The 72,089-nt window shown below is 38.7% G+C and overlaps 6 protein-coding genes across 6 annotated transcripts in view; 5 read left to right on the forward strand and 1 right to left on the reverse strand.

The window, feature by feature from the left end:
- Positions 1-3,320: 3,320 nt before the first annotated feature.
- On the forward strand, positions 3,321-14,780 carry ASCRUDRAFT_7351 (uncharacterized protein; the record flags this gene model as incomplete). The annotated part of the gene is made up of 3 exons (XM_020192319.1): positions 3,321-3,425; positions 12,991-13,099; positions 14,677-14,780. The coding sequence occupies 3 exons, from the start codon at positions 3,321-3,323 to the stop codon at positions 14,778-14,780; spliced, it is 318 nt and encodes a 105-aa protein (XP_020048190.1).
- A 9,070-nt stretch (positions 14,781-23,850) lies between these two features.
- Positions 23,851-32,040, forward strand: ASCRUDRAFT_7352 (uncharacterized protein; the record flags this gene model as incomplete). Its single annotated transcript, XM_020192324.1, has 2 exons — positions 23,851-23,986; positions 31,913-32,040. 2 exons carry the CDS (start codon positions 23,851-23,853, stop codon positions 32,038-32,040), a joined length of 264 nt encoding a protein of 87 aa, XP_020048191.1.
- A 3,865-nt stretch (positions 32,041-35,905) lies between these two features.
- ASCRUDRAFT_69604 (uncharacterized protein) lies at positions 35,906-36,274 on the forward strand (the record flags this gene model as incomplete). Its single annotated transcript, XM_020191689.1, has 1 exon — positions 35,906-36,274. The coding sequence occupies one exon, from the start codon at positions 35,906-35,908 to the stop codon at positions 36,272-36,274; it is 369 nt and encodes a 122-aa protein (XP_020048192.1).
- Positions 36,275-41,621: 5,347 nt separating this feature from the next.
- ASCRUDRAFT_7353 (uncharacterized protein) lies at positions 41,622-49,438 on the reverse strand (the record flags this gene model as incomplete). Its single annotated transcript, XM_020192328.1, has 2 exons — positions 41,622-41,783; positions 49,073-49,438. 2 exons carry the CDS (start codon positions 49,436-49,438, stop codon positions 41,622-41,624), a joined length of 528 nt encoding a protein of 175 aa, XP_020048193.1.
- A 6,747-nt stretch (positions 49,439-56,185) lies between these two features.
- Positions 56,186-57,875, forward strand: ASCRUDRAFT_7354 (uncharacterized protein; the record flags this gene model as incomplete). The annotated part of the gene is made up of 3 exons (XM_020192332.1): positions 56,186-56,279; positions 57,205-57,342; positions 57,745-57,875. The coding sequence occupies 3 exons, from the start codon at positions 56,186-56,188 to the stop codon at positions 57,873-57,875; spliced, it is 363 nt and encodes a 120-aa protein (XP_020048194.1).
- An 8,961-nt stretch (positions 57,876-66,836) lies between these two features.
- ASCRUDRAFT_7355 (uncharacterized protein) overlaps positions 66,837-72,089 on the forward strand; it is a gene marked incomplete at both ends in the record, with an annotated part of 8,940 nt that continues 3,687 nt past the window's right edge. The window contains 2 exons of the mRNA XM_020192338.1: positions 66,837-66,894; positions 67,336-67,536. Coding sequence (XP_020048195.1) covers positions 66,837-66,894; positions 67,336-67,536 — 259 coding nt within the window. The remainder of the gene's footprint in view (positions 66,895-67,335; positions 67,537-72,089) is intronic.

Here is a 72,089-nt window from a genome sequence, read left to right on the forward strand (position 1 = left end):
TTTGCAGATGGATTGCACAGCAACCGTATCACTGTGCGAATGAGTATCAACAGCATGAATACCATTTCCTTTCAAAAAGGTTGAAACAGTAGACTTAAGTTAGCGGTTTTGAGATTTTAGACCAAAACTCCAACTGCAAAGTTAGCAGCATTCATTTGTTTCTCAGATTCATGCTAGCAGCTATTCTCAATTTGCCCTTTATCTGTTGTGGCAAATACAACATAATTAAATAATGAGAAGAGGTGCTTAAAATGATGAATCACCTGGATTTGCACATTTGGCCGCTGAGAATCGCCCCCAGAATGATTTGGCGATTCTGAGTGATCCAACCCACTACTATATGATAGGGCCTGGCAATTTCTATTTTTTGGTTCTCTCTTATAATCTCATTTCTTTAACTTACCATCTTGGATTTTCCAAAACCGATCATGATCCAAAGCTCTAACGTTTGCTTGGAAGAATTACAAAAATACTGCATCCAGCTAACTTTACAATTTGGCCATTGGTCTACAATTTCTAGCAGATAATATTTTTCCGTTGGTTGAAGCCGTTATCAAAAAAGTGTAAGTTTTGCTAATGATCTTAAGTCAGTCAACGTGAAAAATGATGTGGTTTCCATTTGCCACACGTTGGATACCACCGGAAGGGTTCCAGTTCTATCAGAAGAGGTGTTATAAGGGAAGGGGTGTAGCCGTAAGGTAAAAGTGAAATTGGCGAAGCTTTGTTGAATAAATAGAGATGAAAAGGTAATTATTATGTCTTTGTGACTTACTTCTTGTAAATGGCGAAGTACAATGTTTAAAAGAAGTGATTACAGTAAATTATTTAATGAACTCCAGTGGCATATTCTCAAGGACCACAGTGCTAATCTACTTAACGCAATTTTCGAAGCTGGTTACGTTTTCCACAGTTCTCACGCCGAAATGGATCTTGCAGAATTTACAGTCCTTCACATAATACAATCCCTTATGCAAATGCTTTGTCCATTCATCTTTGTTGTGAGGTTTTTGCTGGCAACTGAGGCTGACCAATGTTAGTCAGTGCCAATAAGGAACCGTTCAAGAAGCTAAAACGACGAAGTGTGACATCCTCTCACTGTCAAATAATAGTACATTTGGCTGGTGATGGGTTAAAACAGAGGCCGGTCCCCTGGGAATAATGTTCTCCAACTGATAGTTTTGCTGCTGTGACGGATCGGAATGTCTGCGAAAGAAATCAATCTCTTATTGTTTTGTTTTTGGAAATACCTTTGAACGAGATGAAATATTCCAACCAGTTCCATTTTAATTGTGGTGATTCTCAAAATATTTATGGCTTTGATTATGTATTCCGGCAATTATCCTCCCATCGAGGTCTGATTGGTGTCGGTGTTTTACCACCGTTCATCGGAATGCATCAGTACTCTGATGCTTTGGAATGATGAATCAATAGACAATGCTTTCTATGCTATCGATAGTGCAAACGTTCTTTGAAATTGTCCCCCTGCAATTAAATGGGCCTGGTTGATATTCAACAATGATTGTCATTACTATAATAGTGTTCGAGCTCGTAACAGAGGTGCTTAGCGACTACATGACGGACTCGATGTGCCGTCTGCGGTTGCGACAACTACTAAAACCTGGCATCAGTGTTTGGCTACCCGGATGAAACTGCTGCCAGAGAGAGAGCGGCCAATCAAAACATATCTCCAGCAAGTGGGTCAAAATATAAGTCTTGGCGAGAAGGAAAAGAAACTAAAATTTTTTTTATGTCTTTCGCAAGAAAGGCCACTGCTCCGCATGGTTTTATCATGTTGATATTTTTTGGCTAATGCCACTTGTTCCTTCCGTTGAGACTGGTTATATGCGGATAATTGTTGATGATTACTCACGATATGTTGCTGTTCCTCCATTCACTATGCGAGCATTTCCTGCTTTTACGATTATATCTAATATTAAAATAAGTAAAGGATTATTGGATAAAAGGGCTCATACTGTCGGATTCGATGACGAGTTTTCATCTAAGCTGTGCAAATAGGTTTGTCAAACCAAATGAATGAAACATGAAAAGTCACCTTTTTGTGATTCTCGTCATGATGGGGTTGACCGGTGGCAAAGGCCAATGATCGCGAGGGCGACCACAATTTTGGTGGAAGGTCATTTTCTTGATTAATTCTGGAAAGAATAGGTGATGTGAGCAGCGCAATTGATCAATTTCTGTTCCGCAAAGACAGTAGTTCTGTGCACCATACCACTTGAGCTCTTTTTTAGAAGAAAATCAACTGATTCAATTGTGAGAGTGTATCTATCGGATCCTTATGCTGTAATTCCCAAGCAGTCAAGGGAACCGTGTAAGGTATTAGAATTGTCCTGTTGAACATGGTTGTCCACGACATGTGAAGAAAGTACTGCAGATACGACAATTTTCATTACAGCTGTCTTCTTGTCAGTTCTTGTCGCTTTGATGAAACCAAATTCTCGTGTTAAGATCGATTATTGGCTGTCGTTGAGAAATCAAATCTGTTTTCCGTTTGAGTTACAGCTATTGTTGATTGTGTTTAGAGGCGCGAACTCCGCCCTCTGCAACCAACGACGGTGATAACAAAGCAGCAGTTGATTTAGTCCAAACAACAAAATGTAATACCAACTTGAGTGACGAGTCTAATGACATGAGCTCCGATATTGATGAAAAAGACTGTGTCCACCGCATCATATTTGTTCCTTAGGAGGCTGGTTCATCCACTGACGATATCGATGAGGTAGGTGTTCTAGAAACTACTGCAGAATCTCAAATTCACCAGTATTCTGAAAACTAAGATGTTTCTCGATAAGAACGTCGTGACTCTGAAAACCTACAGAAATAGATTTCTAAAGATTCAAAACATTCATTTATCAACCGGTCTGTTTAGACGTATTTGATGCTTCGGTTATTGCCGCTAGTAGTCTTCAACTACATCCTGTAGATACAATTGGCAATAACTCTTTTCAAGAGGAGCGCCAGGCAACCCATGATAGTAGTACCCATATCTTGGGTGACATTCCAGCTGGACAATACCTGCTGGGTGCCGTTCGGTCTGTTCAAATGGATCAGAACTTGGTGATGATCATTTGCATGCCTGACCAGCTGCTACAAAGTTGTTTCAAATTAAGGAGTTGAACATTTTGAGTCATTCTGTCCAGTAATTTGATTGCAAAGTGCTCGAGTTTTTTGCGGTTGCACCGTCAACATGATCTAAGTAGTTTCAAGCGGATGTGACAACTGCAGGTTTTCGCACTGATATTTGCACCCAAACTCACAAGAAGGAACCTGCCGGATATGTTAGTAGTCGATATTGATGAAAAATGAAATTTACTCAAATCAAAATAAAGCCTAAGCAATCTGGTCGTAGATACAAGAAAATCGTATATTTTTTGGAGTTGCTTTGGTTTCCCAAAGATTCTACTAAAGTAGGTGTATTCACTCGCTGAGCGAAACCGCACCAATGCATTCATCAATTCTCTGAACATATACAGTATATTTCAAAATCATTTTATTCAGTGATGGGCTTACTCATATCATATTTCAGTTGATTTTTTAAGCCGATTTATCTGGGAGTGAATTTGAGTGATTTGTTGTACTAGATGTTTCTCAAAATACGAAGCAACATCTCTGACGATGGGTACTTACGTCAGTCTGATGGTTCTTCAGTTTAAAAAGTATAACTTTGAATTGCTGACCACACCATTGATGATAATCTCCTATTAAATGGTTCTTGAAATGGATGGCACTGAGATATATGCTAAGAAGTTACGAGTGAATAAATCAATTGCTGCATCGATCCTTTCAGCTGCGAATCTTTCAGACAAGAGTATTTTCGCTACAATTAGTTGCCTCCTCGATACCTTGGTGCAGCATTGCGAAATCCAATTATGTTGTGGAAAATAGGTATTATGGTACTTAACGCCGAACTTATCAAACGTCGGTACCAATGCTGCTTCCTGAGTTAGGTTAGCTGGATACTCTGATAATATTTGGGTGGAGACATTGAACATTATCAATTGCTTGCTGGGTTGATGTTTCACATCTGTCAAATGTCAATAGATTGGAACTCAAGCAAGTACGCTTCGGTGGCCTTGCGAAATGCCGAACCAGATATAATTTACTTAGTGAAGCTCTCCAACAAGATATGATCTTAGTGCAATTGCTGAACTGCTTTCGTAGGAATACCCTTAACCTAATTAAATAATGTGATGACAATTCTGCTAGCACCTTGGCCATCTGACCGGTCACCCATCGAGATCACAACCATTCCTCAATTTAGAAACTCTTTATAAGAGGCTTGAGCCATGTTGGTGATACGTGGTTTAAGGCGCTTACTGTTCCGCTGTTGAATTTCGTGGATTGATTGTGGGTGATTCAATTGTTCATAGTTGAATTTTTGTCGCTTAGGTGGTGTTGCATTTAAGAAAATACTGCTGATTACTCGGTTGTTTGATGAGTACGCTGAAGTACATCGTAAAATTTGTTTCACTGATTGTGCTGATATTCCTTGCAGAACTGGTTTAGTTTGTTTATACTCCGCCATTTCTGTTGTTCTTTTCCAATTGAGTATCTTAATATTGTGATGAACTTGCATCTATTTTTGATCTTTTTATAGATTTATTTTCTGATTCATCTATTTTCATTTTGCGGTTGATTATTCGTAGGAGACGATCATCGCGGTCTGGACAGTGGTTAGAAAAAATGGGTCGTTGCGAAAAGATCTTAGGCAGCAGATGAGCAGCCCGCGCAACGTTGTGACGCGCATGGAAGCAGGACTTGTCATGCCTGATTGGTTGAGAAGCTGGAAGAGTCTTTTTCGAGCAACTCACAGGCCACTGAATCAGATCCACGCATTGCTGTCACCACCCCATGTTTTCATTTGACGCCCGTGCTCGTCACTCCCACCAACTTTACGTCGCTGGTATGCCGATCTCCGCATTTGATGCTGCGCACTCACACCATGTAATTGTTCAGCCACGCCCAGCAATCATTTCAGGTTTTCAAAAATGGTGGACTACATTCACCTGCTCAGCTCACCAATGGTTGCCGCGTATCGCAGGCTGTTGTCTTTCTCCCGGATATCATCTGTGGGGGTTTTTTCATTGGCCAGCGGTCGCCTTTCATGACGCTGTGCCATTAATGCCGGTTGCCTATTATCCGGGCAGCCGATATCTTTTACCTCCTTTTTTTTTATTTCATCCGTTTCAAAATTGAATGACCATAGACTCGATACACCACCTCCACCCACGTTCTCCAAGTTTTCGGAAATGTGGTTACCGACTTTAGGAATGTTGTTGGGAGCTTCGAGTGCTTTTGATTCAGTCCATCTCTGCCAGTGATCTGCCTCCTCCCGCAATGCTGAGATTGAACTCAGTTCCCTAAAAATGAAGGAGGCTGAAGTTGGAAGTGCATTATCGTTTACGCAGGTAAAAAACTATATTGGACAAACAACGAAAAACAGCTTGCCAGCCCCGTGTATAATGAATTGGTGTTGATCAAAACCGGCCACTGGAGGAGACATGTCTGCAATGACAAAGGGGCGAAATTTGGGATTGAGGAACCTCATAAGAGTCCTCAAGAGCGTAGTATGCAGATCCACAATAGTTGCCTGAACGCATTGCAACAACTTCGAGAGCCAGCAACGAACTGATAGTGTTAGCCGACGTATTACTAAGTGGTACAGGAAAGCATGGTCCCCGAAAATCAGCTGACGGGTGGAGGGTGGTGCGCTTGAAGGTCAACCAGGTCCTTCAAAAGTGTACACAGCTTGGTCTCAAGACATTCGGTGGTTGGATGTACTGGCTCGATCGTTGCTTAAACACGATAGTTTAACATTTTTATTAACAACGCAAATGCAGATAATCTGCTTTGTGCCCGAAGATCGTTAGACGGCCTGTTTTGTAGTGGACCTGTGAGTTAGTTCGGCCACTCCCATTTTTCTGAGCCGCTCCTCAGACTACAATATTTGAATCTTGTGTATAATCAAGCGCTAATGAGGAATTAGCACATAAATGCCCCGATGAAAAAACTGATGGAATCAAATTGCAGGTACTTGATTGTTCCAGCCAAATATTTTGTATTTACAGCAAGGACTCCAAACGAATCAAACTTTAACCGATGAATAATTAATATCACCACTGCCTGCCAAACAAAAGTCTATCGATTCTGTAGCAGAATCCTCAAGAAATCATTTAACGAATAAAAATCACATATAGACAGATCCACCTCAAGCTCAACACCACAACGATCAGCAATTGATTCGATCAATCAATTCATTCAAATATTTAGGACGTGGAGCACTATGCGACTTAGACATCACATCTTCAAGAATGCTTCTTGGATGACCTATTTCAAGAGTAAAAGCAACGTGGCACAACCCTCATTAATATTGACTGCAAAATGAAATATGATTGGAGGTGTTGTCATTTGTAAAATTTTAGCCAGCAGATTGCTGAATGAATATCGCTTTGCATGACTGGTGTTTCAGCAATTGCAGTTGTATATTTGAAGACATCCTTTAATGACACAACTTCAATCACTGCTACAGTAAGTTGAATGTGATCAGCTTCACAACTGAGCGACACCACTGATGGCAGCTGCTTATCGTTCCAACAATCTGGTTTCAGTAACGAGGATCGATTTGCCACCATCGACTTTTCGATCTCCAATGTCTCCACCCCTAAAACACTAAATCTAAAGCTGTTTTAACTGATGAAGCGATTATTTAATAACCAGTGGACGCGTTTCATTTTCAATATCATTTGTCCAATATTGCACAACTTTGATGTTTCTTGCAAGGTGGACAAAGAATTCCACTGACTGACCGAACAAACTGCGTACTAAGAGGCTCCGCAAGTGAATTAGAACCGAAATGTCCATCCCAAAATTGATCGTTAATGAGATGACTCTTCAGCATGATACTCAAAGCCATTTGATTACAATAGCATCCTGCATGTGTTCATCATCATTCCCGTACCTTGCGGATCGGAATCATCTATCTGGAGGTGATCAGCCATTGTAGTTAAGTATATTTTCAGCGATAGTGATAGACCTTCTTCATTTTCCGCAGCACCAAATTCATGAAAACGACCAAGAGTTAATCGTTGATTTTCGATTTGAACAACGATTTGAGATGTGATTTGACCAACTTGTCCTTTGCACCTGATTAGCCAGTAATATTAATGTCATCAACATTAGTTACTAGCTTTCAGTGCTTTCAGTCTTTGTGAAACAAAACACACCATCTTTAGCAAATGCCCTTTATTGCACAAACAGCTAGAGTAGATTAATGATCTTTTTTCGCCAACAAAAAAAGAATCCTTTCAGAGCATGTACTGTTGTGCGCAACCTCCATCCATTCTCTGAACAATCATGATCTTGAAATGGTAGAAATTTGTCTTGCACTTTGCAGGGTCGGTATCGCGAAGAAGGAATGCAGTCGAAACATCCACAAGATGATGATTGAATGAATTTATTGCTGCAACACCTAAAGGGGCTATTAGACTTGAGTATCTATCTGCAGGACAAAGTCCTTCCGAATAATCATTACTATCAAGATTGCAAATCCATTGAGCAACTTCTCTGGGTTTTGCAAAATCAGCAACTGCTGCTGCGCTCATGGCAAATTGCTAACGACGTTCACTGTGGCTTTTTTCAAATGAGTAATTAAACAATCCGAAAGTTTCCATCATAACTATTGAATAAAGTTCTGATTGAGAAAGATCCATCGAGGTTGCGCCTGCGAAATTTCAATTCACACTGGTATCGGCAATACCTGCCGCAGCCAAGTATGTCAAGCTTCACATTACTGCGATTGTAGTTGTTGAATAACAAGACAGGCATTGTAAGATATCCTTAGTTTATTCAAGATGTACTTTAGCAACTGGTTTAGCTCTGGCAATTGGGATAATATAAAAATCAGCATGAGCTTTAGAATCATCATCTTAATGAATATTATCATCTCATGCAACAGATTGTTTGTATCTATTTCATTGTCGTAGACACCATTTGTCGCATTTTCACATGAGCTGACGGTAATAAGATCATCATCATTATTCGAGTTATTTTGGGTGCCTCGTCCGAAGCAGTTGCCGTTGTGTAATTTTAATAATTGATACGATGGATTGATTCTCGTTCATAATGCAGCCGCAAAAGGTGTAACGTCCACGCATTTGGAGATTTTGGCTTGATAACATCTCATGTTCCTCACTTATAAACATGATTGGTTTCGTCAATCGACCAGAAGATCTGACTACATCGCAGCAGCAAGGGAAATTTTGCCCTCCGTTAAACTTTCTCGCCACCGGGGAACCATCATTTGTTGGAATCAAGATAAATGAGAATACTACAAAGATCAGTTCTTTATTCTTGAGTAAATCACAATCATTATCTTCCGGGAGAATTCTCAGGGGTTTTTGTAACAATTGTTGCTGCCAATGTTGAGCAACCAACTTTTGATGATAGTCACAATGAACTGAGACTTTTGGTTGATTTCTTCCAAGAAAGAGAACTGATTAGGCAGCTTTGATGAAAACTCCTTATCGGATATCACACTATGAACCGTTTATCCCAAGATGGATGACTATCCGTGATTCGATATACCGACTGCAGAACAGCTGACTTCAGTCTGGCAATCGTAAGAGCGACAAGATATTCTGAGTAATCAAGAACAACCGTGAGGAACTTACAAATGTCAAAAACGGAACCAACTTCAATTGGCCGAAGAACATCAACATGCGGATGACCAAACGTTGCGGTTGCTTCTTTTGTGGAGGGCGGATTGCTGATGTTGGTCGCTCTTGCGTCGTGGCAGACCTCATATGATACACTTGAACCACCAATGAACCCTTTGAATATGGCTAATTGACATGAATCAATGTCACCTCGGTGATTTGCTAGTTAATAGCAATATGTGGTTAATGACGTAACTGAAATGGAACGAGGGACTCATTAATATATTTATAAGGCAGGATTGTCACTTCCTAACGCACCATTTATGTTAACTCGATCACTTTCAAACACAGACAGGGCCTCTTCAATTGAAGCAGCCAAAGTAGCAATTTTGTTGGCATCATGTTAAAAATAAATACATTGAAAATGACCCGCCATTACGAAGCATCGGAATGTCATCACCTTTGACATCATCAATCGTTTGAAGAATGGCAACACTCTGACATTAATGTCGAGCTAATTTGGTGAATCAATCAGCAGTAACGCAATTATGTTGAATAGGACCCGAATTTTAATGGAACGGCTCCCAAATTGAAATCAGCTTGCTTGCTATTTTGGAGCACCAAGCCAACAGCCGCCGGTGACCATTGTGACCAGCTAAAGCAGCTGACGTAGCGAAAGCATCAGATTAAGCAGATGATTCGCCATAGTACTGCCCACGGTAGAAATACTCGCTATCCAAATGCCCGTTTTGGTGACAACGAAAGGGGGTCCATTTTCTTGCTTTGGCTTTGAAGTGAAAGTACTTGAATAGATATTGACTGTATTAAGCATTAGCTAGCGGGAAATCCTTCTTCAGTAAGGCCAGTGGTCAATTCTATTGCATCAGCATATGTATTTATGTAAAGGTCTTGTCAATTGAAGAAAGACAGTTTTAGCATTGGTGGGATCCGCCGCAGAAGCAAGATGCAAAGAACCGGGAGACACATCAACGATGTGGTGGCTCAAAACATGGACATAAATGTTCTTAACGAGCTCTGTGAGATGCCTCTTATTCGATAATAAGAACTGCCACTAACCCCAAATGGGTATCCTGGTGATGGAAATTGGTCATTCACTTCCAAGAGATCCATAATATTATTGAAAGTCAATGCATACCAAAAAAAATTTTTTCGCATTGTATTCCTCCTATTGTTGAACGGCAGGAGCTGACCAGCCAGTATCGAATCTACGGCAAATCAAATCTGAAGCAACTATAGCTGCTTTCAAATCAAAATCAGCAGAAATGATTGGGACCTCCTTTCTGAATTGCTTGAAGCCACTGACCAAACTAAGCAGGTGACAGACACTAGTTCGAAGCGCAAACAGCAAAGTCGGCAGTATCCGCTAACCTCTAGGAGTCTTGCCAGCGATCATTCGCTATCTGCCTAATTATCAGTTGTGGCGCATTCAAGAAAATATAGCGAGGTAAAGATCTGTACCGAACACAACAATGTAATAAACATCGCCGGCCACAAATTCCGAAATTCGGTTGATAGCGATGCGTCAAGAATGCGGCCAGTGAGAGAGAGGAAGGCACCCAATGAAGGCACCCCGGAGGCTCACAACGGGCCCGTTCAGGCAGCCACTATTACTCAGAGAAACTAGTAAATTTAGTCATGTATTGTAGGAAAGCTGCAAGCACCGTTGGTGCGGCCCAAGCGGCTACGGGGTGTCAGTGCCCAGCAACGTATGCACAATTGCTTCAACGGGCTCAGTGGAAATGGTTCTGATCCCATTAACTGCCCCCTCAAAAAAGGATCTTGTCGTAAAGATTGTGGTTGATTTTCTAATACCGGCATGTGAGATCCGCTAGGAAAGCTTTCTTGATTTTCAATCAATGAAGCCCGGCGGGTACTTTGGCTTAGGGCGACAACAAGGAGACCCAATCAAGTCGAAAGATTGCTCTTCTTGTGATGCCGATGGCCCAAATCTCTGAAGGACTAATCAGGATCCATTCCTGGAATCTTGATATAGATCGACGGCTGAACAATAATTAAAAAATTAGAAAACCAACGAATATTCAATTAAACTCTAAACTCACCTGCATTTTGATACCAAAAAAAAGATTTGGTCGTTTAAAGAGGTACTCATGAATACACTAAATATACAATTATTGTGAAAATAATGGCAACGCCGTTAGTCCAGAAAATGAATATTAACGCTAATGCATAACCAATTATAAATGAATCAGGCCTTACTATGCAGATAGAACCAAAAAGACGACACCACCACCACTCAATCCATCGGTCATTGATTCATCAATCAAATTCATTTAAATATTTCAAAAGTGGTTCAATAAGCGCCTTAATCCACTTATAACCAACAATAGATGTAGTATTATCTCTCTCAACAGTAAAAACAGCTTTGCAGAGCCGCCGCCTAAAAAGATATGTGAGATAACTAACCGACTGCTTCTAGGGACTTCTATGAATAAAGTAGCAGGTGATAGCAGAATTGACATCAAAATATATAGTTTAATGACGATCATTTCATCTACCTTAGTTTATGGCCCCCATTACAATCGCGAGTTATTTGACAGCCTCAGGGAGTGAAGTGTATTGCGCTTCGCAAATCAGCAAGTTCGGTGAGCCCTGCTTTTCTGCGACTCAAGAAACAGTTTTGATTGATGAACAACGTAGAACCACAAGATGATATTTGAACACCAATCTTCTCCGCCCAATCATTGTACAGGTATCAAGCATACTAAATTGATGACGCAGCTCAGTAACGATGTAATACTCCATCTGTGTTTAATCATTATAGCGCCTTCTTTGCTGATCTAAGATAGATCATCCATGACTTCCCTAGATGTCGTGTGAGTTGCTAAGGATCGAAAAATCTCCGACCCTAAGCAAGTTGCTGCAGACTGCAACGATCTAACGGTTAATCACTAAGTGAAGACTTTTCAGCGTCTGACTGAAGGCTATCGGTCTCAAGTCATACATTGTAGAGGCTAATGATCATTCGTATAGCCAACCGATGACTCTCATCAACGTTCAACCAGTCTGTCTTGACTCTGAACCAGTTCAGCTCAGGCAGAGAAAAATCTTCATTACTTTGAGCAACCCAAATTGTAAAACGGTCATCCGGATTTGCTGGTTGATCTTTCATTTTGAACAATTAAGTGACACATGATTGGACAGTTTTGACCTGTATATCCCATCATTCGGCAGTAACGCAATCAGCCACATACACTATTATCATGAGGTGGTGGATCATTTTGCAAGGTACAACAGAGTACGTGGTGCTGAAACTGCTTGTGACCCAAACGATTAGAGAACCATACCCAAGTTGTTACATGGACAAAACCAAGGTTGGTTGAGTCCTTAAATCGATTTGGCAATCATGCGAATTCTCAAAGGTTAATTAGCATATACAAGTGTGAGACGATGATTCTTTTTCATTTCAGGCTCGATTCTACGATGAAGAAAGACAGTTTTGAAATCTATTCAATGAACGATGAAATGCTTTGTTAAACATCAGCACAAATTTGTAAAACAGCGTAATATCTAGATAATAATCAGAATGTTGTATTATGATCAATATCTTCAATGTGAGAAAATCTTTGACGTCCGTGTCTGACTTTAGCATGATCATCAGTTTGTCAGAGTGATCTGAGCTTTGCGACTGTTTTCATTGGGTCACTCGGATCCGCAGATAGGTTTGCCCAGATGACTTTTTGTGATCTAACTTTGTCCTTCTTATAAAGCGTTGGGGATCTGCTTTACACTCTACTTTTTTTATTTCATTTCTCCGATACCTTATTAACATGAATTTGACTCAGCAAGCTATAAGCCAAACAACGATCCTTCGATGAGATGATTCATAAAAATTAAAGGATCCTGCTAAGGTTACTATTTTGTCATCGGCCTTCAATTTGAATGCCAGTCAGGTTGGTCGGCTGCTTCAACCCTTTATCAACTAAAGTGATATGCTCGCTAATGAAGTTCATTCGCCGAAGATTAAAGTTGCTTTACATTCGATTTTTTGCTCATTGGTGACCGGCGGCTGAGTCTCTCCTTTCTGAAACCGTGCAATACAACGGCTGTTAAAATTTCTGGTACTGCTGAAATGTGAATAGTTTAAGGTGGCGGTGCTGTAGAAGTCGCTATTATTATGACTTGATTTTCTACTTGATGTTAGTATTTCAAAAAATTACAGATAGAAAAGTAATGTGATTAATTGTTTAACGAGCTTTATCGCTATCTTTACCGATTGAATTGTTCCAATCATGCAGCAGCTAACATTTTTGGTCCTTCAACATCAGATGCCACCTAGGCTGAAGACGATCCTGCTCTATTATCTGAACCTCTTAAAATTGCTTTTGCTGATGCAAACCCTTTGACCATTCAGCCCAGTGACAATGCATTTGCTCGTTGGCTCAGGTGTAACCCCGTTCGTGTCTCTAGGTATCAAACAACCAATAGAGAGAAATCCAAAAAACGTATCCTTCCATAGTTGTCGCAAAGAAAAGTTTGTGAAAGGTGAGGTTTGGGCATCACGAAGATCTCCTGTTAAATTATAAGCTGCAGCCGTTGCTGCTGCTGATGTGGCGGCTCGGGATTATTCTCTAGTTCATCAATGGCTGCTTTTTCTTTGTTTATGTGACCACTAAGTTGATCTTGAATTGGAAAACGTCAGTTTTACTACGGCTGCTTCGCAAAGTATTTGCCCTAACCCTGATTGGTTCAGCAAGATGTTCTTTCGTTTAGCTCAGATTACTAGTGGGTGAGACTATTGAACTTTTCAATGTCATTTGATCTGTCATCTTTCCGATTGGTGGATCATTTGAGAATGATGTCCAACTCCCCAACCACCGGGCAGTTGCTATTTCAATCTCAACGGCTAGATATGTAATCCGGTCGCTCTTATTCATTGGTGACTATGTTTATTTCAATGGTGCATTGGCTGGAAATCTGGCAGAATCTGTAGTTCATGGCAAAGATGTTGGTGGTTCTCTGCTGCAATAATTACTCCAAAAGTGGCGTTATCCTGTAAGAATGCCACTTGACTTTGAAGCAACTCAAATACTCAATGTCCAGGGTGTTTCAGCTGCGGCTGGATCAAAATTTGAATTCAGTGTCAAACGAAAAGCAACAAACGTGTCATTAAGTGATGTACAAATAACAGCACTGCTGCTCCTGGGCTACTTCAAGAAGTTATTACTGGGTTAATTCCTCTTGTTGCTATTGCTGAGAGTCGCTAGTTGACACCATTGTAGTTGAACAGTCAAGATATTTCGTTCTTTATCGAGTTGCTAGACCTTCGTTATCTCTGCCAGGTCACTACATTATACGAAATCGATTGCACTAATATCTGCGTAAGGCAGTTCACACAGTCACATCCGTTAGCAACTTTGCATCTTAGCTGTTGAATGAATTATGTGATTGGGAAGAAATCAGTCACTGAATGCCAGTTTACAACGAGTCTCAAGAATGTGGTGTGGCCCATCGATTCCAAAAGAATTCTTGAAATCAGTCAAGACAATATTATTTGAGCTAATAATCATCAGTTGTTGACCATTGAAAATGAGATGGTTGCAGCGTCGCTCTTGAATTGGTATCCCACTATATACCCCGTTCTGTTCAACACTTGTTTGAAATTGGTTCTTGAATGGTAGACAGCTGCTACTTTGGTGAAGGAGTCTGCCCGGCGGCTTATTATATGCTCACCACACATTACAAGCAGACCCAGAAAGGTGTTAGAAGTACTTGCTGTGGATCTCTTTGCTGGGACAGCAAAAGAAAGGCTTACCCGGCTGCACAATTTTCATAGCTGACGTATGTTCGTCAGACCGTTTTGCCGCTTTTATGAAGCCAAATCTCGATTTAGGGATTCAGCATTTGAGGCATTAAAACAACAGTTCGGGCAGTCGGATAAGTTACACTGAATGTAGTGGTGCTATATGAGATATTCTTGCCTCTACTTGCAATGACATAAATCACCCAATTCGAATTGCTTTAGACGATCCAGAAAACCCTGATTCGAATACGGATGTTGAAAATATTGACATCTCCTCAGATCATAAAGAACAAAACGCTGTCAATGAAATGAATGGATTCAGATGAATGTGTTGCATCCCCCCATTGCGTGAATGTAGTTGGTGAGTCTAGCAATAGAGGTGGTCTTCATATAGACCAATTTTCTAGAACCAAAGTAGTTCAACACAAATAAACTAATTACTTGGATAATCTGGATAAGTGTTTTACATATCATTCAAGAGACTGTATGAAAGCCAGGTCACTTATGACATAATTCGTTGATACGCTCCTTGACCCTTGAACGATTAAAGCAATTTTGGCAGACTTAATGCGGGAACTTCTTTGGCAATCAGACCTTTAGGCAACGCTTCATAGGAATACTTCTCTGTTGGTCAAATCTGCTGCTGGAAATCGTCTTGATCGCTATCGTTGGTTCTTCCTGTTACGTCAGCTGCAACTACTGAATTTGCAATCCCGGACCCACTTCTCAAGGGTGTTCTTCCGCTTCAAAATATTCTCTATGCCCACCATTTAGTGCAGCTCCCCACTTGCAGAGGGTAGGAGGCCTTGTTCCTGTTGCAGCATCAAAGTCATTCAAGCTGACCAAGTGGATCAGATGACTGCATTCCTCGATGGTGATATTGAAGCAGCGACTTGCTTTAAACAACTCCTGCATTTCTCAACCATGTGAAAACTCACTCAGATTGCAATTTGGGCCCGTCAATCGATCGACTCTAAAAGTCTCCACTCTCTTGGGACAGGATAACCGTTGATGCTTTCCCATTGTACGGATTTCAAACTGCTTCAGCTCAAGATGGTGAGAAGAAAAGCGCAACGAAAAGGCACCACCACAAGCCATAAAGAATGGTTGATTTTCCTATTTTATCAGGATCATCAGACGCAATGGTTCAGGCCCTTAGGTCATATCGCATTTCTTTGTTTATCAATAACGAACGTGGAGTAGTTGGGGGAACTATTGTTCAAGCGAATGCTGCGTAGAATAACCACCGCCGCTCCGTCCCTTTAGAACTCTAGATCAAGCCGATCCTTTAGCAGCTGGAAATGAATGAGTTTCGTTTGTGCGCAGCACCAGTCAAGATTTACCGATGAATCGGGAGAGTTGAAACACATAGGGTAGCTAGATCCTGAATTGTTATCACTTTACCCATCATGTGTTTAATCGTTGACTTCCGCGGCAGACCGTGTCGCTACTGTTATTGCTTTGGCTTTTCGGTCGCTCACTCAATATCATCAATGGCCATGAGACATGAGTATATGATTTGCTGAATCGGCTATAAGATACTTAAAATCAACTGGACTAACTAACCATTGCACATTTGCTCCTTCAGTGAACTGGTTGGATCGTCTGTCCGAGATTGGCCAGAGGATATAGGTCAAACCGACCAGCTTGTTGCTTCAATCTTCTTGATGACACGAAGGACAGGTACTTGGAGCTCAAAGATGCAAGATTAGGTGGCGTTGCTGCAATGCGAAGCCGAATTGGTTTAACGCAGTGTCGCATTGTAGAAAGTAAGGTCGTAATGCGCCTCTTTGAATATTTTGGAGCAGCAATTAAAAATGCGAATTTTTATCATCATAACAACTTCCGTACAAGCCGGCTACCTATAGCTCTAATGACAAAAATTCGAAGCTTAATTGAATCTGCTACCGATACATATCATGGTGGCGCGATGTTGGATTCACTTTCGCATGAGATGATAGTGCAAGTCTTGTTGAGATATAGTCTGCTAATGTCCAGAGCGCTGGGGTGTTCAAACGTCTCATTGAATTGCCTCAACCATTCAATTAATGAAGGATTTAAATTTGTTGCTAACGTTGATGTGGTTGAGTGTGGTTCGCTCCCTTTGTTTGATTTATTGTTGGATATGCTAGAGTATTGTAATACATCCCTCTGACTGACTGCGGTGATAAATTGTTTACACATGTTGCAATTTGATTGCATTACCAGTTTTCCATTCTATTTAGAAAATGTCTAGATTTGAATTTTAAATTAATTGCATTTCAATTGCGTTTCCTTATTCTTAAGTTTGGTGAGTGATTAATCTTTTTATTGCGTTTCGTTGCATGTCGGAAAATGTGATTGATCCATGGATCGTAATTCCAAGAGCTGGGTGTTTGGCAGCAATAAAGGAGGCAAATGTTCAAACAGGACGGGTAACGATATGGACTCGCCAATCTAAAGAAAACGCATTTTTCTCTTTATTTTAATGTCAGACCAGTCTTGACAGTGCCACGCCGATGCCAGTATATGACATCAACTCAGGTTTGAATTCCAATATGTTAGCTTTGCAAGGCCGTAGGAATGATCTCATTCAATGGAGCTGTTTCCTTCAGCTGTTCTCTGACTAGCATCATTTGCACTACCCGGATGAAACCACTGCATCAAGGGATCTGTCGTTCGCCGGCTCTGCGTATTGATTGAATACAGTGAGCCGATCGTCTGAGGTTGTGTGACTAGGATTACGAAAGTTGATCATAATTTGCGGCTCGTGTTGATTGGGTCTTGCGGTGGCTGTCACCGGTCAGCTTGCGGGAGACTCCGTGACATTACCTACCTCTCTGTAAAGGAGCAGGCAATTTCTTTTCTGTTCGTGTTTTTAATATAACTCATTACACCATTTCATTTCTTTAGATTCGCCACAACAATTGTGCTGCAGCAAAACGCAATCCACAATCAGCTTGCTCGTGCTGTTTTCATAAAAATTGGTAGTGGTTGTTTTGGATCTCACCGAAAAATGCCCCGCGACCTTGCTGCGCTGCAATGCTGATTAGACTTATCTCACTCAACAAGCCAATCAATCTGAGTTCTCAACCGAAGTCTTCAGGTATACTGCTTCAAATGTTGACAAAAAAATGTTCTATTGTGAGATCAGTTCTGGTATGAATTTTGCAAACTATTTGTCCAAGGAAAGATGCCGAACCCTATTTCAGTCATCTATCATTTTCTAAGGGGGTTGTTCAATGTTTCATTTAATCTTGCAAGCAGTATTAGTGAGAATTGTGTTTGTGGTATTTCCACCAAGGAGGTTACTGAACGGGTGATTGACCATCCCAATCAATTATGCTTATGATTTGGATGTAGTTGGATGTTGCTTTGTTGCTCACTTTCATTTAGGTCTATCTGATTATTATTGTTAGTTTAATGTCTGTTCATTGTGTTACACTATTGCAAAACATTTGCCAAACATCGTGCAGTGATATGTATTGCAAATGTAACAACTTCAATGAGTGGCTGGTTCTGCTTTTCATATTAAACCGTCTTGATTGATACTATAGGGTACTTGGCTTTGCATTCTATCTAATCGTTATTGGATGTTCTTGTATTCCTCTCTTGTTTATCGTGGTTTTACATAGCATTCCTAGTTCTGGTGCCCGCGGAGTAGTTCTGACAAATAGCTGTAGTTCAGCTGACGAGCAGGCAAATAAACAACAGGCCGGGTAACTACTTTGACGCTCAAAGAAAAAGTGCTGCGCGTGCCTCATTGATTGTCACTTTGACGAATCGTGCAAGTGCAGCTCAGAGGCACGCATATCAAAGGAAGCAATGTTCTTTACTTCTTAATGTTATCAATTGGAAGGCGGTGGTTGCAAATCATATCCACTCCTCCGTGCCCGTGAACTTATCAGACCTACACATGTTTCTGAAACAACCCAATTTAATTCTGTTGCAATCATTCATTGCAGAGATTTTTCTCACATTCTTTCTATATGCTATGTTTATCCTAACATCTGCACTCACAAGGTTGTCATCACTGGATTTAAGCAATTGATATATTTATCAAAATTTCATCTCATACTATTTTCACAACCATATCCATTTTCACTTCAGGTTAGTGGAATCTCACTGAGAGTTTTCTTCATTTTACATTTGACCTTTAGCTGATATTTGTTAAAAGTATTCAATTATAATTTTTTATCATGTCATAAAACAATACCGTTCGTTCACGACATCCTCAAAAGCCAACACTTTTCTTCTTTCTTTAAATATTCCACTTCTGTTTCAAGGTAAGTTCTTTTCTCTAAATTTATATTTTGTTTTGGGTAAAAAGGCGCAAATGATTCATAAGATTGGTAAAATGGTTATACATCTATCGCAAATAAAAAATATGACTATATGTTTAAAAACCCAAAAGAAATAAGTTGCAAATTAAATTAAACTGATCAGCACTCTATAAAGTATTTAGCAAGGCTCAATCATAAATTTTAGTAGTATCAATTTAGTTTGTTAAGGTGAGACTGTCATCTGGATTATTTATTAATATTTACTGAATTTAATTTGCTCCTTGAAAAAACGTTTCTTTATTAAAAGTTGTATATTATGAATATGGTTGGATCGATCATGAGAATAGAAATAATCAGAATGTGCCTAGTTCAAAAGATCATTGCCACATAGATTAATAAAGCCACTGGTGCTTTGAGGTCAGCTAAAAAAATTGGCATAATCATCGACTTTTGTTTGTTGCAGTCGAGGAGAGTTGTGCATGCTCAGCGAATGACAACCCAAAAACCTATTTTGTTTTTGAAAACCACCTTTCCAAGATACGAATAAGCAATGTCACGAAGGTACTTTGACTATTCCAGGTGATCCCATGAACTGCCAATCACTGTCACTAAGATCTGTTAGCTGGACAGATGCTTCTAAATGATAATCCTTAGTTGGCGCATCTTTTGTTTTATTAAGAAGTTTGAAATCAGTACGATGTATTTGACATTATTTATCATGGCAGTGACTGGCCAAACCATTCGGTTGAGAAACGTGCTGCAACGCTCACAAAATAGCAGTTGGATCAATCATTGATGGAGTAGGTAGAGGACTTCGTAGAAGTGATGTACCAAATGTACTATCATACTTAACAGTAATGCCAATGATTAATAATGTGGGAACAGTTGATCAATATGTCGAATGATCATTAGCATGAATCGTTGTTGAATCAACATCATTCTCCAATCCTTAGCAAAAGATGTTTCAATTGATTTTATGTTTTACTCGGAAATCAAATTCAAATTTCATAATAAAGCCTACAGGATATTCAATCACCAATTAGTCTGCTCAATAGTAAGTTGAACAAATAGTTTTGGTGATCTGATCTCTGCCAAAGTTCAAATTTAATTAACTTTAAAGGTTTTGGTTCCTACGTATTTCTTACATTTGTTCGAACTACTAAAATCACAGCAGCAACCACTTTTACAACATATAAATCTGAAAATTATAACAATTGATAGATATATGAAAACTCTAACTGATATTATTTTCATTTCTTTATCGATTCCCACAGAAAGTTAGTTTATTTATGCATTGGCAGTATACCTGTTTTCACAAAAAGTAATCCAATCGTAATTTTAATAGGATTTCTAAAGCTAGTTATTTCCATTTTATTTTAGATTTTACCTTTATCAAATTTTATTTGAAGTTATCCAATTATGATCTTTGATGATCTCTCAAAATGAATATTGCATTGTTAGAACTCCTTGCATTCAACGATTGATCTTGTCTTGGCAGAAACATCAGTTTATACATTCTAGATAATCTCGTTTTTTCAAATATAATTTTTAGTTGCGATATGAAATACACAGATAGTTCATGACTTAGATGAAAAACAATTTAAGAAAGGCAATGTATTCATGGAGCTCATATTCCACGATACAGAGGGAGTACTACTTATGCTGCTCTCTGGGACGCGGAAAACAAAGGTGTTCCCAGTTATTATAGGGCCAATTCCTTAGCTGGCACCATCGGTGAAGGACCAAAACAAGTCGGATCTCTATCAATAAATGACATGTTCGCAGTGATTAAAGTGAATTTTACTGAAAAATGATTTCGAAGCAGCAAATATTCTGTTAACTAAACTCAATTTCGACTGGTGTGGTTTGTTTGCCATTACAGCAGAGATTGGCGAAAGCCGATGGGACTACAAGCCCACCGAAGGATTTACATTAATGGCTGACGTGAGGACCTCAACGCTTAAATGATAGTGCATCAAAATCAGATTCACTTGAAATGAGCCTGATTAATGATGATACCTTTGATTGAAATGTTTTTGCGTTATCTGGATCGACCCATGCTGCAATCAGTGTTCAAATTTTCAGTGATCAAGAATAACACAATCATATCCATGTATGGTGTGAATCGGAACAGTAAGTGTAAATCAGTAGTAACTGCTAATTTTGGTTGGATAAAGTTTGCTCTTGTCAATCTTAAAGGAGACTCGCCAAGAAATTGCATTGCATTTGTCAATTTGGCGACTAATGGCTAGAATGCTAACAGTGACGAAACAAACAAAGAATTCAAAGAAGTCGTCGGACGATTCCTGATTGAGGGACATTCAAATAAACTTTGAGTCTTAAAAGCAGATAAAATGCACATCGATTATGTTCCGAACAGTCAATATGATCCGGTTCCGCCTCACAAAATGGAACGTAGGTCTATTGTTTTCCAATGAGATGAATCACTTCGGGAAAAGACATTACCCAGCTGGTGATATCAAAACGCATCAAAAAAAGATGACATGCTTTCTGTGGATCGAATCAGCGGAAAACTTTCACACTTTCCCAGGTCACGGAGAGTAGTTATTGTGGAGTAGATCTCAGCTGAAATTGCTGTCCTGAATAGTGGTTTTTTATGTGTTAGTCATTACCGAACATAAATCTTTTCTTATTGTCGCTCAAATTCTCACATTCAATGAAGTGGCAGGTGATTTGGCAATTAAGTGGCAAATGAATTTTGAACGATTTTTTCGCTTAAAAGGGATATCAATATGTTTCTTAAGACCAAAAAACAAGTTGATTACAAAGGTGTTTCAAAGTATCAGAAATGAAGATTGTTACATCATCTCTCAAGTCACCGAATGTCCTTCATGCATTCCAACCGAATTAGATATGAATTCAAGAATATCCTTTAAAAAATGAAAGAAACAATTAATGCATTGCTATTACGTTCCCAATCACTGTTGATACTACGCATTAAGACTTTCGATTTGTTTGCACATCTCAATTCTAATGACGAAGCGTTATAAATATCCAATAAAAATGATTGGACACAAACAGGAATGTTAGTGTCGATGCACCGTTAGGTGTTCATAAGGCTGCTCTTAATGCCAACGTCAACGAAACGATTAATAGAAAAGACATGAGCAAAACAGCTTGCAGTGCTTATTCAACAGGCGAAGCTCCATTTAATTTCCACATAAGCCGAGTCAGAGCTGACATAAAGGGTTCGTACCGAGCAATATGTCTACTTCGACTATCGAAATGAAATGATTCGATATCAGTTGAGAACATTGACGTGCCAAGCCGTCTTTCCCATTTTCCTATTGTGTCATCCAACCTGCTATTGTTCTTCTTTTGACTGTCAGTTCTAGAACTCAACCGGCCACGCTATTAGTAACGAAATCGATTTTCAAAGAAGTGAGCGGTGATCCAACAATTCTACTATGACTTCGATGAGAACATCAGATGAAACATCAGATTGGAGTACTGATACTACGTTGGAGGAAAACTGCAACGTCCTGGCCGGTGATCCCGTAGATACCAACAGTGATCAATATTGTGCTTCGAGAGAAGCTGTCTGACATTGGAAACAGAAACCCATGATGAGACTCAGACCAACTATATGAACCAGCAATCAATCAAGGGCACATTCAGTGAGCCGGAACAGATATAACTTCAACAGAAGCATTTGAGCGGAAATGAGAATGCTGAGAACTTGAATCGTCTTACGTCATGACTAACTGTTGAGATCGTTGCAATCAAGCAACGGAATTGGGCACGGTCGCCACAAATTAAATTGTATGAGATTTCAAAAAATCAATTGTTTCACTTGGTAGTGACGAAGGGCATCTATGGGTAAGATGCAGCAAATGGTCATCTGCTTAGTCAAACAAAATGAAGTGAATAGAGGAACATGATGTTTACTCGTCACTTCCGCGAACATCAGGTTAGCACCAAAGATTGAGCAGACAATCAGTAGGGAATGTTGAAGATGCATCCAATGTCTTTGAACTGTCTAAGGCAAAATTCGTTACAATAGCGATAGTTGCGACAACATGGCCAAATCAGAGTGACAGATAAGTATCAATGATGTATTAGAATAAGTAAAAATTATTGCTTTCATTAGCCACCAACAGCAGCTGGCATTACTTGGCATTTGTATGGCAAGACAGCATTCTTGAATTCACATAATGAATATACGGTGTATCTCCAACCCCCAGGTGGAATATCTACAAGCAGAACGACGGTTGGATTTTACCCAATTGGCCGTAAGGTTTGAAGCAAGCCTCACACTTTTGGCCAAACACAAGGAGCAGCGATCGAAAACAAAGAAATAGCTGCACCCGAAGTATGTAACATCCAAGAGTTTCCGCAACGCAAGTCGTTTAACATTAATTTTTGTTCATCATATTATATTTGTGCAGGAGCAACAGATGATATTAATAAGCTGAAAGATTACTCATAGAAAACTTTGCAATGAATGAAATCGGCTTCTCCTCATTGCTTGCTGCAATTCATACCTTGCAGCCAACTGATTGGTACGCTGCTTCGTTAATCGATTTCATCACTGCAACTCAATCTGATTTCTAAGTAAAAACATTAATAGATTCAACAACAGCTTACCGAATCTTTCTCAAAGATGATTAATTAGGATTGAACATTGTAATCACCTTAGTATATAATCAGCAGTTGCCGCCACACTACTATGAATGGTAATACTCTATGAGCGACGATTTTTTATTTGTTGCATCACTTCTCAGCAGCATTTGGCTTCTCCATCATTCGATCATCTATCTGGAGCAATCTTACTGTTGTTCCATCTTTGTCGACCAAGGACTTGACCAATCATCGCTATAATATAAATCGCTAATAGTATCACAATGATTTTTGACTTGCCGTGAAGCCACAGTCGGTACCGACAGAAAATTATTTTCTACAACATCTCACCTTCTAACTGAAATTAGTGACACTGATTGAGGAACTGATAACATCACCAGCGGAAGTAAAGGCGGAGATCTTGATGGTGCCAAATGTTATCCTGAGGACTAGGTCTTCATTTAACCAATAAGGTGTTGCGTTTGCAACTGCTGACGCTGAGCGTGTTTCGTGAACTGAAACAGTGATAAAGCGATTATTCTGTCGTAGCAGAATGCATGGACCAAAAAGCACCAGTGGAGTTCCTAATCAAGGTGGTGATAATGATTCAACCTTGATGGGTTCCTATGACCTTTGTATCTTTATGGGATCCAATCGCAACGATATTAAGTATCGCTTAAGCGCAAGGCGTATTTCCAATAACCGAATATGAGTCAACCATCCTACTACGAAAGGCAATGGCGCACGCAGTCATTGCATGCTATTTTTTGTAACGACATCTTGATCTGTTGCTGCGGGACATCAATATTTTGAAGTAATTTGGTCAAATTACTATTTACATTACACATTTTGAAGAAGTGACAAAACAGCAAATCTAATATTGTTCAAAGCTCTCGCAATTCAGTTACTTCTCACTTTCATTCCAGTTAACAAGTTTAGAAAACGAGCGATTTTTACAACTTCTCTATCTCGAAATGCAACGAATTGAAGTATTTATCCAGATTCAACTGCTATTGGATTCAATGAATTATTTGATTCATTTTCCAGTAATGCAGTTGTTTTAAGTACGCTTCACTTGTTTGTTCATAACTTAATTGAACTTTAACATTCATAGTATATCTTCATCTTGTGGAAGAACATCTGCCTTCACTGTTCATCATTGGTTACATGTTAAAGGAATGGAACAGAGAATTTTTTTGATCTGATGAAAGACTATGGGCTGCTGTATCGATGCTTCATGAACATTATTTGCTCTTGCAGTTGAAGATATTTTTTCGTAAACATGTAGATGAGCTATCTCTTTAAACTTTATTTTTCAATTGCGATATAGAGCCAACTATACATATCTACTAGTGGAAGTAATTGTCATAATTTTGAAAGTGGAACACTCAAAATGAGTCATTTGAAACACAATACCGAATATGTACCTATTCAAATACTTTAGTCAATTATTTTCTAAACGATATTACAATGTAAAGTCACAGTCTTCAAAAGTCTTTGTTTCTTTCTAGACGAGAAGTGTGTGCTCCTACCTAAGATTTTGAAGAGGCAGTTTTGACTTTCCGCGATAACTCAAATTCATGCTCAGTCGCTGCCAATATCATTCGCTTGCTGGAATGATGCTTAGGCGAAATAATATTTTGTTCATACAGCTTCTGTTTTGACAAAAAACTGAAAGCAGTACGATCAAAATACATTTTTTGATGATACTGGTAAATGGACCACTCGTCGGTTTGTCAAAAACATTTAGCAATCTAAGCAATCTACTTAGATGATGGATTGATTGACAAACTAGGTTATTGCGTAGAGGTGATACTGCAATCGAAATATCATATCATAGAGTATTCGTCTTGAATGGTAATGCACCGACCAATATTCAAAAATGGTAGTCAGCATCAAAATCATAGATGGCTCATTCAACATCAGTGGGAACGGCTTACTCAAAGTGCTTTGAGTTCTTTTAATCATTGCAGTTGCAAGTTCGATTCCTGCCTATTAATGAGGGTCTAATCAGGAAATGCTGTAGACTTCTTTTTGCTGCTGTATATTTATTGGAGGAAGGACTTTTGAAAGTCCCTTATCTTTCATTGGAATCTTCTTCAGAAGTTATCCGTTTGCATTATGAATATCATCATGTACTTTCCGGCAATAGTATTATTATCAAATCTAATTGATTTTGAATGACTTGAACTGCGGAAACAGATGGATGTAACAATCTTCCAGTGAAGTTATTTCTGCTGATTGGTGACCCCTTTTTGTATTTGGCCAAATGAGTGGGGCTTGCTTTACACTTTAGAGTCCATTTTTCAAGTTCCAACCATTGTGTGGGATGACGATTCTCACGCAAGTAGATGAAGAGCAGCAGGAGAGCAATTTCGTCCCATCAACAAAGCTGTCGTTGCAGCTAATTCTCAGATAACGTAATTGTTGATGGCGGCAAATGAGAGGACTAGTCGAAAGGAGTTATATATTCTAGCAGAAGCAAAACCATATTACCGTAGTATGTCCAAGTAGTGGAACATATGTTCGTTGCGACCACTAAGGCTTTAAATAGCTCAGAAGCGGCTGTCTCAATTCTAACCTTGCATACAGACTCTCTGGTGAATTCTGTTGACCTTAACTGGTGATGCTGGGCTTGATGAAGATAGATTTTCTTTTTCAATTCACTTCATTTTGTTTGACGTTGCAGATATCCATTTCGATATTAATACCAATGGATGGGCTTCGTCACTATCAAATGAATCAATTGATTTTGAAATCTCTTGCAATAAATTCAGCTTCCCCTGTGCTCAATTCTGTTGATTGATTTTAATTGTTTCAACAATTGTTCAACCTATCAAGGGATTCAATCGATGATTACTCTCATTACCAGACAGAATGCTTCTCTATGATATATCTTTTTGGTTTAGGAGAAGCGTCCATGACAGATTGGTTGTTCTTATGGTTTCTGTTAGACGCATCAAGCATTTTTTTCAAAACCAGATAGCTTGTGAGGATGCTTGCACTTTCTCAATGATGATTCCACTACCTAACTATTAACAAGGACATTGCAGATTCTATGAACAATACACACTCACCATTCGAATGTGACTTGTCTTCTGATGGACCATTAGAAGCAAAACTAGTATCTTTGGTCAATTGTTCAATGATGTCAATTCCGTCTTCTTCGCAGATATTGCAGTGGGATGAGTTCCTCAATTGACGTTCAAACGAAGAACGACAGGTGGTAGGAAAACCATCTTCATTATTCAGTAAGCAAATTGAACCACGAATATGACAATTGCAAATCAGTTATCTGTTCAGATAATTAGAGTTGATTCTTTGTTCGGAATGGCGTTCATTTTAAAGTCTTGTCTGAGTTTCTCTTTGAATTAAATGCGGTTTTGGTTGATGATTTAATTGCAAAAAGCCTATTGCTGATGCGTCCCTTTTCATTCTGTTTTCTGTCAATATGATTCAGCGCAGACGTTGGGACAGCAAATGCAGCAACCACTTTGGCATTTCTTTTGGTATGTGAAAGGATTTCCAATGCTGACTCATAAACATAATTCAGTGGTGATTAGCTGTGCAAGACAGACGCATGTTGGGTCGCACAGTAGCATTAATTAAATGGAACTCTATAGTCGATGAATTGTAGGAGCATTTTTGTGATGATTTGATATCCTAGAATCTTCAGTCTCTTTCCCTTTTGAAAAATCAATATGGATCACCGATTTCAAGAATGAGACCACTTTCCCCGCTAGTATTCTCAGAAATACGTGTAATCAATTCTTTATCTGATTTGACTAAGCATGGTGACATGTGTGCTAACCTCAGTGACCATCCAAATACGAATGATGGCGCAATCATTGGTTCAGTTGTTCTTGAAATCTGGCTAGGAATTTGAGCAACAATAAAATATATCCGTGTCCCGAATCACCTAATTATCAAGTTCCATTAGTTAGGCACAGCATATCTGCCGAGACTATCTCCACTATAATTCATTTTTGTGATTGGAGAGATTTTAGAAGACTCGTCTCTTTCAGCACCGCTAATGAGGATTCATACTCCTGTAATGCAATCTCAATATTTATACACGTGTGCCTTGGATTTGATTGAAAGATCATCAACCGCGGCTCCAAAGAATGCAAGCCAAAAACCATTCAGAGATGAGGACAAACTTCGTTTGCCCTTCATTTGCACTTAAGAGCTGAAATTTATTGAATTTGTCACACACATCAATCATCACACTATTTATGTCAGCGACAGTTAGTTGTGTTCAGTGTGACATTTCGCCATCTTTTGCTAGTTCGTCGTCAACAACAACGGTTGTTGGTCAGCTTCAACTGAGATCGAAATCCAACATGTTTAATCAACCACCATCATCAGTTCCTTCCGTTGTAGACATATCATCAGCCGGTGCATCCACACTGTTCACCTCATGAGTTGCTGAGCATGTTCCACGACCTTATTGAGCAAGGCTGTGCCGCTCGATTAAAATAGCTTCCTGCGAATCTGATTCACTTCTTTTTTCATCAGCAAATTTCAAGCCATCAAGTCCGTCAAATAATTGTAATTTAACCTTGGATTGGAATCTTTCTATTTTTCTGCAACTCCTGCTGAAGTTATTAAATGAAACACAGTTAACCCATTTGATGATAGTTAGTGCTTTTTCTGCTTTGTCCACGTAATTGGCAAGTTAACGAATAATGATGAATCTCATTTTAATCGTTCATCTTTCGATTGACCAACACGTCTTTGAGAATGTCTGTAATTTGCACTGATCTTTTTGGCTCGGTAGTATCGCAGGCGACCGTGAGCTAAACCATTTCGTCGAGCAAAATTGGCTGGAGCAGCATTGTGTATCTTTACAAAAGCAGTGTCAGTGCAACACTTTGAAATTTTCCATAGCAAGTGGAATCCAATTTGGAATGCATCTGACTTCAATGTCATTCAATATTATAATCCATCAAATGATTTCGGTTATGAGAACCGGAACTTTGTCATCGTTTCCATGATTCCGAAATTGGTGAATCACATCTTTGAACAGATCATTTCCATTAGATGAACGTAATCACTGATTGGTTCCCATTGAAAGACAGCAGTGATTAACTCTTGAACAATAGCGACTACTCTACATGGGCCTTCGTTGTCATCAGTAGCAGCCATGAATCCGAAGAAGTTAACTTCATCGGAAGCAGCGTGATCGGAGTTATTCTTTCTGAACCATGCTGCGCAGATCGTCCATTCAAAACCGGTCCCAAACTATTCATTCTAGATTGATTCAATTGACTCAATGGAATTTTTGGAGTCCCTGCGGGCATTGGTGAAATATGGACGACATTCATTTATTTTGAAAAGCAAACATCCCAACGCTGCTGAAGCATGATATGATATATTTCGGATTTCCTCCATAAGTAACTGAATAACATACCTTGATATATAGTTTATTGCTATCGTCTATCTAAAAGCATCACATTACAACTTAACGTCGCAAATCAACTATTACCGTTGAGAAGAAGCAAAAATCTTCTGTGGGATGTATTTCACAATTATAAGCTTTCTCTGAAAGGCAATATTTGAGGAAAACATATAAAGTAAAAGATCCAGTGTAGCAATATCAATCTTTGAGCATGACAGATAGTATCGAATGATTATACTGCTTCAGGAGATCTTAACAATCGCAATTTTTTTCTATTAACTGAAATCTGATTTCAGTCAAGTGTAATATCAAAATGACACTCAGCCAAGTACAAACACTTTCAGTGAGAAAAGATAAGGAAATAACAATAATGATAGGTAAAACTTTGAAAAGCAAACTAAATGTTTCGATCTTGAAACGTCGAAGTTGCACAAGTCGATGCTATTGTTAATTTGGAAATTGCAATCAATCCGCAAAACAGTTGGAGAGTAAAAGGATTGATGGTGAGTAAAATTTCCTTTCTGAAACTGCTAGTGTTGCAAAAAACTTGGCCGAGGATCGTCTGACTGATTGTACAGTTGAGTATATACATCAATGGAGTATTTGCATCCTCACACACAATGTGTGGCGGTGATGAAAGCAATGATGAAGCTGATAGCGTCAGTGAAGAATTGCAAGCCACCTGCGCGGAAAGATTTCAGTACATAAAGATATGAAATTTCAACCGGTTACTATTCACCAGCAGTAAAAATGATGCTGACTCAAATCCGTTCAGATCGTAACCAATGTGTGATGAGCTTGCGCAACAATCATCAGAATCGCTTACCGGCGACAGTAAAGATATAATGAATGCTTGCCAATCCTCAACGAATTTGTATGATGATAAAGAAGCAGGATGATTTGTATCAAAAGCAAAATATATTATTTGCACCTTCTTCTCAGTTAACTCAACAGCCTGACAACCATTGAGATCGATATGTCCTGCGGCAACAAAAATAAATTCAATTGATGAAATCGAATGATGCATATTAGAGTGCCTCAGAAGCATCAAATGTCTCCAAAATTGTTTAAAAACAATGCGGATACAAAATAATGTTGACTCCGATAGATCTCAATTGGCAGGACGAGACAGGATCAAGACAATCATTTGAAGCACTTGGGCACAACGACTTCGATGTTGCTGCTTCAGTTATTTAATATGATGAACAAATGTTTATAATTGTGGTTTCCACTACTAAGACTTTGAATATCTCAAGATTCAACCCCAACTCCGGTGGTTCATATTCACCAATCAATCATATTGGTTATGGCGCTCCACCTGCAGGAAGATCGACATTATAAAAAAAAGGATAGGAACCTTAAAAAGGATTGTATTCGTTGAAGCGAGCCGTTCCAATTTAGTTGAATTCAATAACAAATGAACTTAACACTAGCAATAACTGGAATTAAAACTAGTCAGATCTTTGTTTGTCCTGTGGCCCGGTTTGAATAAGCTCCGTATATGTAGTTCAAATTGACACTGCTGGATCTTAAAAGGATGATACTGATTAACCGAAGAGATCATCTATCGTCGACATTGCTATGATGTATCTGATATGTCTAAAGGTTTCGTTGAAATTCTTATTCAGCAGCCAAATAATGCATCCATGATTTATTTGATGAAGTTTATCGACAATTTTACTTGATTTTCACTAAAGGAAATCAACAGGAAATGAATTATTAGTCCAACATCTTGAAAGTCACAAAAAAACAACAACCTTCAATGAATGTGCTCATTCAAGTTATTGGGGATCTGCGGGTATATTATTATTTATAGCCAGTACTTTCCGATGAACTACTTTTCTTGCCAGTTTTCTTCCAGCAGTACTCCAGTTCGTCCATCAATTCCACATTAGTCTCGTCGTTTCAGACCGCCAATATATGTTTACTAAAACGGGGCATGTCCCTTTTTTAAAGTAGAAATATTTTGAAGCTATATCTTACTGATCTCAGTGTTGTTGACAAAGCACAATATGCCATTTCGAAAGATCATTTTCTGCATCCATATCAGTGTGTGACAGATACTTGTGGCAGTGATTGGGCAACTGATGAAACTCCAAAAAATGGTCAAAGTTCTATTTTCAAAAGGCAGAATTGTAGTATCTTCCTCATGGTCTAGGTAACGAAAATCAGGTGTTGCAATATCATCCATAGAAATTGAATACCGTTCCGTACTGATGGTATATAAGGAGCATTAAATGTTGAAATATCATTCAATGAGATGACAACTCCAATCGTCTTTACTAAACTATATGTAGATAATCATTGGTGGTTCACTGTTACGCTTATCCTGATACTCATATTCGATTTAAGAACAAACAAATATGTTATCGTTCTATTGGAGAACATATTTTGACTAAGCAAAATGACCTGAGCTACATTACCACAAAGCACCATCTTCCTGACGTTGCTTCCAAGTAAGACAAGCAACTACACTTATCACTCTTGTTAAATTGTTAGAATGATTCGATTTTCTTCTCTCAAATCTATTCCACTATGCAGTCCGTGAAGAGGTGACACAAATATATCTACTTGCCTTCAAATCTTGCTCCTTAGAAGTTCTATATTTCTATAGTCCAGATGGCAAGTTGACCACAATTTGTGGTTTCTCACGTACTACGCTCAAGATATGAAGGGATGATATAATTATCACATCTTCAACAATTATAGTCTTTAAGTTTTGACAATTTTAATGAAACTTATCCTATTAGTTACTGGCACATCAACTGGTTTAATTGAAGTTACATTAGTATTTTTAGGAATATTCCATTTCAACGTTGAAAAACTATTGATTGTCAGTAGAAGTTATTCTACTTTTACATTTGAACCTTGCCTAACTTCACTTAATCATATGTCTCAAAGGTTCACTCAGACCGGAGAGATAGACATAGTCTTTTCATTGAATACCTCACTTTCCATTCTATGCTTTTCACAGTGTATGCATCTCTTCGATACTCCGTCATTAGCCACAATGGCAAGAAGCAAATCATCTTGGCATTTCAATCGTCCTTGATTGATCAGCGTGAGATTGGTGCTGAGTGGCCGTTGCTCAACATTTGGATTAACTTGAGAATCACAGATTTGTTTACACTAATGAGCTTCCGTTATTAAAATTCCTTGCTGCTGCTTCTGTCAAACCAGCTCGAAAGGAACTTGCTACTAGTTTATCCATTAGTTGAAGCTGCCTTCGAATCAAATCCAGTTAGGAATTATGATGAAGACCATGATGTTGAGATGAACCATTTGATGAATCAAAAATCTGCGAATCTAAATAATTTACCAATTGATAATCCATTGATATAGTTATTAGAATCCATCAACTATTGAATTAAATGACAGAGTTCAAAAAAACGTTATTGTGCTTCCTACTCGTTCAACAGAATTTAGTTCAACTGCATCGAATGCTGTTATTCTGCAATTTGACAATAATGAGTTAGGAAACGATTTTGGAAGAAATAGTTTAGCTCGCAAGGCAATCGATGCTACTGATGTAATTCAAACATTACCAAGGAATGCCCTCGTGGGAGAGCATAATGAATCAAGTGACGACGGACCGTTTTAAGTTCTTCAGAATCATTGTTACTGAGCGACGACGTCAAAGAAGCAACTATTTTGATAAACGTGCTCCAAAGTTTCAACCCTGGTTGGTTTAGTGATTACAGCAGAACTTGATATGACCAGTGGAACTTTGAAGTTACTTGGAATTTCAATCCATTTAGTGCTTTGATTGAATTTGAAATTGATAGCCAACAGCATTCCAAAATCAGATTAAGAGAAAGCCCATTTAATTTCAGATCATTCCCCTGTTCAAATCCATTGTGAATCAGTCACAACACCTCCTGTTGCAATCAATTTCCAGATATTAGCTGATGTCTAAAATGGAACCAAATTAATGAAAAGTGTCGTTGATGAAGATAATGGAAGGAAAAGAAGAGACGTTCGTGCTCCTTGCTTGACGCTATCGTATGTGATGCACATTCCAAGTCACCAAGACGAATCCTTAGTGTTATTCAAAAGCCGTAAATGCTAACAACGCTGTGTGCGCAAGGAACAACTCGTCAAATGTGATTGATGGTGTGGTTATTGCTGTTTCTGAAAAGATTAATATAATTTCATTCACAAGGGCAGAGAAAATGACAATAGATATCGATCCTAACCATGAATGTCATCATCTACCACTTTCCATGGGCCGTTGGTTTTGATTTTCATTCAAGGTAACTTCTGATCGAACAATCAGCAGATTTCAAGTAATGTTATGCTCCATCAAACAAAACGTTAAACATCTTTTTCTGTTTAGAAAATAAACCATCTGGATCACATTCAGACCTCAAACGAGCTGAGTAATAAAGAATAGTTCTTCATAATGATGGTGGAACGACTAATGGTGATATAGTCTAATGATCTTTAACGAAATTGGGACTAACAATACCATTTTTCATCTTGTCAAGATTAATCACAAGCAATTCAGTCGTCGATTGTGTCAATAGTGATACTTTAAAGTCCAGTTGATCTGCAAAGGGAATAGGTTTGTTTAATTATCAGACACCTAGCGTGAGCGCACATCCGGTTATATATTTCTGCGAACAAAACTCAACTATCCACAAGTTACTCGACCTCTTTTGCATTGGCAAAGCCGAAATATTGATAATTCAAGAAAATAAGTCGAAGTAGGACTAACGCATTTAATGATTATTGACTTGACCTTTGAAAACAAAAATGGATCCATTCATTTAGCCGTTCAAAAATTTTGCAGAAATATATTGAAATATATATTAATTACGAATCTCTATAAGACAGGCTTTGCAAGATAACGAAATGCTACACCACCTGACCAATCTGCTGATGACTTGTTTGCCTTCAATCACATTGCTAGACTAAGATTCATTCGTAGAACGATTAAGAGTGGATTTCTTTGGTTTGATTCATTCAACACAACTTGATATGTTTCCCAAGCGAGCAAAACCAATTTTTTCAAAACAAGTTTGTCAATGTTGTGAGCCTCCAAGATGTGAAGTTTGGTCCCGGCGTATCTGCACCAGTCAGCCTCTGTGACGGACTGGGCCTCGTCCTTATTCGATACGAATAAGTGGGGATCTCTTTGCAAGATCTCCTTTCATCATATTTCGTTCTCTAATTGATTATCACTGATTCGCTAAAGCAGGTTATGCGCCAACAGGTGATTAAGTTCTTGCATGATTGCGACAACCGGTTTGATGCAGCTAACAATACACCTTAGGGTTTAGTCTAGAATCTGAAAGCTGCTGAGCTTGTTCCTTTGCTTGAACCCGTCAGCAAAACCGATGCCACACATCCTGACGATCCGAATTCTCACAACCGCAATGTTTATTTGTGTGCAATTTTCTCTCGGTGTCTACGAGAGCATTACCTCCGGCGGGATTCAAAAAATGAATTGGAATCGGCCGTATGACCGTGAAATATTAGATCAGCAGCGCACGGTGTTAAACGAAACTGTTGTTTAACCTGATATTATTATGAGCAGCCCGCTTTCATCAGCCGGCGGCGGCTATTTGGTAAGCAATCAAGAGCATTGGGAAAGTTGTCACAAAATTAATTGTAGGATCTTAAATGTCACAATGATCATCAAAAGGTTGCATATTTCAACGCTGCTCTCCGTCAGAAGTGTAGAACACAGACACATTTCTTGCCCATTTGACCCACTGTCAGAACATTCTATTTTCTAATGCAACTCAAATGGCCAATCGTGTAGATGGTGATAAAATTTTTGGCGGATCATGTTCGTCCACGTTGGTTGCTGGTGGCAAGGAATCGTTGAAGAAAGGAAGGCCTAAAAAAATGACATTGTGTTGATCTAGCCAAAGGGAAACTGGGCTAGCCGGAGTTTCCTATCACAGCTTGTTGCAGTTAGATCACCAGCTCAGCCAATTCTTCTGTTATTCAACACGATCAGGCAGAGGCCAAATTTGTGCTCACATCGTATTCAAAGTGAATCAAAAAGCCGCGCAAGCTGATCATCAACTCAAAATGAACGATCTTGTTTGTATTCTATCCCAACTTATGTATGCAACGTTAATCGGTCCACGATGCGATTTCCTATTTCCGGACTGAATGGTGCTACTTATAACACAATCGTTCTTTGCAACCGTTTGGCTATCGGAATCCATTTGAATCCAGTATAACTAGAATAAGTCTTTTTTTTCCCCACGGGATTATTTGTTCTCCACCCCAGCTGGTGCGAGAAAGTGGGGTTGGATGCCAAACAAAGATGATTGTGTGCATAATTACGGCGCTTCCGCTTTTGGAAGGGCAGCATCGAGATCTTATCAATTTGATGTTGCCCCATCTGCTGCTGAGCTGGTTTTTACAAGCAGCTACCCACTAATAATTTCTTTGGGTGGCAGAGTTTGAAAAGATGTAACAAAACCCGTTGGCTTTCCTATTCCTGCAATTCGAAATTGCCAGTCCGGTCAAAAGGGAGAAACGGCAAATCATATCACTAAGTGGTGTGGATGATAGAGGACAGCTGCTCCTTGTTTATTCCTTTGAAATTGAGGAAGGCCAATCACAATCGTTCAGGTTGACGAGAGTAACAATTTTGCCGCCAGTCAACATGAATTCTTCGAATATGTGTGATTTGCTGCGAGTGGCACATCAACATTGAGCTTTGCCAAATGGGTTTATTACGTTTGATCAGCTTTGCGATGTTAGACTGGGTCTGTTCACACAGTCGACCCAAATAATCAATTTGAATGGAACCAGTTCAAAGATTGTCGCCAGAACGCAGCAATAAAGACAAAAATATAAGGGTCTCACGAGTGTCATGAAGGGAAGGTTGCATAGCATCGGTATTAAACAATGACAACAGTGAGCAGGACAGCGTTGAATGATCTTGATGTGCGTGACTTCATGAAGGATGAAATCACCATGTCCCCGAGTGTTTTGATTACGTCTATAACGATGAAGCATGAAGCTTTGCCGACAACAGCGCAAGAAATATTTTTGGGATGATCCTCAGCTGCCGCTAAAATCAGGATGACTTGATATGTCGCTTACCACAATATCTTTAAACAAATCGGGCAAAATTATATATATGCTACAAATGGTTTTTTGGTTCAATTGGCCACTGTAATGCGACAAAAGCTTTTTGAGTGATGAATTGTCATGACCCCCGTATCGCTTTCAGTTCGGCATGTGTCTTCATGAATCCAATATTCCGTTCGATAAATCATTCGTTGCTTCCATTTGCTCAGCCAGATTACCTGCCGTGGGGGAAAAAGCCGTGACGGCTCCATTTGCTTCAGGTAGTATATCAAAAGCAACCTCAAATGTGGATGATGAATATCTGGCCACATCTTCTGCTGATCAAATGACAGAAAGCGCGATTGAAAATGACCAGAAATCCAAGGGAACTCTAGAATTTGCAGACGATATCGACGACGGACCTCCAGTTTTCACACGAGCGGAGGCTTCCCTGGAGCCGCTTGCTCACTCCACATCAGGTCTTCAAAGTTTTCTTCATGAAATTGAGAACGTCCTTAATTGGATTTCCACGGACTGATGAACTATCATCGAAATCGGATCTTCTTTGACGTTTTTGGCCGCTGCCGTCATTGCCGCTCTTTTGGTTGATCCGAAAGATGCAGATTCAAACGCAAAAAAATCACGCGATTGAGAACCTCAAACAATAAATCATAACACTTCAATATCAGATGGTTGATCTACCCACTAGAAATGACGACAGCCATAGTGAGGTGCGCTTGAAAAATCGTCCCTGACTGACTACGCTAAATTTCCTTCCGTTTCTCGATTTTGTTTAGATGAATCAATGTATTTACGCCTTGGGTTTTTGTTTCGCGGAAGCAATTTCAAAAGCTTTTCCAATAGTTTCATACTCAGGTACCCCTCCTGTCCATTGTTTGTCTCATGATTCACACAGCATTCACAATTGGCAGCATAGAGTTTAGGTAGGTGGTGTCGTGTTTGCACATGAATTGATGCAATGGTGTTACTGATCACTTGTTCCTTTTTTTGATGGTTGAAGAGTGGAAGTTATGCAGTAATCCTGGGTGGGTTATTTTGATTTCGCTATGTCGGAGTATAGAAGCTATTACTGAATCGATAAAGCCCTCAGTAAAAGTGATACATCTTCCCGTTGGATTTGATGACTTTCACCCGCGGGATTCACCAACGAAGTCTAACCAATACAAGGTGGTACTGTGAAGAGATCGCTCAGAGGTATATTTTTTTGTGTTTTCTTTTACAGATCAACTGTTGAATCGTTGCTCGTTCCTGCATACCGCTTACGGTATCATATTGCTGCTACTCAAGGGCCACAGAGCGGACATTTTGCTGGAACATTCCTCATCCACTACATGGGTCTTAAACCGTGTCTATGCCATTTAATCAGTTATCCATTAGCGGCTCATTCCAAACATGATTTATCCGTTGAGTGAATTCGATACTCTCAGAACAATTGACCAGGAACCATTGCTGTTCCAAATCAGTTGGTAGTTGAATGTTCCCCAATATGCAAATGACTATATGAAGGAAGTGCAAGAGGAAGGCAATACTGTCCTTGCTGACTTCCAAAGATAAATTCGTTTCGCTGACTGAAGAAGTCCAACAATCTCAGTTCTCACAGCAGGTCTTTAAATATTTTGGTACAAATGATGAGACCGTATTGACTACCGCGGTAGCTATTCTGCTCTCAAGTTCGGTATCCATCATCACAATTGCAAGACCTGCAATCAACATACAAAGTACAATCATCTCATAAACAATTGCTTTCTCTATCTTTTACTATCGGCAAACATGCTAACAAAAGTAATGATCATTTTAAGTTCTGGAAGCCGGTTCATCAACCAAGGATTTAATAAATAAATGAATTGATTCCACTAACCTACTTTTGCGGTAAATCGTTTTGCTCACCCAATTTTACCCCCTTTCAATTATTATTGCCCGTTGGATCTCTTTTCATTATGCAGTAGCATTGCTACCCGTTCCTTTAGTGGCCGCGTTAATGAAATTCCTTCCCTTGTTTCAATTTGATTGTCATTCACGTGTTCCAATATTTTTGCAATGTCATCTCGTTGCAATTCTCAAATACTTGCGTATACATTAGATTAGTCTATTTTGTTGATTATTTTATTCACATGAGTCTGCTTAGTGATTACAGGTAAGTCAGTGTCTACGATCAACAACCAACTGTGGATAGGGATATGAGTGGAATAAACATCCAAACACCCACATCTTCGGAATGAGGGCTAGCCTTCTTCAAGCAAAACGCAAAGCACTCCTAGTGCTTCTTTCCACGAAGGGATACCAGAGTCCTCCTGCATGAAGGAACTTGCCACAACGTCAAATCACCCGTTTTTGTAACCACACACAAATATCAACTTGATGGTCCTCGTCATGATTTGATGCGAATTCTTTGCGCCTGTGAGGGGTGGCTGGCAATCAAGATGATCACCCACACATTGAAAATACTTGGCCATCAACATCGGTGGCTCCGACGTTCTCATGAATCCTGAACAGAGTTAACACTATTTCCAAAAGACCGGTGAGGTAGTTATAAAAGGCTCTTCTGAGTCTTCACAATGCCTACCAGTAGTCGCTCAGTTCTATAGTGCGGTTTCGTGCTGCGTCAGTCAATGATTAAAATACCTTTCTGATAGACAACGCTGCCGATCTCTTAAATGAGCTTTTTTAATATAGACATCTGTTCCAAAATTCAATAATGCCCAGCACCATCAACTCACCCGACATAGAATCAAATCCATCCATTTAAAAAAAATTAATCAAAGCCCCTTTTAATCAATCATGCCCAAAGCAGTTTCACCAATAACTAATCTAGGTCTAGAAGAATCTATCGTTGTTTCAAAGGTCCTTATCAGTTGGACTCCGGTTATCCAATTATCAATGATGTAACTTATTTCGAGAAGAGTGGGCCTTCAGTAAGAAGAAATTTAATTTTTCTAACACTTACTGAAGCAAAGCATTTCCTTTCTTTGGTTTTGCGACTATCGATGATTTCGGCGATGAACTGCTTACCAATTCAATAGTTGCATCAGCGCTATGAAATAGTTTCCTGCCATAAAAACAATGTGATCTTGATAGCAAATCATTGATCAAACTCAGAGAATTATGCAAATCAGCAGACCACCTAAGAGACAAATATTCAACAACCATAATATAGATTCACTGGAGTTACCTTCACCAAATGTCTGCAACAGAATAACTTGAGTGTTTTCAAATTAAGTGTAACGGATAGAGCAGACGAAAGTTTGTAACCAAAATGATTCCAACCATAAATTAAACTAATTGAAAGAAGGTCTTAAAGCACAATGTTTTTATTGGTTAATGAAGGATCCCATCTATTGATATCAACAATGGAATATAGGCATCCAACCGTTCTTCAAAAAATTTATAAAGCCAACAACAATCGAAAAGGCACACTCTTAAAAGAAACTGTTCTAGAAAGTCTTTGTGACTTTGTTTTAGCAAAGATGCGTTGAAATGGTAAAACACTGAAAAGATGGGTCGCTATTATTGTAAGAAGATCCGTACGACAAAACATCTTCATGAGAGCAGAATCGTAAGAGCTAGATTGAAGTCGCATGTAAACCGCAGTGAATCTCACAGCAGCGCCCCTGTTCAGCTACCACACATCAGAGAATGAGGTGAAGGTGGGGAAGCATTTCTTAATAAATCCAAACTTGCGATCAAGCTGGAAGACCAGCTAGCAGGTGAGCCAAGGAAGCACGGCTTCTACAGATCCATTAAGGCAAGCGATAGCATGGTCTGAAATCCAAATTGCCGCATTCCAAAGGATTGCACGTGGCAGTGAGCGGATCGGGTGGAGTGAAATACTGGTTTACGCGGTCCACTCTGCAACGTCTTCCAACTTCTTCAAAAATGAGGCATGGAGAGTTTTGGGCCCTCGTGCATCAACAAAAAGACTCTCCATGTTCCTAGGTTACCGGCTCCTTTGCAGGCCTGCGCCCTTGTGAGCGGATTACCTTTGATGCTACCCAACCATCGAGTTAAATGTATTATTAATCGCTAATCAACCGTAACACATTAGCCAAATCATCAACATAGAATTTAAAAGTGAATCTTAGGAACTAATATTAAAAGCAACACAGAATGGAGATGTAAAAGAAATTACAGTGACCGTTAAACTGTATGTACAATAGCTATTACGTAGGCACCATCAGAAAAACCAGCTGGAGAAATGATGTACCACATTCATCAAGAAATCACACTTGAAATGACATCGTGATCGCGGCAGATCCACATTTTCATCCAAACCAAAAGAAACAAAGATTGAATTACTGAATCAATTCATTGAAACATTTAAAAACAAATGCATCAGCACACTTGTCAAAATATCAGGAACAATACAATTAGTATCAATTGCTGCAAGAGAAAACAAAATGATAGATATCTATCCTATAGAATCGTACCTCATCAACTACGGTTGCAGTTCAGGTGATTGGTGGTATCGAAAATTAGTTAATAGTAAATTGGCCTTCGCAGTGCCAAAGCTGTTCATCACGATTAGCGAAGATGAATTTGAAATCCTGCATTAGAACACGGCTTCTATTACTGATTCAGGTACTGAAATGTATTCAGCATTGCAAATCAGCAAAGGAAGAGAGGCTAGTTTCTTTGGCCACTATAGATCTGTCATCGAATCAATGAGGATCCGATAATCGGCAAATGGATTCCGATTAGGAATATCCGCAGCCCAATCACTGCCAGACCTTGCAAATAACAGGAATGAAATAGCACCAATATAAAAAACAGTACGGCGATTTGAGTTAAAACCTCTCGCAACCAGTTATCACATCGAACCTGGATGATCTATGATCAGTTATGTGATCGTCTTAGTGACGCAAGAGCAAAAGCACCATCAGCGCACCAAATTTGCATAGATATGAAACGATTGAACAACGGGTTTGAGAAGTGGCGTCTATTCTGCATTGAACTGAGACCAATCTGATTCCACTTGAGCTTTGTAACTCTTCATTGTCATTGGTGTAGGCTGTGGTCCAGAGGCGGCCAACCTTAATTGCTAATCTTTGAGCCCCACGTAGTCTCGTCATAATCGAAACAAGACGCTAGATATTCTGAACATCAGAAACTCCTTGGAATCGAACCACAAATACACCAAGATGATTCAAAATGTTCAATGACGATAAATATGAAGTCACTATTTTTACCACTGAAAATGATGTTCTGGTGAAAATGACTTTATCCAATTATATCTTTGTGATTGTGTAGTGCTTTGAGGCTTTAGGGAAAACACATCCTTTTTGGGCTAAAGCCCTTCGCCAACCAAAACGTTTCAGAACGTGATACTGAAGTAATTTGAACAGTAAAGGTGAAAGATGCAACCCGAGAAAATTTACCACCAACTGGTCTGCCTCAAGCAAAATACCCAGCTGGCGCGGACTAGATCCTAAAGACCAGACGACATCGAACAAGCTTTCTAACAATGAAAAAATCAACCAACAGACATACATTGATATTTTGTATTGCATGAGGCTTTCCTTGCAAGCAGTATTGAAGATGGGAGACCCATCTTTCAGTTTAGCAATGGTATCAGCAAGACGAACAATACCCTGATATGTGGAAGAAATTAAGCGTTCAGTGGAATTTCTTGATCAATTTGTGTTCCACTTGAGTACTTGCTAAATGTCATTATCAACATTTTGTGGAACCTTTTTGCAGCCATGAAGCAGGCACCAAACAGATTCACTACTTGGGTAACCATTATCAACTGCATAACACATTTCTTTTCATGCAGGACTTCCTTTTCAATTCAATTCATTCTGATTGACATCATCTTTAACTTCATTAACGGAGCAAATGACAACATATTCCTCATCGTCAATGAAATTTCACATTGATCTTTCATCAGAAGTGATTCTATCTGTGCTATCTATGTCATCATTAGCAGTTGACCGATTTTCCCACATGACATTTGTAACAATAGGTGTCAATCCGACCGCAGCTTGAATTTTAGAGTTGCTGGCAGCCGAAGCATGATAATCTTCAAGATTCTAGCTTTCATTAATACTGTAAGAATACGTGTTGAGAGCGCAGTCCTTATCCTTGATAATCGTTCTGTAGTGTTTTCTACAAATGTGGTGGTGAACAAAACCAGATCGGAAACTGGAATCATTTTCCTTGTAATGCCAGACTTGTGAACGATTCAACCCCTAAAAAGCTGAACCAATGACTTTGAACATAACGGTAGATGATTCGTTTTGGAAATGACTTGAGGCAAGACATCAACAGAGCATAACGTTGGTGGAATTCAAAATCTTTAAAAAGAAGACATATCACAGCGTGACCAGGCTAGTTGACTGGTACATCAACACTAATTAGCATTGCGCTGGTACTTGCCATCCACGAGTTTGCGAACGTTCACCCAGCCAAATTATATAAATGTCGTGAATAAGTCAGATATTAAATTTCATTCCTACAGCGTAACCGAACTCTTTCAACAGGGTGGATGCAACTACATTACTTCATCACAAAGTATTGCCTGTTTTCACCAACAATTGTTAAGTAAATGCAAAAAACTGTACCGACCTTCCAACAACAAGTAGTCGTGCCTGATTTGGACCAACAACCGCATGTTTGTGCATTGATTAACGTTGGGAAGAAAGTATCGACTTTCGTCAACTGCAAGGACCACTGGAAATCACTGAAAAGTATTGGCACGAAGCAGGCGAACATCAGTAGTGGCCGTCTTGTACATGACTCCATAACAACTTTGATCGGTTTTTGTGTGGCAGGACTCAAAGGTGAAGTTTGCTGCACAAAAGAGGCTATAGAATTAGGATATAGCAGTCTAACAAATGTGAGGTGGATAATCGGTTTGCTCTTTAGAATTTGGAGTAACAACTGTGAAAGCAGATTGGGCAACGAAGAGTAGGCATAATCTTCATCTGACTCTTCTACCAGGCAATCGACAGTAAAATTGAGCACTTTCAGTTTTCAATAAAACCCTGGGGAGTTTTTTTCAAGCGGCTATGATGGGAATTGGAGTTCCCCCAAGAAGAGCATACAGAACATCTTGAAATGATCCACGACTCAAAACCATCATGGAGGCAATATAGGCCACTTCAATGATACTCCGACCGATACCAGCCGTCCGACTTCAACGGGCACTTGAGTTACTGAAGGAACAAGGGTAAGGCTAGCCATTTAGGGAAGCACCACAATCAAAATAAATCTCTATGGAGTTCGGCATTAGCTTGGCTGTTACTGTCCAGCACCGGCGGGGCAGCCACTCATCCACTTCGGGGCCATCGACAAACATACAAAAGAACAAGAATCTGCTGCGCTGATCGTTTCGCAAGAGCTCCACGTAGTGCCAATCAACTGCTTTCGAATCCTTTTATTTTCAGACAAGGGTAGCATGCGACTTAATTTGATTTTAAGCTTAGAGCGATTGCTTTCCAGCACAGACTAACGCCGTTTTTGCTGCCTCACCACCAGATGGACCATCACCGATCCCCTTTGCCAAATCTCTTCGATCTGTAAACGTAAGTTTTGAAAAGTCGCTATGTTTAAAACGAATCATTTCGTCTTGAAAGTGTCCAAAAGCGAGCGAAGAAAACAATTTGCACATCTCCGCCAGAATTACTGTTACGTGTTTGCAAGCTAATTGTTACTTGACGGCCAATAGCACTAGTTGGAAATCTGTTTTGCCAGTCGAACACAAAATGTTGAGCGGGATTGCATGGCACGAGAGCTGAAATGAAAAATACATTCTGTGCCAACGGATCCACATCACCAGCCAATAAATCACAGTCTTTCATAATGGCATGAACACACCGACTAAAACAACCAGCTTTGAGATTTGAAGCAGAAGTCAAAAATAAAAGTTGGCACGGTCAATTAGGTTCCCTTAAAATTGGCAGTGGTAAATCGCCGTTTTGGTTTTTTCCTTTTGTCGGGAATTTATGATAAAAAAATAAATCAAGATATTCCATATGAAAGAAAAACGGAAAAACCAATGGCCGCGTCCTTTATATGGAACCCGGTGCATTGACCGCGCCTCAAGGGAGCTGACTGGTGGCAGATTCTTAGCAACGGAATGCTGACATTTAGTACGCGTATAATATTCACCACATCTTTTCAATTAGGAGACGTTAAATCTATTCGCTCGTCACACAAGCATCAGTTATACACCAAATAGTCGTACAAAAATGGTGATCGGACGGTAAACATGAAAGAAACCGATCTGAAGAATTGCAAACCAAACTAGTTGAAAAAGGATTCTATCCAAAGCTTGGGCAAATCTACGATCATGTTTCGGCCCCATATATAAACATTGATACTTTTAAATTGCAGTATTCTTCTTCTGCTATTGAAAACAACCATATTCGTGAAATGGATACAAAGACTGTTTTCTTCAAATGAATAATTGATTATCGATTATAGCTTCATTCTCTTGCTAGCGCATGTCCATGATAAAATGATTGTTGCAAATTAATAAATTGATTGATTCATTTCAATGTTTGTTCGCTTATCTAGTTCAGTTGAGTAAAAAATGGGTTTAAAGCAAGCAACAACGAAGTCCATCGTATTTTTAATTCATCCAAGCTCTGTAACTGAAGCTGCTCTAATTTAAGTTGAGTTAGTAATATTTGAATTGCTCGTGAAACAAATAATGAAACTGTGAAAACAAATGCGTTAGTCAAGAAGAACATTCCAATAAAATATTTGGCATCACAGTGACTGTTCGTCTGAGACAATTAACATGAAACAAATAATAGATTCAGTCAACGTCATGAAACTTTAATCACAAAATAGAATAAATTGTGCTTGTTCCAAAATTAATACAATTGCTAACTCCTGCAGCGGAGAATCTTGAAAAAGATTTGAAATGATCAAGCTGCAATGCTGCTGCTCGTTTACCTTATAGTAGATGATGGCAGAATAGTGTGTACGGCTAAATCAATAATAAACATCAATAATCCTGAAATTTCTCTCTTGGCTATCTTTATTCAGATTCTTCCAATCACCATGATTGCAGCCGTTTTGATTTTACACATTCCACTTTGAGACAACTAAATTAGTGGGATTCATAACAATAGTTTATCCATTTGTACCTAAAGGTTGTTCTACTCTATGCTTCAACTTTAATAATTTCCATCAAAACGGATCTACCTTCAAAGTTGATTTATAATAAATGTTAGAATAGTGTTGCAGTTGCCATTTTATGATCAAGTAATAGAATATGATTTTCTGTTGATGCCACTCTTTTTCGTCGACTACTTTTGTTGTTTCTCATATATTAATTATGTCACTTTAGATATTGTCGTTCGTTCAACTGGAAGGGTTATCAATCTTTTGAAAGCTAAAATTAATTGTTTAGTGTTGTAAATGGATGTCATTATTGTCGAAAGTTAAATATTATAGATATATTGGTTGAATCACGAAAGAAGAATAATCCATCGTAAATTATTTTAATGCATTAGCTTTGGAGTAATTTGCAATGAAAAATTTCACTTTTTTACATATCAATGTGAAATATGATCTTTGTTTTGCTGCTCGGATTTGCAGCGGACTTCTACTTATTCCATCAAAACAAGATTTATTTACGTGAATTCCCAGTGATTCGAAATGCTGTCAAGGGGAAGCTTTCGCGACTCATTACAATATAAAACTTACTAAATTAAATAATAATTAGTTCATACATCTTAACAAAAGGGAATAAAGAACAATCAATCATTATTTTCTGATAGAATCTTTCAAACACGGGGTTCTATGTGGCAGCACTTGGAGAAGTCAGAAAGTGAAACGAAAAAGTCAAAGTGGCATTTTCACAATGAAACAGGTTTCTTTCTTCTACGGTGTTCGAAGAGACAATCCTATCTCATCCAGTTAATTCTATTGCTGAATTGATTTCATCCATTATTAATTTGAAAAGTTGCTTACTTCTCCCATAAATATTGCAACAGCCAAATCCATCAGTCGCGAGTATCAACCTATGAGGTGATAATCATTTTTGTTGAGACTTGGCTCGATTCCAAACATTGATAGTCGGCAAAATGACATTAAGATTAAATATCATTTTATTATGGTCCATATTTCCAGTGAACAAAAAACATTCAGCTATTTACATTCAATTGAGGGTGTTCTTGCTATATCAACCACTCTATTGACCGACCATCAATTCAAATTCGTGCTCAATCATTGAATTAATTTCATATACTCTCAATAAATGACAACTCATACTAGAAACTCCTTTTCAAATTAAGACGATGTCAAAGGGATTAAAGCAAGACCAATCACTGTTTTGAATGCGCAATTTTGTTTCTGAGTCATTCGAATTGCCAAGTATTTGAGAATTGCCATTTTTCATCAACTATTTTTCAGACCGCAAACGAAAGGAATGACTATCAAACCTCTAACTAGCGTTTCTTTAGGTTTTTATTTTACTTCAGATGAATTTATTCACCTTTTACAGTTCAACTGCTTCTAAGGTTTGGCGGAAGTTGGATTTTGTTCTCTTTTGGATTTCTTTGGATTTTGTTTCACGTTATTGCAATTTTGCATTTGATCGTTCTCTAATAGTACTTAGCGATATCCAGGTTTTGAATTGCAGGATCTCCTAAAAAAATACTTTTCATGGTTTGCATATCTGTGATACTCCTATTGCTCTTTATATTTCTGGAATTTACATTTGCCCAATAAAGTTCTTTTTTAATTGTAAATCAATGAACTTAGTGAAGCAATTCAGGTTGTCATTTAATTAAATGAGATTACTGCTGCTGAAAGGACCCAACAAATCCAATGATTTTTATGTCTCATTGTTGTTTGCGGGTTCATGGGTCTCAATATAGATTTGGCCTGATTCTTAACAAACCAATTTGCAACCAATCTTGCCTTCAATCGTAGAAACTAGAATTGAATATTGTAAATTATTTGAACTCTATTTGAAATCATTTAAAATATTACATAATTGTATGGAGAGTGGGATATTCGGTTTATAATAATTATTCTTTGATATTCATTATTCCTATTTCAAGCATTGAAGAATTGGCAGTGCTTTGTGAAAGACAGATTGGAGGCCACGTCCTAAAAATGAAATTATTTCGAAAGTGGCCAGTGAAATATCAACAATAATAAGCCAAATCTTATCATCTGAGATTTTGTCAAAGCAACATATATTGTTTCACATCACACAAGATCAAAACCGCATGTGTTAACTTAATATTAAGTAGCATTAATTGCTAGAACAGAATAGCTTTAACTGGAATTAAGAAAATTTAAAAGCGAATTGAAAAAGGATTGAATAATAGATCATTAGTTGAAACCACGCAACGTGGAAATTGGAATAGTAGAAGTTGCTCTCAAATTGATAATTCGAATGACTGAAAGTAGTAACAGTGAACTGAAAATGTTGAAGGTCATTAAAATTGAATTTGGTACATCATCAAAACTTATACATTTCTTTGAAATTTATCGAACTAACTAAAATTATTTTACTATTGTGTCATGGGTTTGAAACGTAGTTGAATCAGCTAGCACCGCAGCGATCGCTGAGTGATTGCCCTCTCTATTAATATATCTGAGTTCCAGTTTCTCATTGGAAATTAGATCTGTAACTGAATGATATATAGTTTCAATATGCATGGTTCCCTAATGAGAGTATGAACGGCCGACCATCCTCCAAAATGAACACCTTTCAACCAGTGGATTAATCAAAACCACTAGTCTTTTTACTGCCTCAAACACGTTCGTGAGAATAATCTACTTTTCTTTGCTTCAGCTAATGAACCCTGATCGGCTGAACCAAAGGACACGTCAACAAGTGATGGTTTCTTTCAAGACAATGAGAGCTTGTTGCCACTTAATAATGACAAAGAACGACCTTGATTTTTGCTTATGGTTCTATCATTTGCTTAATTACCGCCACTAACAACTGTTAGTTCAAGAAAGGATCTCCGCAGTTAATTGATATATGGTCAATACTTTGTACTGTCAACAAATCGGAAATCAGTACGATTTATTTGAATATTATTTTTATTAAAATGAATCGACAAGTCTTCTGCTTGACCCAAATAATGTACATTGTCAAACCAGCAGATCAATTATATCTTAATGGACTATCGATATGTCTGCTACATATGATATGGCAAATGGCATATGATGGCTGACTGGAGAAGCATTAAATCATGCTGTGCGAACAACTGATTTATCTTTGCATGATCATTAGCATCATGGAATCAACATCCATAATCTATTCAAGTCGTTGGGCCAAAAATAGTTGGACATCATTTACTGTTTCTAGTTAAAAAGTTATTTGAGTTGCCCTAATAAAGTTTCATGAAGGAGTTTGCTTTCAAGCAATTGATTGATCAATATCATTTTCTTAAAGGGTGTTTAGAAATCCAATATCTTTGATTGCAAAGATGGTTTTGATTAATGTCTTTATTTTGTCAAATTCATTGTTTAATTTGTCTGCAATTGGGATATCCTCAACATAAATAGATGATAAGCCACTTGAATTATGGAACATTCGTGGATCAAACAAACTTGAGGACAAGTTAATGCGGGCAGTAAAATTGCGTTACATTGTATTGAGCGAGATAGGTGTTACTTACGTCAAACAATTCAATCGCCTCTTGATTTATAGTCCTTCTTATTGTTGTGGATTTCTCAGCAGGTGCGTCTCGATAATAAGGAAGATATAATGCCGTGTTCATAAAACGAAAGTAGGCACATGATAAGCGGATAAGATAGTTATTTATCGCAGCTCATGAAAGCATTAATGGTTATCCCTCGAATTACGTAACTGCAGCGTGGACATCAATATTGCTATGTTTAATTATTTTAAGACATACATCAGAACTAATCTTCCCATAAACAGTAGAGAACATTTTACTTCATTTTCAACGTGCATTGGCTATTTTTGTTTTATCATTTTTCCTTTAACAGTCGATGTTGGAACTCATCAATCGGCTTCATTTTTTTAAAATGAACTAGTTTCTTTTGCCGCAGCAGATAACCTTTTTCACATTAGTGGGATTGCTACTACAAGGGAGATCAGTGATCGAATGAGATCTTACGATTGAGACAGCAAGAATTCTGTTTCGTCATGGCAAAGAGATCCATTAGTGTTCTGTGGCTCCTTTAATAACAATAATTTGACTGGCAAGCTACTCTGTTTTTTGAGCTTAATGTTTTCAAGAGATGGTGTTGATTTCAATAGAGTGAATTTCTTATCCTTCTTACTACATGACATAATCACACTGTTGACGATTTAGCGTTCTTGGATCTCTTGCGGTTTCGTGGATGGCTTGGTAACCTTCACCAGTATTCTTACTTTCATCATGAGATTGTTATCGATATCAAATGGTATGTGAGAATGAAAACCTTTGATTAACCATATTTCAACTGTGGGATTAGGAAGATCAAGAGTTTGCATATCTTTGACGTTATCAAAGGCAATTGAATTTGATTCCGTTTTAGATGACGAAAAAGAAGTATTACAAATATTGCTGTGTAGTCGTTCACTTATCTCAATATGTTTTGTCGTTAATACATTTGACGGTTGAATTAGACAGCTGAGGTTTACACATAAGATGGTAGGATGTTTGTGAAGTAGTTGAACTATCAGAGGAACGGTTTTGAGGTTCAGTTTTTTATGAGGTATCGAACTATTTGAACTGAATAGATAAATGTCATTCATTGTTAGTATCCGAGTTGCTCCGCTAGTTTTCTATGAGTTCTTCATTATAGTAAATCAATCTTTGGTAGATGAATGCTGACGATGATATCGATTATTGATGTCCACTTCAAAAATTCTTCTTCTCCAGTGATGATTGAAAGGAGATATAGCAGTACTGAATGGAGCGTGGACTATTCGATTCCTATTCCATTTTCTACGGATTTACCATAGAAAATCATCGTTATCATTGATCAGAATATATGTTTGCAAATGATCGAGTGTTTTCAGGATTCGTTTCATTATGGGCTTGGCATATCAATGTCCGACATTAATTGTCTCATCTTGCAGCAAATCCATTAAATTACATTAAGGACAAAGAAAACATAACAAGGAAGTAGAAGGAAACTTTGCGAGCACCTTCAGTAGGAAAACGGCTTGGATCGCAAAGCGTCAGGAGATCAGCCGGTGACTGAGACCGAATGACCCACCGCAGAATCGATGCAGGCTGATAGGAGACCCTTAGGTTCCGAAGCCGTTTTTACACGATCGGATGATTCTAGTGGAACCTTTGAAAATCGCAGCAAACGACAGCTTGAGTTGGCCGAACTGCTGGTAAGCGTTAGTGCGGATCTTGGTCTCAAGGGATCTGCCTACAGACGCAGGGAAAATTGTTGGAACCAGAGCAGCGGTCATTTAAAGGAGATCATCTTAGGGTAGAAAGATTAGTGGTTTTGAAATTTTGGAATGTGCGTTTCACAAAGAAGGGTCTTCTCACTCTGCCAGTCGTGAAGCACAACTACCTCTTTTGCTTTCTGCGTGAAGAAGCTAACTGACCGGCTTGTCAGTTTTTTTGCTAGCGGAAGGTCATTCTCTAAACCGCGGATCTAGGTACATCAATCGACTATCGACTCCATTAATTAATCAGACACTGAGCTGGAACAGAAGGATACAAACATGAATGAACATCCAAATCCAATGAATAAAGAAGTTCTTATAATGCCTTCTTATAGATCTTGACAATTTAAAAGAAATAGAGTGATAAATTCGAATTGTAATCGTTGTAGCAATAGTATAAGTTCAGACAATTCCACAAAGTAAATCCATTCTGCGAGTTAACCAACATAGAGTCAATCATGTATTAGTAATTGAGCAAACCGCAAACAACATCAACAGCAAAACTTTAGGCAACCGAATTTCAATCAATGAAGCGACAAATTAGGAGAAGTGAACACAGCAGCCGCTACCACTTTGGCCACCATATAAGCAACATCAATCTGCATCAATTCTTTCAAGAGTGATAGCAACATTGCGCGACCTTTTATAAAGTGATATTTAATTCAAATATGTTTTCAGTTACTGTGATTTGTGGGATAGCTAGGCAAGCTGTTGCCAGATGTGTCATTACATTCGACTACGGATTTGGCGGTACTTCTACCAAATTTGTGGAGGACATGCACTCAAATCGAAACATCGTGGATTGTCGCATTGAGTGAAAGGACTTCAGCTTCACTAATCATTAAGGCCACTGAAGCCAGCTTTTTGGAGTGGCAACAAAGTGATTTTCATTAATCAGCAGCATATACCCTCCATCCTATTTTTAATTAACAGCGTCTCCAGCCCAATCACTGCCAACCTATCAAGCTCCTTCAACAGGTGAAGCAGCTTTGTATTGAACAATGGATGGCTTTGAGTTTGACAATCTTAACACAACTGTACGACAATTTAAAATGATCTTGCATAGCGTACCAAAAGTTTGAATGATTAACACAGCAGCAACAGCAACATCATACCATGAAGAATTAGCTGAACAACCGAACATTTCAATTACTGATCAGTTAGATGAAGATTGCTCTGTGGCAACCCAAAGCCATATGAATAAAGCAACTCCCGGTAAAGGCCTATCTTCATTGGTGCAGTCTGCGCAGAGAACACAAAAATCTTGAACGATCAAACCATCATTCTGACATTGGTCTCCATCAATTTGGAAATACTTGATTTACTTTCAGCAACAACAAGTTCTGGAATGCGACCCAGAATTACTCCAAGATTATTCAACCTAGAAAACTAGTTCACGTATAATTTAAGAAGCAAATTGATGGCATCTCATGATGCCGCAATAAAGATTTTATCCACAGCGCTCTCACGGATCCAGTTCCTTTTGCTCTTTGAAAGATAAAGAACTGGATGTTCAGCTGAAAATGTTTGAGATCCAAATCGTCGGAGAGCAATAACCAACCTGGTATAGCAATAAAGAATACATTTTTTCAGTTCATAAATTGGTTTTGATTTTTTTACTCTTTTAGCGATTACACGGAATGACCAACATCAGCCAGTTGATTCATGTAAATTTGAGCGTCGATTTCTTCCTAAATGACTGGACATGCCACATGCATTTGATTAACCTTGAACATCTTTGATGCTGAAACAGCTAGAAGTGCTCGGTCACTATCATGTCCAAAGAGTGCAACAAATTTTTCACTATGACCGATCACTGCAACGTAAGAAAGCGCTTGAGGTACTAGTCTCGTTTTGGCAAAATCACCATTTGGTGCTCACTTCATTGTTTACTCGCAACGAATGCAAACAGGCTTATTGCCAAAGAGAAAATTAAGCACCAAAATGGTAATGGTCGGAGGGGTCGCCGGAAGTTCTGATATTCAACCGAGCTTACTGATCGTGTCTGCAGATTTTGGCTCAACACTAGTACGGGCATTAACGACAGCGCCAAAGTCGTGCACAGTAGACCAGACTTCAATGCTATTTGTTGAATCATTTGTAATCTGCTTAAGTACAGCTGCAACGACATGAAGCTCGTCTTGACGAACACATTTGGTTGCAGCAAGCTGGTTGTTATGACACTCAGCATCAGTTATTATCTTCACCAACCTCATGTAAATCGTTAGTGCATTCAACTAATTATTTGTATCCGATAAATAGGGATGCAGATCATCGTTTTTATCAGTATATCTGGTCCTGTCAATATATTCATCGCATGGTTGGAGTTGGCATTTCCCATGCCGTCGGATTGAATTGCAGTTGTGCTATCCTCGTCACTGAATGGTAAGACTGATTTTTTCCTGTAGCAACAGCATCAATGTCTGTATCGTCAACCTCCTATTGATTTGGTGCTTAATCTCAGCAACTGCCACCCATTCAAAACTGAGTCAAGATACAACAAAAAGATAAGAATTACTCAGATCAGCACTGCTGTAACTGGAGTGGTAGATTCTGTAGGCCTTTCTACTCATCTCGTTGCAAACAACGCACAGAGCATTGTCTCTTCTCCCAACTTCGTTTTCCTGCATTTTCTCGGACTCAAGCCTTGGTGAGCAAAGACAAATATGTTCAACATAACAAGAAATCAGTTTTGACCCTGGATTTACTAAAATGATCTGGTGATTGGAGTGCCTTCTTTAGAGTGAGTCAAGTTGATCAAGAAAACTGGCAAGCATCAGCGCTTTATTTTGAAGTAATCAGCATCTTTTTCTTCATTTTACCCTTTTGCGGCTTCTGTGACGATTTTTCTTAGCGACGGTGACTGACCAAATATTGATGATATTTATTTGATCCTGACCATTGATATTGGATTCTTTCATTCTGAGAACAATCTTTCAACCGCTTTGATGCAAACTTGTTATCAGTTCTGATAATGCGGACAGTTCTATGCAATAATCGTTGACTAAACTTATTATAATATACCAAGCTGGCAACTGCTACTGATCGTGTAGCAATTAGAGCAAGAAAGACCTTTTTTCCGCAATCATCAACAATGGTGAGAAATCAACAACATTCATCAACAGCAGCAGCTGGCATTGGCCAACAATACCAACATCAAATTGAAAATGAGCAGTGGTGGCTGTTTCGTAGACAACGTCCCCATAATCATTCTCGGTTTTCCTTTATGACAAGCAGACAGTTTGAACCGCGATCGGCAAGCATAGCATTGATATTGCCAATATCCCTTTGAACAATATCAACAGATGTCCTACTTGTTCATTCCACATTCTTCTACTTTACACAACAGCAGCTGGGGCAGCCAGACATGCATAGAGTGGAAAGCCTGCCGGCGCGTCGACCATTCAAGCGACAAAATCTTTTTTAGATGACAAATAGGCAACTCTATTTCGAGCGTCTAAAAATGAAATTTAGTTTCCTCCATGGGGAGCGCAACAATTATTCATCAACGAATCCCGATTCAGATCCATCACAATACCAATATCACTTATTTCAAGTACAGCGTTGCCAATACCAACAATAGGTCCTGATTCAGGAGGTATGTCGCTGCACCAATCACCGATGGCACAAACATTTTGGAAAGAACCAAATCAAATTACACTGTTTTGAAACTCAACAAGAACATGCTAGCTACCATCACCGACCGAGCCAACCGGGACTGATTTTCCTTGAGGGCATGCAAGACTGCCACTGGTGCAGAAACGTTGGCTACAACTAATGATCATGCAATATCCGGCAGTGCGGCCAGCCACTCACTGACCATGTTGGTGGTTCTCTGACTTCGATGGATTGTCATTCGTTTGCCTTTGGGCTTTTTCATTGGATTGTCACCTACATAAACTAACTCTGTTGAACAAGAGCTACCGACCAATTCATCATATCAATGGTGACTGACCAAAACTTTCCATCAATTGATGAGATTTTGTCAGTGTCTGTGTATTGAATGAGAACTTCTTCAGCCAAGATGTTTTCGGAAACGGATCCAGCACCAAATGTAGTTGAAAGTATATCAGCAATCTGGACTATCTTAATATTCCTTTAGAATTCTTTAAAAAATCTAATGCAATTCCTGTTATTAAATCATGCATTTTCCTATTTACCACAAGTAAGATCTTTTGTCATAATCATAGCTGCTTGAACACCAACAGAACTACAATGCTTTTCCAAGTCACTGAAACTTGACGGCGTACTACCCATTTCGTAGTACCTCCTACAATTTGACAATGAACAATCCGCCAGTAACCAATCTGTGGCAAAGGGAATTCAAAGCAGCCGTAAATTTGCTCGAGTTAACAACATCAGCAAGTATAACATCATCTCAGATGAAGGCTTCGTACAGCAGACGCAACTGACAAGCTTTGAGATTTAAGACCGAAGCCCCAATAGTAAAGTTGGCACTATCCAATTGAAATGCTGGCACCTGCCTACGATCAATCGCAATCTGGCTCATACTCTATTAGAGCTGATTTACTATGGTACATTATGGTCGGAAGTAGTTGAGAACGGGGAACACAGAAAAGATCGGCGGCCCTTCGAATAAGAAACAGCGCCAGATGACCGTCCGTCAGTGGAGCAGATGGCAGACAGTCAGTGAAGGACCGAGTGTAGACATGAAGGAGGGTCACAATATTTTACTATTCTTTCTAATTGCCGTTTCAGATTTTCTCGTTCTCCATTTTTCAAAAGTAAAAGAAGAACAGTGACAAGATGGATCTTAGATAAGTCCCTGTCAAGAATTTTGATGATATGTCATTTGAATTCAATTTGTGTTTGATCAAGCAAATTGATTTTTCTGCTAAACGGACTATTCTTACAAATAATCGTAGATAATCAACTGGTAACTTAGTTGCTTCTGAATTGAACAAGACTATATGACGAAAAATGAAATGACCTTTATGCTCCGCGCATTTACTCCATAAAGTCCAATTATTGGGGAAGCATTATCAAGTGAAATATATTCCAGTATAGTTATCATTTTGCGGTTGTGAAAAATTCAAAGTTGAGTATTGTTAGTACTCAAGATCAATTATACATTGTTTTAATGTTCTATTAATCTCAGAAGGACAGTACGCATCTTTTGATGAGGTATTGATTTGATTTGAAGAAGACTAACCATTGTCTTTGTGAATTTGCATCAAATCTCATTTCGTTGTCTGGACAACATTATTTTGCACTTGCTTTCAAATTAACAACTATAATTAATTGTTCTAGTCACACGATGCAATCACGTCACCGTGCTTGTCAATTGATGCTGTTGTTTCTCCAGTTTGTCCATTCTAACATCTTTCGGCGGATTTTCCAAAAGTAAAGACATTTGATGCTTTGGTTCGAATAAACGTGACATCAGCAAACATTAATGAATCAATATCAACACTCTCTTGTGACTTTAAAATATCGTCACTGCGCACAACATTCATTAGTATGATTTTATCATTATGAGCTGTCAGGACTTCAACTCTATTTGCAACTTGAGTTGTTCCTTTCGGGTCAAGAAAATCTTCACCAAGATGGTAATTAACAATTAATTTGAGTGTCACTCAATCCGATAGTAAGCCATTGTTAGTAACAAATATCAAACCTTCACGCCACTAAATCATTTGAACATTTAGGTAGGACGAATATTTTTCTTCTTTTCTGCATTTCCAGCAGTAATAGGCAGACCCCCATAGTCAAAAGGCTTAACTTTAAATTGGGTAGTGACTGCTTCTTCAAAGCCTTTGGCAAGCTTGAATGATACTAACCAATTTCGTAACAATCGTTTGTGGCTTAATATCTTATGGTGTCTGAATAGTTCATTAACTTATAAAAATGGTATCTTGTTTCTTTCATGAAAGTAGTTCTTAGCAAAAAATGTTATGTGAGGTACGTCGTAGCAACTTTATTGTCAAACTTCGGAAAAGCGGCATAATGATGAATAGATTCAAACTTTCAATAATGACCTGAATTCACGTCGGTTTACACTTTTAATTCATTTTCATTCAATAGAAAAGTTGACGTAACCAGAAAGTTTGTAAGAAAGAGAAGTAATGCAAAATGGCCTTGATTCACAAATTCTTGAATTATTCTGAGGAGCAACTTAAACGCATGATGCGAATCTTAACTTCTAATTACTTTGAATTCACAAGCAGTTACGATTGATGATATAACAGACCAAACAATTTCTTTAAAGTTCGATTGACGGCAGTAGCAGCGATGAATCCCATTTAGTTAAATTCATCACACTCAACGTAATTGGCGCTTCAATCAGTGAACAAAGTTTTCATCATCCGTCATTCAGCTGTAGTACAATCCCATATCTTTCCTCATTGAATAAAATGACATCACAATTTCCTTGAGTTACTACGACTGGTCTCGAAATTTAGAGACAACTCAAATATTGTCGAAAGTGATTATTGGAGACCAGTTATAATATGAAAATGTAAATTATGAATCATAGTAAAAAATAATAGAGTAGTATAATTAAATATCTTTTATAATTGTGTCACGTCTCTAAGAATACCTCTCTATTGATAACCTTCTGCATATGAATAGCTTTTGTTTAATATAATACAATTTTGAAAACGCAGAAATTCTCTGTTCTTTGCGTCTCACTAATAAATATTAAGATTGAATCGAAACATTTCACTGCAGATTAGAAAAATAGAATATGCAGCATAACAAAAGCAACCGTATCGTACGAAGAAGTTGAACGATACAGTGATATTTCAGCAATTATAACTATCAGTAATTGAATAGGATTGTCTTGAAGTAGATGACGATCATATGTTAGAATAGTATTAGTTTAACGAGCAAAAGAAAATATTCAAATATGATAATAAAAGAACTGTAACTCAAAGTAAATCAAGCAAATAAATGAAATAATAGTTGAAATCATTTAATTCGGGACATTGGTTTAATCCTGAAACAAGCAACTTGTAAAAGTAGAGATTGTTGTAAACTTGGTATACGGAGTCAATGAAATAAATATTGTAAAGTGGAAACTGCAAGGAGGTTAAATTTTTATTTTAGATGGTTGAGACAAGACCGACACAAGTTGTTCGGTCTAGCCATAGAAGTCCCTAAAGATACCAATAACTCTCCTCAAAGGTTCATCCAGCAATCCTTGTTCTATAAATCAAGTTGCCTAGTTTCAATTGAAGCTGAAGATATTAGTAATACTGGAAATCACATTGGATGTCTTAAGATTGTAAGTACATATCTTTTGTAAACATCTCCATAACAATTGCGGGATCCCTAATAATTGTTTCCTCCAATTTGTAATCGGAAAAAACAATGGATACAAATATGTGCTTACAAGCCTTTATCGATCAGATTCAACTGCATCTTGACGTAAAGAAATCCAGCTCAAATAGTCTCCCATTTGGCCAACAAATATGAAAAGAAGCTGAGATCAACAATCGTTGCCCTAATGGTTATTCAAAATATAATTCAATTGTTAATTCATTACTATACACGGCTAATTCAGTGAAATGTAAAATGTTATTCTCTACAGGAGCTCTAAGGAGACCAGTAGTAACTCAATGAAGAGACGTTATATGTGGTGTTTCCACACCACTCGAATATGTTTGTCTATCAATTGACTTGTCCACTAGATTACGATAATAATAATACTGAAATAAATCATACTCCTCTTTCTTCTCTTGACAAAGCCGATTATGCAACAATTAAACATTTTCCTCTGTTAACATTTTCCCACCTAACGGTTGTTAATCACAGGGCTTAGGCAACTGACAAAGTCTCATGAAAATTTCAATGTGTTTGTTCACAATGTAAGTTAGTAACTTAACGGCATACCTCAGAAAGAAACAATATTTTCTCATATTGTGATTCACCGAAACTAAATATTGCTTAATATCAGATGCAATGACAAGTGGTTTAGTATTTCAAACCAGATGCCATAAATAAATGTCACCAGTGTCTATCATTAAAATCTATGCTGATATTCATTCTTTTTCAAGAATCTCTTCCATCCTAGTTTTCTTGAAGGAACCAAGCAAATTGATATTGATTATTACCTTCTTCGAGAAATTATTTCTGATAATTAACTGACACTAACTTTTGTTAATTCGAAAGCCAATTTGGCTGACATTGATACCAGGACAATTGATATAACTACATTTCAATCCCTGGTTAACATATTATATTGATGGCATATTATCCAAACATAGTACATTCAATGAAACAATTTGAGACGAAGTAAGGATAATTGGTTTAATATTGTTGCTTTTCTTAACTTTACAATTCTGTCACAGACGCATTCCCACTACTAAATTGAATTTAATATATTTGATTGTCTTTCATTTTCTATTTCTACTTAGTTTTCAAACTGAATTTACGTGTCTTCTATTCTACAACTTAAATTTTTCAAATTTCTGCTTTTCCAAAATTAAATGAAAAATATGTTTATTGAAACAGATAATAATATTACAGTTATTTATTTTTTCTATTGTTTGTTAAATTTATTCCGGTTTTTATTTAACCTTGACCGATTGCCAGCAGAGGTGATAAAAGTTATTCATATCAACATTATCATATTTCGGTTCAGGTTATACAATTATGAATTGTAATAACCACAAGAGGATTGTCTGCCTAGTTTATATTTGTCAACATCCTTGATGACTTTTCCTACTGCAAATATTTAAGTTTTTGGGTTTGGCATTGACTCTGCCATCGAATTTTGTTCGTTTTCACAGATATCACACCAACGGAATACTCCTTATCTTTCAATATAGCATTTGCATTTATTGCAAAGTTATACAATTAATGGAACTTATTACAAGCAGGAAACAAATAAATTATGTATCATATTATATTGATCAAAACGATTTCACAAATTATTGTCGGAGTACAATTTCCAATCAAAGAGAGTTGACTTCAACGGCATTTTCCTTTAACTGTTGAAAAAGAATTTCCAAATCATCTAGCGGTTCAAAAGTTTGATCTTTCTTATTTCCGAATGACATTCTAGAGGTTTCGTCGTATGTTTGGTAATGAGCAATTCACTCCAGTTGTAAGTTGTATCCACCGTCTTAGTAAGGTTTTGTTTATCACACCGGTTGAATAGTATTTCAGTAGCCCAAGTGTTGGACTTAGAATTGATTATGTCATGTCAATGATCTCTTCAAAAAATTTTACCGGTAATTTTGGTTCGACTTAATTGACTTCCTTGATCGTTGGTGGATTAACAAAATCTCTCAAGAATTTTGCATTTTGAAAGTTTCCTGAATTCACAAATTTATTTGTCCGTTTAACAAGCAATTGTACTCATCTGTCTGCTCTTTAATCCTTCGGCCACTGCGTAGCACAACCGCCTTTAATCGTTGGTTCATCAACATTAAGTCAATTACGGCAGGTTCAGTTGATCTCGTCATAACTAGCAGTTATGAAAATCAATTATATTAGTATCTTTGCAGTTACAGATATTGTTGGTGAACCGAAAATTCAATATAGAGAATTGTGCATTATTTTCTAACTTCTCGCAGAAAATAAAATTGATTGAGGTGAAACTTGGTTGTTATTCTATGCGGTGAACCTCCCATGAATGGGTGAATTGAATAAACCTGAATAGCCATAATAGGACCTTTGACAAAGCCATTTAAATTGAAATTTAATATTATTTAATGATATCCAGTGTTGTATCGCACAACCAGCGCTTAATAAATCCATTATTGCATTGAATAACAATAAACAAAAAGGTCAATATCCATTTCAGAAAGCCGATGATTAGAAACTGCGGAACCGAATTGGATCAAAACCAGGTTCCTATTAAAATAGATGCGAGCCACTCCCAAGACCACAATCTTTCACTCGGCGTCTGTCGTAAGAATCAAGCAAAATACAGTAAAGTTGAAATGTTTGTATGAAAGAGGAAAGTTCAAAAATCCACCGGCTTCTTCTCCTGGCCGGTGGATTAAATAATCCCGCGTCACGGGGCAGACCGGTGACTGATACGATCACACCAAGTGTAGACACACCACAACCTTAGAACGGCCCCCCTCGGCCCAGTATCGAGACTGCGGACAACGCAGCATAGTTGTCAAACTTTTCAAACATTCTCCATACGACCGTTTGGGTTGGCCCATCGATTACCAGTTGCAGCGACATAACATGCATTTCAGGGATTTGCTGAGGAGCGCAATCGAGTGGGTTCCAATCCGAATCACCGCCATCTGAATGTAACCATCTCTGGGTAAGAAAAGTAGGTGTTATTCATATGCTGGCATTTGCGATGCGTTGAGAATGCGGTTCGTACCCTTCAAGCAGAAGGCGTTGTGAAGTTCCCTTGCGATGTGTGACAAGGACCCTACTCAAACAGTTTGATTGCTTCCTTTTTAATTTGCTCCGAAAAATTCATTTCGCTTTGCCGCAAATCAAGCTTCCATTATTCGCTGATACATTAATGACATCGCTGAACAGCAATAATTGCATAACAACATCCAAAGATTCCGAAGCAAGCAGTAAAAGAAAGAATTTAGTTGTAGCAACTTAATCATTCTGATAATGAAAACCAAAACCTGCAATATAAACAAATCTATTCGATTTCGATATAATATCCCCATTGTCAGTCAAACAAATGAATTACAACATTGTGGAATATTGAACCAAAAATCACACTGGCTCTATTAATCGGATAGAGCCTGAGCGCGGTAATCAGCAAAACCATCAGCATCAACATTTGAATCATTCAAAAAATACATTGAGAGATTCCAACACTACGACAGTATCTGCTTTAGTCATGAGATCAGTAAGAGTTTCTTTTGCATCATGTCATGAGAAAGAAAAAGCAGCACTGCACTTCGAATGTATAAACAGATACCTCAGTGAACTATCCATGGAGTCTTTGTGATTTAGATATGGTTAGCCAAGTTAACACAAGTGTCTCTTTAAGAGTCGATGAGTGGTGAATCAACGGCTGTACCAATATTATTGAAGACCGGCAATAGGACGAGATCTTCTTTGACTGCGTCAGTAAAAAAAATGTACTTTGCTTCACAAATGATCTGGGCCACTGAAACCAGCTTCTTTGAGTCCCAAAAACCTCGCTTTTGATTAATGTCGATCATTCAAATAAGAACCGATTTTCAATCACCAGTGACTTCGGCGCAATCTCTGTGAGGTACGCAACCAACTGAACTGAAACGGCAGCTTTGTGATGATCTGATGATGGATTTCACTTCCAAAATCATCGCACCCTCTCAGCACTCGATGGATGGATCTTACATAGTGCAACATGATATCAACCTCGTAATTCAACCCCAAATACCATGCCGTACAGTAGTCGATTTGCAGCAAATTACATGATTGATCATCAGTTCGGAAAAGGTATGATTCATCAGCTTCTAATTTAGAGCCATTTGTTTTAAGCAGCACCTTCTTTGGGTCAATAAGAATGAGATTATATTGCAAATTTGAATTATCCATTTTAGAAAGTCGATCCATCACACTGATCTACGTCTCCATATATACCGAAATACTTTCGTTACTTTCAGCATCATCAAGACCAAAAAAATGACCCACAGTTGACAAGTGGTCATTGAATTTAAACAAAGAACTGACATAGGAATTAACTAGGTTGGCCTTTCAATCAAATACAGCTACCGTGATGAGGTGATACTTATATGATTTGAGCGTGCAGTCGTGAATGAATTTTGTAATAGGTAACAAGCAATGATCAGCAACATCTCATTAACCCCATTGGATTGCAAGACATCAAGGAGTTCCTTGTAGTCACAAAGTGGAGTGTGTTTAAGTCCATGTCTTCTTGTGTCTACGCTATAGACATTTGTTAATCTTCAGCGACATCAAATCCAGTATTGAAATTCATGTTCAATGCAGCAAAGGCGTAACTATAAAGAAAAGGAGTTACCACATGAATTTGATGATTAGTGAATGACAATGATGTTGCAACAGCAAGAAAATCTATAACATTATCAAACCTAATTAATACCCCAAATGTTTAAAAATAATCAATTGATTGAAGCTGCTAAAAACTTTTAACCGCAATTGTGGTCTTCGCCAAATTAGAAGATGTTACTGAATTCTTTATAAACACACAAGAACTGCCCACAGGCACGTTTCCTGCTGCGTCAGCAACTGTCGAATGAGTGAGGTTATCAGGCATAGCCTCAAGGTCTGCTTGGAAAGCGACTTATTTGATTGGCTTTGCGGCGTTTGGCCTACCAGTAGTGGCGGCTATCTGGGCTACAGCCTTATATGTTAAAGGGGACCGGCATCTAATCATATTTTTTGAGTGCTTTGTAAATCGGATAAGTTAATTCTCAATGTCACCGTGAATTTTTTGACAAACTCCTTGGGTTCCTCCGCGTTGGTGCTATTCAGATTCACCACAAGACTTAGCATCAGCACCTTGATCATTATATTCGGAGTGAGAAACAGAACTTTTTGAATCCATTTCATTGTCATCGAGATTTCATTTCTTTTCACGATATGAACTGCTGTCCGGTCATTAATCATTTCCATTGGAGTAATTATTTGATGTGCTGCCTGAATCAATCTCAGTTGTGTTTTCTTGCTGGATGATAGAAGTAGAGTGATCATCCCTCGAAATGTCAGCCGCAATAGGGGTGTCATCGACGGCAGTTGCAATTGTTTAATCAATGGCGAGAATGCATGAACCATTAAATACAAGTTGCATATCTTCAAACCGACAAACGGAACAGACGACATCACAGCTGTTATGGTGAATCTACACGCAGTAGGTGTCTCTAATTATGCGCTAGCCAACCAAACCACAGCTGACACTTGCAACACCCAATTTGGCTTCCCTGGCCGTGCTGAAAATGATTGAACAAGCAGCGTATCCAAATCCTCTCAACATACCAGCGGTTGTATTTTTACATCAACGAATTGAGAACTGGTAGTCAACTGAAGGAAATGACTGATGGAAAACAAAATACATCAAAAGAAATGGGCTCTCACTTCTTCACTCTCCAAACAATCAGAATCGCTGCCCTCAATTGATGCTGTGCTGTCTCAAGTCATGATGGCATTTTGCAACCGTTGATCGACCCCATTTGCTAAGACTTAATCGGATCGCACAGTTCACCCTTGATTCCTTTTCATGGAGAAGAATTTTCGAACGGCCTCGATGCTGAATTATTATCAGATCACGCAGTAATGACGGTTTCAACCAATATTCGAAGTGTATAACCAATATGATGTACAAACCTGGCAACAGTTGATGATTGTGGTATGCGAGCAACATCATCGTAGCTGGATTGAACATCATCATTCCCAACATAATATCAACTCCTATCAACAGCAGCAGCTAGCATTGGGCCAACAATTTACACGGCAAGTCGACCAGCACTAAACGAAATCTTTTCTGTGGAAGACGCACCAAATCATTTAGTCTGGTTTTCTTTGCGACATGAGAAAGATTTTGAAAAGCCAGCCGCAGAAATTCCAAAGAATGTCCATTTATATTTTGCAACACGGTGATCTGGAGGAGGTAGTCCCTGATTGAAAGATGTAGTAAAAGGCTCAAATAAACATGGCCAAACGAGATATTCACATTATCTTGCAGGTGCTTGATTAGCAGCCGATGAAGGATTAAAATAAACCAAATCATCTTCGAATGAAGACCAGGCCTCTTTAGTTGTGGCCGCTGAAAATAAAATTTTGTTTGCACCATTGAAAGCACAAAGAATATCTCGTAGTGATCCGTAGATGAGACCCTTTGCGGTTCCAGCACCTGTGAAATAATCAATGGTTTCACCAATTTCAGCAATCAGACTCAGAAGAGGAGTTAAGTCGCTGAGCCAATTACCGTTAGGTCAAATAGGTTGGAATGCAACACAATCAAAATAGGTCCATTTCGCCCTCTAATTCACCCTGGAAGTTACTTTGTATCGTCAATCTTGGAGGGACTGGTCAACTTCGCAATCCTCTTGACCAAGCAATGCAGCCAAAGAATCACCTCAATCTCATTACCTTGCAGGAACTGTTGGTGGTGTTAAACTCTGACCAGCCAAATATCCCCTTGGTAACAAGGATAGCACGGTTTTCATTTTTTTATTGGCGTCGGAGATGGTTTCTTAGCAGCTGAGACTAACGCTGGTCAGGGGGACCTACCAACTAATGGATGAACACCAAGATGATTGGCCAAAACTTTTCCGTTACTAAATGTTTTATTATTAAAGTCTGCAACTTTAGTGCAAACTGATTCAGCGTAGGTGGTGTCCTGAAGAAAACCGCTTCCAAAATACTCGCTTCTTGATCACCATTGACGAATTAGACAGTACTGCAATTAAATCCAATAAAAAATAATTGTGGTTCTTCATTTTGGATATGGTGCGTCTCTAGTAACCAAAAGAAGGAGACCTGCTGATAGTATTAGAACCCTCAGTTCCAACTAATCCATGAAGTTCCTCCAAGCGAAGTACTGCTCACCGGCCATTCCACCCAATGTATTCCATTTCTTAGAATCCAGAGGAACCCAATCTGCCTGTAACCAACGTAGGGAAAATCGACTCCAAAGGTGTCATAGCTTTGTTTTGGAGAATATTATCAGCATGTACTACACCTTCTTTGCTTATCGGTCGATCCAACAAATTAAACTGACCAGATATCATATTGAACACCGAGCCACAAGAAATAATCAGAGCAGCACCTATAAGTATTTCTGATTTTTGCTCACCAGGATTCGCAACTTGGCACAAATATTGTTGTGGCGAGCAGATCATAATATATTAACGTAGTGGAGGATACACGAACAAACATCGTAGGGGAAATGGGCAGCCTGTTGAATAAAGAACTGGTTTGGACCACAGACCGCCACGGGAAAAGAACGGGGACAGATGCTGAGAGACACATTGTACACATTCGTGAGATTGACGAGACAATCTGTCATCGATATCTTCCCCTGACTGTCTGATATCTATCCGAGTATTCAATGAAAGAAGATGGCGATTTCGGTTAAAAAATTTGTTCTTATATAATTTTTGACATAGATATATGATTATTGATTGGCCATCACTTCAACCAAATTGGGAATACTTGCCGGCAAATGATAGAAAATAAAACGGATGCTGCTAACCTCACAGCTTTGATTTCGGTTTTCAATCTCAAAGATAGTCCATACAGTAGTTGGTTTAAAGATTTCTCGAAGAAACTGTACTGGTTGCTGATATTGTTGAATGAAGCTAAGTAAAAGCTGCTTCAGATTCGAAATGGCAGAGGTTGGTTACTGGAGAATCTGCTCCCGGCGTGGTAGGAGAATTGCATTACAATTAGTAGAATGGACTTGAAGCATTGGTTGACTTGGAGTAGCTACGATGTCTGATTAATGATGAAATATTTCTTATGGGAAAGTCCATACTTACCTATGTTAGGGGGTGAAAACTATTAGGCAGGAACAAAAAGGAATAACATGATTTTGTTCTGATGTAATGCGTTGTTTTCTCCGTCTACAATGCTGATCTCGATGCTACCGCATTCCATGCAGTTTTTGTTTCGCGCTCGATTTTGAAGTAAGTTTTCTCACTGGAAATACAAAAAATCGCAAACTTTTGTAAATCTAGTAAATATTTTGGTCAATCATCTAGAAGATGAGTTGAATAGTGGCAAAACACGTTCGACAACGGCCGTCTCTGCTACTAACAAACAATTCAGAAAGCCGAAAGGAAAAAAAAAAGTAGTAGCATTCTCACAAAATCAGAGGGTTGGCCAGTTAATGAGTGGCACAGCAGCCAGCCCTCGCAGGGTCGTCAGATCCAGTCAATGTATGCCAATTGTGGAATCACCGCAGGATCGCGAACTCGATCAGCCACTGTTTGCACGGAGGGTGATACTTTTGGGAGCAGATGACGATGTCCAAACAGTTTTATTACAGTTATTCTGCACTCAAACATATTTGGCTCTCTTTGACTGGTTCACCCAATGGAGTTCCCGCTCAAGACAGACTACTGCAATTGGCTACACTATCGTTCTCGTCAATGCAATTCGTAGTGTCATGGTTCGAAACAGTAGATCATTGCCAGATAATTTTTGAGTCGCTCCGCGGCGTAGACCTGATTTCAATTTTCGCTCCAAAAATGTAAGCCTATCCTTTCATTCAGAGCAAATTTTACCCATTCAAACGGTTGATTGGTTGGTAAGAAGGCCCCGCTCTGATTATATAAAAGTCTGCAATCCCCATTTGCTGGTGCGGTATCTACTTCAAAATGGCGTCGGCATTTGAGTCTACTAGCTGGAAATCTTGCAAAAAACATAACAAAAATCAAGTGGATTGACACCGCGCCCAAGTCAAAATCAGCTTCATGAGTCATTGGCACACCAAACTCATTTTGACGTACGTTACTCAATAAGCGGGCAACATGTCGGGTTGGACTACGTCTTGATGATCTGGATAAACCAATGCCTTTTTTGGTGTTGATCTGAGATCAATTTAATTCTCACAGTTGATAATTGCACAAGATATGAAGCCGGTGCTGCGGCTTTTAATCCATCAGAAGCTGCTGCAAGGATGGTATTTTATTCTCAATCTATTTAACCATTTGTAGGGAAGGCGGATCAGTTCTTTGAGTTTGATAAAGTGCTTGGGTCAAAGTTCTTTGAAGATTATTGTCAACATGAAGAAATCAAAACGGATAAATGAATTTCATATCAGTGCTTTCACGATGAAGTCGCCGAACAATGACAAAGAGCAATCAATCCACAAGCCATGACAATAGCAATTGACGGCAATGTCATTGACCACTTGCCGATTGAAGATGCGATGGGTACAGTGTGTTTAATCAATTTACTTCCCGCAATATATCGCGCTTTGTAGGGTACTTTCTAGAAATTATTTCTTGCAAAAAATTAGTTATAGATATGTTGATGGTGAATGGAACATCCGCGAACGGCATGGATCCCAAACATTCCAGGCAATCGAAGTCCAGTGTTGCAACTGTTATCTGTGGGGACCCCGCTGGTATATCATTAGAACAGTCTAAACAATGTAAGACCAATATAATGCTGCGTTGTTGTCAGCTTTGTTTCTCGATTCAAAAATTGCAAATACCACTCTAATGATGAGTTCGTGCCGGCCATCCAAAGAAGAATAGCGTCTGTGGTAGCTGTTACGTTCTTCGCTGCTAGTGCAAAAAAGACTGATCTGTCAACTGCTAACTATCACGAAAATACAACAACTGCAATTACTTCACACGTATCGGCAACAGAATCCAATGCATCTAAATATAGAAACCCCCATGAAGCCCATGAATATAATGCCATCACCCAAGAAGATGTCATCCCAGATGGTGTCAAAACCGAAATCGGAAATTCAGTTGTATCACGAGCGGCCACCGATCAATTTCAAGACGTCGATAGTACTGACACTGCTGCAAAATCTAATATGAACCAACATCCTGCGACTAAAAGTAATTGTCCAAACGAGCTAGAAGTCATTCACATTCACTTAAGCGAGGAACTTATCGCTGAAGATATACTGGTAATCACAGATGTCACCGCAGCTATTTAACCGCTGCTGGGGTTGGTCCTACCAGTCGCAGTCCATGCTGCCACCCGAAATCCGAATGAATGTACTCTTTAAGCCGTTACTTTTAAGCACTTTGTAGGCGTCGCAATCTGAGGCCTCTTCATGCCGATGCGGCATCATAGGAATTAAACGCTCTTTGATTACCTGTCAGAACAGCATTTCTTCAAGATGATATCGATGGTGATATTTTCATAAGACAACCCTTTTGATTTGCTAATGCTGAATATCGTCACAGTTTTGCAAGCTACACAAATCAATTTATGAACTAAATCATCATCTTTTTTCTTGGTATAAATATATCTTTTATGTTCATCAATATTTTTTGTCTCAATGAGTTTCAGGAGATTTTTCGGTGTTTTATCCTTTCAAGAACAAGGAGTGAAGCATTTTTGAATTATAAGTCGTTGACCAAATTATTGCCAGATCAAGAGATGCGATGGACAGGCTGGGCAAGTCATATCTCAGTTGATTGATTAAAATGAAAAATATTGGAGTAATGCAGGGTCGCGTTCTTGGGCTCGCTAATGTTCAATGTAAGAACGGCGTTTCGGCATCAACCTGCATCTACGTCCAACTGACAGTTCAACACTTTTACAATGAGAACTCCAGATTAAAGGCTACACCACCGATGATCAGCCCTTACAAGGTCCTACATAACATAAACGTCTCTGAGTAAGATGCTCAAGTATCATTAGTCTACAAATAGATATTGGCTTTGCTGTTTTGTTGCAAAATATTTTGGGATGATCATCGATTTGCGTTTGGGATACTTAGTTGATATTTTTGGTCACTGTCAACGATTCACGAGGTTATGGTGAACAGGTGTAAAGATAATTGGACTAAGATCTATTTCCTGTTTATTAGAAGCTTCCTATGTCATTTGATTTAGTTAGCTACTTTGACAGTGATTGTGCTGGGGACATCGGTAAACGAAAAGCAGTCGGTGGATATAGGTTAATCATTGGTGAAAAGCAGAATATTGGGAGCTCAAAACAGCAGTCATTACAGACCTTGATGACATCTGAACCAGAATACGTACAACTGACCAAAGTAGCTCGACCGCTGGGCTTCCAACACAGTTCGTCAAAAATTTTTGTGCAAATCTTGATAAGCCAACAATATGTTCTATAGCAGTTCCGCCTTTAGTTTTGCAAATATCCCACCAATCACGGGATTGACAATGATATCTTAATCAAATATCATACCATAAAAGGCTTATGCATTGGTGCGTTTACTCATGCAAAAGTAGATATTGAAAGTGATGCCGCTGGTTTGTTAACCAAGGCACCTAGCGCTGTGGTGCGCAACTATCTCAAAGAGTTGCTTCAATGATTCAATTAATATCTGTTAAGGCATTGTTGTTTAAGTTGAGTTAACACTATCTCATTACTATTGTTGATTCATTTCATGCTTCATATGCTGCAGTGCTTTTCTAGCTTTATTTAACTGACTGCACTGTTATTATGATCACATTGGTTAAGTTTTCATTGTATTGCTGCATTTCTTTTTAATTTGAAGAGTAACTATGGTGCTGGGGTTAAATAATCGGATTTTCACTTGATTTGCTATTCATTTATTTTCTAATTTTTTCATAATTGGACAGCCTTTGGTTTGATATTAGTGTCCACAATTGTAGACACAAGAATGGCTCAGAAAATCGGTTGTTCATGAGCCAACAACTAACCCAGGCAGCAGGGTAACTGTGTTGACGCACAAAACACGAGAACGGTTCGTGCCCCTTCTTCGTAAAAAGATAGAACAGTCTTCCCTGCGAAACTCATCGGCCCAAGTTTGAGAAACACCAAAAAACTTAGCCCAATTTCGGGAGCCACTTGGATGTATGCCTTTGTTTTCTGGCTGTCGGTCTGGAGTCTGCTTTCGTCACCCTCAGCGGATATCTAAGCTCTCCATAAAGGAAGCAGGCTAAATAGTTTTAGTTCTGTTTATTTCTATCCTGATTGACTGTAATATATTATCATGGATTAGGTACAACTGGTGGCTAGCCAAATAGCAAATGGACAGTGGCCAGAATCTGTGAACCAAATTGATCCAGCTCAATTAATTATTCAGCTTTAGGTTTGAAACTCATCGCCGCTCAGCTTTGTCGGTTGGCTCAAGTCTTCATCAAAGAAAGTGCTACTCTTGCTGATGATGCTGGTTCAGAAGATGTGATGGACGCTTCGCGTTCAAATTGCCATTCCGTGAGCAGCGGCGGACCGCTTTGGGCTGTATCGTAGATCGGTAATGTAATCGGTGGTAGGGCCATCAACTCTGACTTAACTTCTAGTTGCTTAAAAATGCCACTGGTGCTGAGGCCGCGATTGCTATGACCAAGCCATCTTCTTATGGAAAGTGGCAGGATACATTATCCAAAAAAATGGATTTCAATAGGTACGTCGATCACCTTGATTGCAATATTCTCAATGAATGAAAAGCGAATGAAGTAGCCGCTATATTCGATGCTACCTCTGCCTGCCACATCGCGTACGCAGAAAAGGTTCTTACTCATTTTACCGACAGTCTCAAAATTACATGTGCTGATGCAACGGTTGTGTCGAATCATTTGGGCGATAATACATTTGCGCGTTACTTGGGGTGGTCAGCCTTAGCCTCTGTTGGTAACGAAACATTCAGGGGGCCGAAACAAAAATATATAAGGTTCTATCGTTGTCACAAAAGAATCGATTTCGCTAGTGAGTCAATGGGTGGACAGCCAGCCCCTGCTGGATCAACCGTCCTGGCCGATGCTTCTGCTGCTGTGGCAGCACCCGAGGGGCCCAGGATTGATCAGTCTTTTGTTTCATGGTCGGTGAAAGGAGCTAGGAAATTCAAGTTGAATTCCAGACAGATCTAATTGGATTTTGGTGCTTCCCAAAAAATTTCTCTGCGCCCTCATTGGATCAACGACTTACCTCCTCATTCATGTCACATTGGTGGTAGTGGATCACTATGGAGGATATTAATTGTATTGGTACTGTGATCCTTCTGAATGGTGGATGACCCGAAGATGTTCCCTTTGCCGACCATACCGCAAATTTGATTTCAATCTCAGCAGCTACAAATTAAGTACCTCATTTTCTTTTATAGATAATTGGTTTTATTTTAATGGTTTATTAGCTGGCAAGAAAGCCGGTTTAACGTTATATGAATCTTCTTTTGCCTCATTTTTTCTGAGCGTGAGTAGGAGATATTTGCATGAAGATTTGGGACCTCGAGGTGAAACTGTTGAAGAACATAGATCCAAAATCAATGGCACTTCAGCTGCTGGTGGCTCACAATGTCAGTCTGATAACAGAGGAAAACCGACGAAAATAATTAGTTAGTGGTCTACAAGATAAGCCACCGCTGCCGATGACTTTTCCAGTTAATATTGTTGAGCCATACCAGTTGTTGCCGTTTAAAATAGATCTGTAAGTTTGGTTAATGTTGATGATTACCCAGGATCTGCCGTTGTACGTTGCACTGCTAAATAGTGATTAACGGTCACAGGGCTGTCATATGATATTGTATCTTCTTAACTACAATAGGATAAATTGTTGATAGTGTCACATCTGATTATGAGTGTGCGTCACAGCCGTTCAAAGAATGTTGTCATTCTCAAATAATATAACATGAGATGTCATCTCTTTAAGATTCTCATGAATATGGGCTGGCTTATCACTGGCAAAGATCAATCGTAAAATCAGCCGGAATGACGTTAATCAATGCCAATGTTGCTGATCATGTGTGGCACATAGCCATAATGAGTTCGGACCTGTTAATAAATTTTATTTCCACCAAACAAGACCCTCCGTTGACAGCTCCATTTAAATTATCTTACAAAACAAAGTTATCTCCAGCTGGGAGGAATCGCTTTCAATTTCCTGCTCTTGCCATTACCTGCAAAAACATCAGGAAAACAAAGTGAGTTGAAACAAGTGTTTTCTGTGTTTTTCTCTTTACGACAAGTGTAGAAAGGCTTTCATAAGGTCAGTAGTCGTATCAGCAGTGGTTTTGTTCCATCATTTGGGTTTTCTGATGAAATTAAATTCCCTTCCAGTAATCCATCTTTTGGTGCCTTGTTCCGCTAATTTGTTCTGCCGTTCTGGCTACTTTTAATGCAAGTGGTGGTCTGGGCAAAAATCAGTCAAGTGCTATTAATGACAAAGATCAAGCAACAGCAATCGCTTTACTCAACACATCAAATAATAGCCGCAATCAAAACCAAGTATATTTTGAAATCAGCTCAGATGACGAAAAGCAATATGCTGTCCATGACAATGAATAGGACTCAGTGGAATATGTTGCATCCACCGCTGATATTGATGTAGTGGCTAGTGCCGGAAGTGGTGCCAATTCTGATATGGAAAAACTTGCTAAACCAAAAGAGTTGGTCCACAAAAATTTGAAGACATTGACAATGCACGTCAATGCATATCCAATGATTTACGAAGA

The sequence above is a fragment of the Ascoidea rubescens genome, assembly GCF_001661345.1.
Source record: "Ascoidea rubescens DSM 1968 unplaced genomic scaffold ASCRUscaffold_4, whole genome shotgun sequence".
Taxonomy (NCBI): Eukaryota; Fungi; Ascomycota; class Saccharomycetes; order Ascoideales; family Ascoideaceae; genus Ascoidea; species Ascoidea rubescens.